The 52,341-nt window shown below is 35.0% G+C and overlaps 1 protein-coding gene and 1 long non-coding RNA gene across 5 annotated transcripts; both read left to right on the plus strand.

Annotated features, from left to right (window-relative positions):
- Positions 1-5,461: 5,461 nt before the first annotated feature.
- On the plus strand, positions 5,462-43,268 carry LOC127840014 (long-chain fatty acid transport protein 4-like). The gene is made up of 8 exons (XM_052368402.1): positions 5,462-5,611; positions 8,448-8,788; positions 25,061-25,218; positions 27,951-28,050; positions 34,478-34,679; positions 36,534-36,681; positions 39,439-39,576; positions 40,465-43,268. Exons 1-8 carry the CDS (start codon positions 5,462-5,464, stop codon positions 40,614-40,616), a joined length of 1,389 nt encoding a protein of 462 aa, XP_052224362.1. The 3' UTR covers positions 40,617-43,268.
- Positions 9,734-28,097, plus strand: LOC127837274 (uncharacterized). Of its 4 annotated transcripts, none has more exons than XR_008029207.1 (4): positions 9,734-10,594; positions 11,072-11,183; positions 25,068-25,294; positions 27,951-28,097. It is a non-coding gene; the product is annotated as an uncharacterized LOC127837274 (long non-coding RNA). The 4 variants fall into 4 exon arrangements; XR_008029206.1 differs by lacking the exon at positions 11,072-11,183 and adding an exon at positions 24,412-24,523; XR_008029205.1 differs by lacking the exon at positions 9,734-10,594 and having other exon boundaries at positions 10,833-11,183.
- Positions 43,269-52,341: the final 9,073 nt, after the last annotated feature.

Raw genomic sequence — 52,341 nt, forward strand, 5'->3', positions numbered from 1 at the left:
GACCTTGGCCTTTTAGTAAATTAAGCATTTGGATTAATGACCATAATTCAGCGTTTCAAGAAAAAGTATTAACTTATATTTATTTTATTAATTATCATACTGTATACAAATATTGATGTTGATGATTTTTTTTTATAATGTGGAACATTAAGTTATTGTTTTTATTGAGTATTACACATTTTTGGTATATATCGTGCAATATGTTTTATTCATGTTGTTGACTTCTTAGTTGACTTGATCACTTATATATTTAAACAAGAGGTGTGTTTGTCAGACACTGCGCCGCTTTGATTTATTTATTATTTTATCATTTGGCAGGTACAGATAATTATCTCCCTTTAAAGCTTATTAATTCTCTTAGATTTGTTTTTTCCTTGAGATACACAGGCATGCCAAATATCAAGTTGCTATCAGAAGCGACATGGAAGTTATGCGCATTTTTCGAATCCTAAACGCAAAGGGTGACGGACAGACGGACGGACAGTCCGATCACTATATGCTCTTAATCGGGGGCATACAGAACTAAATCTTATTTATAATATATTGTGTTTATGTTTCTAAAAAGATATGGGCCTTCGCATTTACGTTGAAAAATAAATTCAATATAACAAATAACATTATCTATCAAATGTAAGTCATGTGATAATATCATTGCGATACAACGGTTAAATACATCCTGCATTTGCGCCACCTCCTATCATTAGCGCCATCTCCTAGGCATTGGCTCCATCTCTTTTGGAAAAATGAAAAGTTATCTACTACGTCGGCAAGAAGCCAATATTTTTGTGCATGCAGCATCTAACGTATGTTGTACGCAATCGTTTAATGCCGTTAGCGATTTAATAGGATGGAAATTCTCTCGTCACACAGAACAAACTCATCGAAAAACTGTATAAAACTCCACCATGCCACAACTTATAAAGGTTCTCACGTTTTAAATGGGTTCAGACTGTATGTTTCTGTACATTTTTGATGAATTAATCTTCGCTGAATCGCACTATATTGGCCGATTTAAAAAAAAAGGCGAAATATGTTGAAAATACATATTAAACCTAAACACCCTGTAAAATTATCCGTGAGATTTGAAAACATCCAGGCCTGAGCGCCACCTCGGAAGTTACATTGGCTCATGTATTAATGCATCTCAAAAAAGAGGTGCGCGCATGATTAACGGCCGTGATAATAACTATAATTAACTCTTTTAATTTCACAAATATTGTTAATGTTTTTTAACTCAGTAACTATAATCAGTTAGCATGCACAATTATTCGTTTGTATTTGATCTAATGTAACGCATTCGCAAACCGGAATTACAGATAGAAATGTTTCGTTATAAACGCCGATTGTTGGGAGCACTCTGGTCATTCTTCGTTATATACAATTTAAAAATATATATTTTGGTATAACAGCATAAGTTTGCATGTAAGCAAAACGCAAATGATTTTTTTCGTCACTAATGTGTTTTGGTGGTTTCTAGCCTCTCATATTTTGACATACGTATTTGTGCTGAAGTACAACAACTAGTCCATATAAAAGTACTACCAGAGCCTTTGCAATCGTAACACTTCGTCCATCTCCGGAGTCTCCGTAAAGAGTGGCTTTTGCAATAAAATACTGGTTGGGTCAAGAGCAAACACCCATCAATATACAATGTATATTGATAGGTCTTTGTCCAGAGTGAGAGCCTTTGATAATTTTTGCTATGGCGGCTCTGAGTCATGGGAAACTGAAGAAAAAATGCCCCGGCGTAGTGGATATAAGGAAAGGTAACGGGTCTGATCACTACCAGTACCGTGAGAGCGTTCTGTAGATCTCGACCAAAAATACCAAAATGTATATTTAATTAATGTGTATGTTATACTGCACATTAGGATTGTATGTAAACATATCAGTTGCATAGCCCGGATATGACTGATTTCCCAAACGTGTTTGTGTCACTTAATACAATTTATAATAATTTATAATAGGTATGCTATCAATATATTTCCAGATGACGTATATAATTAATAAAATGAATGATATGACTGATTATAAATGCTGACACACTCATCACAGTATCTATTTATTACGCTTAATTCGATGTTTAATAATAAAACTTTCTGTATCGCTTAACAATTACCGTATACCTGTTTGATATCCATTTTAAAAACGGAGTACAAATCGACTTAGATATGTGTTAGGCAGGTGCCTTACCATCGTCTGATCACTCACGATCGTCACACAACGTGATGAACGTTTCGGATCTTCGACTGTCTGTGGAGTTATAGGCTTAAATGTGCTATATTCCATCTTACTCTAGCAAATACAAGTATATGGCTCTGGATGGATACTGTACAATTTTTAACTTCGATACTTATATAATAAGCACTTACTTTAAAGTTAAACAGCCTTTCTCAAATTTAAAGGTTAATATCGTGTGTCTAGTGTTACATTCGTGGGGTATTTAAAGCTATCCATAATCCAAAGGCGTGTAATCTCTAGCAAATTACTGTAAACCAGGGAATGTTTTAAAAAAAGACGATGGTAAACAATTAACCGATTTACATTTGATTTATGACCATTTTACCGTTGATCAATGTTTTATAATACAATTTTACATCTCCGCTAAATAATGATTAAATGTTTATCTTTTAATTCAAGACCTTCTTCAATTCGCAAATGTTCAATGATTCTAGTGCATTTGGAGGGTGTCTGAAGAATTAAGAGTGTCCGAAAACTTAGAGTAATTACGGTAATTCTAATTGAATGCTTTGAGCTTTTATGTGTACATACGAACAGCTCAACAATCTTCCAGATAATTGTTTATGTTATTAAATGTCTCACAAATGTCTATAAAATCGAGTTAAATCCACCCAATATCATTATTAAAATAAGTGAGCAAACCATTTCACATCATTTGCTTTAATTTGCGTCAGTGATAGTGATATATTTACGATCTCATATGTATGTGTTTATTTAAGCGTGAAAATAGTTTAAGTTGTTAATGTTAATGATTAAAGTGTCGCCTAGATTCTAGAGACAAGTTTAAATGAAAAAAGCCGTTATTAGTTGCAACTACAACTGTATAAGGAAACACACTGGTACTGGTCCAGTTGGGAAAATAAGCTTCGAAAACATTCGAAACATTCGCGTTGATGTTGATGTTGACTGGGGGCCGTTCACTTCGGATCAATCCTCTAAGTAGAAGTCTTCTTGAGGATAGCTTGAATCAATATTATTCACAATGCGCATATGTACAGTTCCAGAACACAACTTATATACAGTTTATAATGAGAACCATTTATGAGGGGAGATACATAATTTAGATACCCACTATATTTTTACAGAAGTTGGCGTGTTAGAGATGAAATGATTCGCTCGCAGTAGACCTGTGACCATCTCTCGACATCAGTCTTCTGCTTTCTCGATGTGTTGCTGTAGTGATACATGAGTGCAGTCTAATATAGTCTGTATGAGTAGGTCCCTATTACAACAAATGGCAGCAAACTCCTGTCTCCCAATAATCTGTTGCAGCATCTTCATTCCCTCGCTTCGTACCTCTGTATGAGCCGTGCACGTCAGTAGAAGATGCTCCCTGGTTTCGTCACCCATGTTGCACAGCTTGCAGGTAGCAGATACCTCGTTCCGATTGAACCGGGCTGTATTACTTTGCAGGATATATGTTCCTGTAAGGAGACGGGCTTTGAGTTCAGCTCTACGGACCTCATGTTGTTTTGGATCGGTCGATGCCCAAAGATTGTGTGGATGTCCAATAGGTGCAGATTGTAGCTGTATGTACTTTGTAGTAGATTGTATTGATAGTTCCTGCTTCCAGGTGCTCTCCCAGTAGTATGTTGTTGCATTTCTGAACGTGGTCTTCCGTTGATGTTTTGACGGGGGATTCTGTAGTAAGTCTTCTGGTGGAAGGAGATTGTATTTGTGCAGGATCTCGCGTATGCTTGATGAAAATGAGTTACGATCTGGATTTGACATTGCCAGTTGGCGGTGCAAGACTTGATGTTCAACTGATCCTGGTCTCAATGACCAGCTCAACGGGTTCGGCCCCTGCCAGGGTATAGACAGCTGTACTCGATGATCTCTCTGGCCAGCCCTGTAGATGTCGAAGTACCTTTCTTTGAAAGGCCTCTAGTTTCCTGAGATTTGTGGATGAAGGCACCTGTACTTCTATAACATATAGGAACCGCGGGATGATGTACATTTTCCAGACGTGAAAAGATACCTTTGGTGATAGTGCTCTTCTGGCATGTAGTCCTGGCCCTAGTGCAGCATATACTGTTCGCTGTGCTATCTTGAGCCTTACATCCGGCTCAACTGTGTACTTAGCAGTGCGGTCAATTCCAAGGTGCTTGACAGATGTAACTGTAGCTATAGGTGCACCATCTAGAGTTACTTCTATTGGTTGCTTGCATTCCAGTGTGATAAGCTCTGACTTATCCGGGTTTATCTTAACAAGCTTTCGCTTGGTGTTGTACTCAACAATATCTAGCATGGTCGAGAATTCTTCCTGGGTGTTTGCAAGGAGAGCCGTATCGTCAGAACATGTTGGTTTCGCTTCGCATATAGCACCTACGAGACCCACAAGCCACTATCTCCAATATTGTTCAGTAGATGATTGTGGTACACCTTGTAGACATTTGCGCTAATTGTTTCAGAATGAAGGCATCTGACAAATCACCATCCCAACTGACGCTTACCGTTAATTCTCGTAATAGGTTACGTAGAAGTATCCACAGTGGACCTTTTACCCCCAAGTGGTATAGCTTGCTGAAAAGGATACTATGGTTCACCCGATCAAAGGCCTTTTGGTCGTCTAGAGTCGCTAAGATAAGTGGTTTGTGTGTCTCATTGTGGTGTTTTATTGCCTAAGAAACTATAAAGGCCGCATTCATCGAAGAACTTTTTGCCGTGAATCCCCGCTGCATTTGGTTTTGCTGAGGTTCAAAGATGTTGTCTACCCTTATCTTTAAAATGATTTCAAGGATGTTTGCACAAATGCCCGAGACTACGATCCCTCTATAGTTACCAGGCAGAAGTCTGTCCTTACCCTTAGTGTGTATGTGGGTCAATGTTCCACATTTAAGAGAAGGCTAGCTCCGCGAATATTTAATTAATATGGTTAAATCTTCAAATAGGGAATTTGTGGTATTAAATCTAGGTGCGCGTCCTGCGTCTTTGACGCATTAAAATCGAAAAAACGGATTGGTCCGAAGTACGAGCGTCCTAGACGACGCATTCAAAATCAAGTGGTATTTGTCCAAATTAGAAATTCTCACAAAACATAATTTTTACAACGCCCGTATATGTCATGCGGTAATCATTCTACAAACAACGTTTTCATTGGCTATTAACCCCGCGGACGTTTGTAGGTAAAAAATAAGCGAATTCGTTTTACAAAGGCTTCGTCGAGATTGTTTTTAAAGAGCCCGGATGATCATTTCGTATCTGGTAGGTTTAATAAAATATGCCACCAAAGTCAGTCATCAAATTAGATAAAAAACAACAGACGCTTAGTCAGCTTTTGCGGAGCGATTCCGGTGAACACGAGGTCTCGGAAACAAACACGGACAAGGAATTCTCGAATGATAATAGCCCTAAACCAAGCGGGATTCAAGTCAGCAAAAGAACGCGAGATTGTTTTCCTAAATGGCTCACCATGTACTCGTGGCTAAGGTTTGTCGATAAAACGGACGAACAAGACAATTTTATGTACGGTTCTATTTGTTAAGAGAACAGTTTAAAAAAAAAGTACGGTTAAAATCATCCGGAATAGAAACTACCAAAACACAACTTTGTTGGGACATGCCCGTCACCCAGATCATGTAAATGCTATACGTGTTGTACCCCAAATGGAACAAAGCTTGGCTGTGGCATTGCAAAAGGGCTCTTCTGAACAAGATAAAGCCATAGAAGTCCTGTTTAAGACTCTTGGATGGCTGATTAAGGAGGACCTACCTTTGCCAAAATTTCAGTCACTTGTTCATTTACTTCATGAATTTAATGTTAAGGACTTAAAAATACTAACCTAAAGTAAAGTAAACTACGAGCCGCCAAAATCAGTCTATGATTTTCTTGATTACAGTGAAAATTTATGTCAGTGTTTTTTTCCTTCTTTTGACAGATCCGGTAAATGGACCTGTTTCTAAAGACCTACGGACCCGTTCCCAAAATGAACCGGACCCGTACCAATTTCCGAAAATAAAAAAAGTTCTTCTTTTTCAATCCTTAATTGGGAATTTTTGAGTCCCATTTGTGAAAAATATTTACTTATTTCAATTGAGAATCGGGCCGGAAGTATCCGGCCCCTGGTTTTTAACGAAAGCACACTGTAAGCACTTTCATGTACACTTGAATCCGTAAGAGGGTTGTTTATTGTGTTGTTTTCTTTATACTTGATTGTTGATTAAATTTACAATAAAGAGAATTGAATCAGCAGGATTCATAATGCACATCTTGAATTCAGCAATTTAAAAGGGTAAAATAATGCAACTAATTACAACACCATCTGTGTTCCAATAACATGTTGTTGTTTGTGCAAGACTGTGAATAAAAGTTTATATTGCTTTCCTGTGTCATTTAAAGCTGAAAAAAGTTAAACAAAGTCATTAAAATACCATTCTTCAATTGGCACAATTCACAACTTGATTTTTCCCAATTATAAGATTTCGCAACTCGTTTTTTCCCAATTTGGTGATTTCACGACACGAAAAATTCCCAATGGCATGGGTACCGGACCCGTTCCCAATTGGGTGAAAAAAAATCATTTCATGTACTCAAGTTGACCAAAATAATTCTGTTATTTTTATTTCCCCAAGTATATACTGGGGTACTTATTGTTTTTGCCCTGTCTGTTGGTTGGTTTGTTGGTTTGCGTCAAACTTTAACATTTGCGATAACTTGCAGTATTGAAGATAGCAACTTCATATTTGGAATGCATGTGTATCTCATGGAGCTGCACATTTTGAGTGGTGAAAGGTCAAGGTCATCCTTCAAAGTCAAAGGTCTAATATATGAGTCAAAATCGTCAAACTTTAACATTTGCCATAACTTGCTATTGAAGTTAGCAACTTCATATTTGGCATGCATGTGTATCTCATGAAGCTGCACATTTTGAGTGGTGAAAGGTCAAGGTCATCCTTCAAGGTCAAAGGTCAAATATATGGGGAGGACATAGTGTTTCACAAACACATCTTGTTCAAAGTTTTTTTTATTACTTATATTGTTTTGTTATTTCTATTGCTAGTCAGGAAAGACCTATTCATTTATTTATTTATTTATTTATGTTCACACTATGATTACGTATTAGAAACTGTCTAAGTGCTATTTTTTATTGTTAAGCCTTACAGTACTCATTAATTAAGTTTTGGACTCTTAGATTTTCCCTGGGACTATGGCTCATTGAAGTGAAATTCTAGATTAATCACTGACCCTGAAGATACATTACTTACGCAGATTTAAATGTACCAGTAGTTTTTTTGCTAGGACTTGTTCTCACATCTGAGCAAAAAACTTATATAAGTCCGAGCCCGAGACTATAACAATTTCACTCGGTCTTTAAATTTAAGTCCTGTTCATAGTGTGATTGGCTTTAAAATAACATTATTGCTTATGATCATTAATTTTCCAAATCCTTCTTACTCCAACAACACAGTCCACTAAAGTCTGCTGGGTGCTGTTTCAACCAATCAATACCAGGAGTTACACACAGACTGTCCTTGAATACGCCTGAAAGTGGTGACATAATTTTCACTCTGCATGAAGCATAACATGCAGAACACAAGGAATTTTCAAACAAGAACACAGGCTTATTAAATTAATTCTGATGTATTTCACATTACCATAAGCAGCATAACAATCTGTCTTTTATGCACTAGTTGAAATTCTAAATTTTCTTTAGAATTTCAACTAGTTTCAACATTTTTACAATGTTTTAAAAAGTTATTTGGAAAAAAATATGCACTTACCTGTGTGATAACATCAATTAAAGTTTAATTGAGAACCCAACAAAGTTGCGTGATCCTGTACCCTTAATACTAAACAGTTCTTGAAGATGACATGTCAATCACATAGTTCTCTCACAGATGAGATTTATATGCAGATTAATGACTTACATGTACTAGCAGTTCATATTAAACATAAAACTTAAATGAAAGCAACATGTATTACACACCAGGCCTGGCTGCTCAAAATTTAAATGTATAGTCTGCTAACTTGGGCCCCAAATAAAATTAATTTTTAAAGCAAATGTTATTTTCAAACTAATCAAGCAAACACATTTGTTTATAATTAAGACATATATATATAAAAGGGTCAATAGCTAAGTCACATAAATAGCTTGATTCAAAAAATTAAAAGCTGTAAGGTTATGGCGCCGTTGCAGTTTTGAGCAACCGGTCCCAGATTTGTTTTTGTACACAAACAAATTAACCCTCATAAAATACATTTTTTAGAAAGTCCATCTTACCCATGACATCGCCAACTTCTTCAACGAGTCAGGCATAAGTCAAGGTCATGTGGTTGCCCTGGTGATGGAGAACTGCCCTGACATGGTATTCTACTGGATGGGGCTGGCAAAGATAGGGGCTATAGGGACCCTGATCAACTTCAACCTGAACTTCAACCTGAGGGAGGAATCCCTGCTGTACTGTGTACATGCCGCCCAGGCGCAGAGTGTGGTCTTCTCAGAGGAGATGGCGCCAGGTAATGAGCATTTAGTTTTGACTTATTTATTAGAGCTGAATTGCATTGAATGCTTAAGGCTTATTGAAATGCTATTGAGTCTGTTTCTTGGGTAGAACCAGCACTTGGTGTATTTTGGAGAGAACTAAACAATGCCATCAAAATCATATTTGTTTATACATTGTTGAAAAGTTTAAACTTATTCAGAAGTGCTAGTCAACTTGTTTATTTTTTAAATAAATATGTTTGTTATGCCAAAAATAGGCTTTTAAAGTATAAATGCTCCTTTGTGAATTGTGACCTATAATAGAGAAAACCTTGAGTTTATAACTTATAACATATAAAACCACACGTCATAGAGAAATTTTTTATTCTTTTGTGTTTAGTTTATGATTAACCTGCAACTAAAATAGCACAAAGACTGACCTTTTTGTTGCTAGTAAGTTGATTTTTTACATACTGTAGCATGACATGATCGTATTTCCACCATGTTGGTCAGGTGGATATTTCTCCGGGTACTTCGGCTTCCCCTCACAACACAAGGCTACTCCAAAATTGAAAATCTTTCAGTAACAACTAAATAGCCCAAAATTGTAGCTAGAATCAAGATTCGTACCAACAAGTCTAGTAAGCTAATTAGGTAGTCCATGAATCCTTAGTTTAAATGTTTTCCACTTAAGTTTCTATATTTTCCCTTAGTTTTTAAGATATTCCTTAAGTATTATCCACAAAACAAATTGCCCTTATGTTTTGCCTTAAGTCTGCATGTTTTGCCTTTACTTTTAAGGAACCTCCAAAGGACCCTTAAATATTAAGGAAAAAACAAAAGCAGCGTCCATTTTAACGCACCTTTCCTTTTTCAAGAAGAAAATCTTCATAAACAGTAAGTATTTCTTTATTGCCTTGGGTTTATACCGCCCGGTTGATTTAAACAGTAATTGTTTTTACCCGTTATATTTGATAATGAGACAGGAAAATGTAGGCTAATGTTTATTTCCATTTGTCAGAAAAATCAAGAAAAAGTTATGATTTATAACGATCAAGTTTTCGCACGTTGTTATTTGTTTTACAAATGAATAAACTGACATTAATTCAGTTGATATGAAGTTATTTTGTACATAAAAGAATCATTTTTGTTTGTTTGAGTCAGTAACGAGGACCTGTTGAATTGACTTTACGGTTTATGGTCGATGGCAACAAAATAACTGAAAATGCGTGGTTATGAAACGGCTCTGTAACGAAATGACCGACAATTGTTGTATTGGAGTTAAATTACAGTATTGGAGTTCAGAATATCCAGTCACCAAGATGAAACTGTACTCAATAATGGTTACAAATCTTGCTGGGCTTAATCTGTACTATATTGGGATGTTCTCTGTTCTAGTATTTGTGTGTATTTTACCTTGCAAGATTATGAAAGTCAACACATAAATGGCTGGTATATTAGATAGTAAGTAAAGTTTTCTACAATTCATCATAAAGCTATGTATACAGTACATTTTGATATTTACAACACTTTGTTTGTTCACCATATAGCAGAATGGCAGCTCGAGAGTTTGAGAAAGAATGGACTACTTGGAATTGACAAATGATGAGCTGCAGAAAAGACACCGTGTCAACCATGCCACTTTGGCATATATTATTGCGCAGCTGGATGCTGCCTTAGCACCAAAGACTGATAGGAGCCACAACCTATCTACTGGCTTCAAAGTATTGATAAGACTGTGGTACCTAGCTACCGGTATGATTCAGCTGAACACTGGTGATCTTCACTCCGTAGCTCAATCCAGTGTTTCAAGAGCAGTCAGCCAAACACTTTATGCGCTGAGCTCCCCAAATGTGTCAGTAGACATATTAAATTTCCCACAACCATCCAGTCACTGAACAACAATAAACAAGGATTTTTTCACATTGCTAGGTACATAGACTTCACTACATAAGAAATATATTGTTTCCATTTGATATCAAAAATACTTATTTTATCCTATTACTTTAGGAATATCATGTTATATAAAATTGTGCCCAGGCATAAGGTGTTTGTTAAATTTATTAACCACTTGCAGTTTATATTTTCTGTATGTTGTTATCCCCCCGCCATAGGTGGAGGGATATGGTTTTGGCGTTGTCCGTACTTCCGTACGTCCGTCCGGCACTTTTGTGTCTGGAGCCATATCTTGGAAGTGCTTCGGCAGATTTCATTGAAACTTTGTATGAGTATATATATGGATAAGAGGATGATGCACGCCAAATGGCATTGTACACCATCGAATAATAACGGAGTTATGGCCCTTTGTATTTTGAAAAAATGCTTTTTTGTGTGTCCGGAGCCATATCTTGTGTCCAGAAGTATAAAGGCGGGGGATATCAATTCAACGAATTTGCTTGTTTTAATTAGATTCCCAAACGTAATCGGCGTCATAGATGGGACTCGTCTACAGATTGAGGCACCATCCATTGATGAACCGATGTACGTTAACAGAATGGAGTACCATTCCATCAGCACACAGGTACTGTTGTTTAACTTGTGAAATATGTCACAAAGTGAAATATATATTTCAAACCATTGTGTTTTCAACATTTTTTGTATTACCCATATGAAAAGACATTGTGCATCGAGATAAAACTCTTATATTGTTTGACTTTCTTTATGCACACAGTGCCATTTAATTGTATTATTGTTGATTTTAACTCTTTTATTGTTTGACTTTCTTTATGCACACAGTGCCATTTAATTGTATTATTGTTGATTTTATCTCTTTTATTGTTTGACTTTCTTTATGCACACAGTGCCATTTAATTGTATTATTGTTGATTTTAACTCTTTTATTGTTTGACTTTCTTTATGCACACAGTGCCATTTAATTGTATTATTGCTGATTTTAACTCTTTTATTGTTTGACTTTCTTTATGCACACAGTGCCATTTAATTGTATTATTGTTGATTTTATCTTCATATAGATGCTTGTGTCGAGTGCGATATTTAAAGTCATTTACTACCTTATTAACACCCACCTGAATCTGATGGATGTTATTTGGCAGTGTCCATCACACTTTTTTCAGAGCTGTTTCACAGTAATTGGAGTATGGATTTTCATGAGTTGTGCCCCTTTAATTGATTTTGTCCCTCCAAAGCTGTGTCTCTATGGCAAGCGAAATGCACATTAAGTCCTTAAACCACGGTTTAACAGTTAACTATATAGTTAAGAGACTTTGAACCCGGGTTCAAAGTGCCGTTTGCACATTAAATCCTTAAACCCGAGTTCAAGAGTTTGAACCGCAGTTCAAAGTGTGTCTAAAAATAGATACAAATCTGTTATCTGAGACAACCAATTAGCGGAGCTCAAACCACAATTAGCTATATATAGAAGGTAAATGCCGCGATTTCATTGGTCCTCTCTTAACTATAAGGTTAAGAGACTTTAAACTGCGGTTCAAATTCTAAAACTGCGGTTAAGAGGCGCGGAATGCACATTAATTATTTAACAGTTAATTATATAGTTAAGAAATTTTGAACCCGAGTTCAAAGTGCCGTTTGCCCATTAATTCTTTAAACCCGAGTTCAAGAGTGTAAACTGCGGTTCAAAGTCTTAAACTGGGGTTAACAAGCGCGGAATGTACATTTATTATCTAACTGTTGAATATATACAGTAAAAATACTAAAATGAAAGTTTTGACACACCATGCGAATGTCCTATCAAGTAAAGGTGACGATTAACCAAAATGAAGTGTAATATAACCTAATTTCAATGGGTTTTATGCGGTTCGAGTGTTCACAAAACACCGGTTGACCTTGAAAATGACATGGGACGATGATGGGTAAAAAACAATCTCGTCGAATAACATTTCTCAATTATCAACGAGTTTAAGCCGTTGACACCGCATTGCATGGGAAGAAAAGGTGATATTAGGTATGTTGTTAAATCATGTTGTCGTTTTATTACCAAATTTATGGATGTAATCGCTAAATTATCTCAATTTCTTAACCCGGAAGTGGATAGTTCCGATTTATTTACGGAACCACATACATTGATAAATATGCACTGTAGCAAATCTTCATATAATCAATCTTTGTACAGAGAATAAGAAAAAAACACTAGTTTAATAATATAAATCCATAATTAATCAAAATCATATGTTCAACCTCTCCTATACCACTATACCATTGTACTACTAAAATAATGATGTTTTAGAACGATTTGGAAAACAGACCGGACTAAAACATCCGTATTAATAATAATAATAACAACAAATGAAAGCTTTATTTACAAAACGTTACACAAAAAAGAAAAATGGAAAAATGACATGACAACATTTTATTATGACAATTTAACTTAACTAATACAAGAATAATGGTTATGCATTAATTATAAATAAGTTAACAAAGCGGGATGCTAAGAGTTCTTTATCGACGCACTCCCACTCAATGAGGTCTATAAATGTATAAAGTTTCAAACTGATGCTATTAATACTTTTTAACGAGACAGACGACGGACAAGTGATCCCTATAAAAAAACATTTGGTAGAAAACAATATTAATGCATAGTATTCGATACAAAAGGATTTGTTCGTTTACAGAAAATACTATAATTGTAACATAATTATACTATGTACAACAACCTCAAGGTAGACATAATGTAATACAAATTTGTAGTTAACTAAATAAACAAACTATAAAATGAATCATAAACATAATTGTCTCGCGTTCTGAGAAAACTGGACATAATGCTGGTGCGTAAATTGTTATCCCAGATTAGCCGTTTCAATCCGCACAGGCTAATCAGGGACGACAATTTCCGCTTTTATGGAATGTTTCGTTTAAATGATGTCTCTTCTTAGCGAAAACCCAGATAAGGCGGAAAGTGTCACTTTACGCACAAGCATTAAGCCCAGTTTTCTCAGAACACGACACAATTATGCATGTTCAAAACCATTTCTAGCTACATTTTCCCACATTCTCTTTCACTATTGCTTTAACTTGTATTTTTATGGGACCGTTTCATCAAAGATCGTACGACAATCTTAATTTATAACTTAAATTTAAAAACTAAAAATATACAAGCTGTTGATAAATAGCTCCGCAAGATATAAGCCATTGGTAAGAAAATGATGAAATAAATGATTTTACTAGAAATAAGCAAAAATATGCTTCGGTCTGTTAAAATAATGTTTCTTTGAAATTCGTATCGTATTCTAAATTTGTCGTACGATGTTTGATGAAACGGGCCCATAAGAATATAAGTTAAAGCAAGAATTTGACAGTATTTGAGTGATCTCAGCTATATCATACTCTTGGACACACGCAAATACTGTTTATAGATTTAACGGTTCATATTGTTTCTAAACATGGTTCAATATCCTTTTAATGTGTGTTCAGAACAGTGTTCAGATGGATCTATTCAGTGTCATAACTGTAAAAAAATGGTCGCATCGTCAGTGCTATGACATGTCGGACGCAGACCTAAAATCATGGTCTCCATCGTACCTTAAGTTTGTGTGTCAAAAGTGTGGATTTCGTAATGGAAAGTAAGACGTCGAAGCTGCACTCAAGAGGTATGTACACATGTATTAGACAAGTTTCCGATGTTGATCCATCTTAGCTAAAGCCGATTTGAATAAATTTTCTTTAGCAAACCCTTAGTCCATAATATATTATACAATAAATATTAAGATATTCGGCGTAAATTGTAAAAATTATGGTTCTAAATAGACATATAATTGCATTTAGTTTAATTAAAAAAATAAACAAAGCGTTCATCACGTTATCTTATATGCGTCGTAAAACATTTATTTAATTAACTTAAAACGTTTATTGTATATATTGCTTATAAAGTGTATACGAGTTATTATGGCACATCTAGTGATGGTTTAACGTATATATTGCATTATTAATTGTATGTATACCGTCTCTGTGTCTATTCACTTAATAAAGAAAATATTCGTCACGCACTGCGATAATTTGAAATGAACGTCACACAGTCAGTTGTTATTAGAAATTGATTGATTATTAAGATGGTACTTTTTAAAAATTGTGATTTGTTTTACCTGTAGAGATGTATTAGCTAAAAAAACAGTATCTTTTTTACTTTCGCGTTCGGTATAAGCAACTAAACATAAATCAAATTTGTATTTTGTTACAAATCGTGTTCGGTATAAGCAATTAAACTTAAAGTATGTGTAATTTGATTCGCACCTATCGCCTAACTCAACGTTCAATGGCACGCGCACTTTATAAAATTATTGCAACTAATGCAAGCTAGAATTAATATGTGACTACTTGCAGTGTCATGCGAAAATGGATCTTATTTCTAAATATCCACCTTCACACTTTATTAGCGCCGTCTTTAATTAGGCTATCTTTATTTAAAGAACAGATTACTGTGAACTTAATAAAAATGTGCAACGGTGATGTGGATCCATTCTCGCAAAGAGCTATCAATATACAAAGATTGGAAACATCCATTCAGACCATTCGAAAGTATCGGAAATTCAAGCGGCGGAACCGAGATCTATATCACGTGACATCAATCGAGCAGACGTCTTTTAAAGCCGAATTGTGTAAAATAATTGCCATCATCGTTATCGTTTTCACACCTGTCTTTATTGACTTTAAGGGTAGTATTATCGAATATTTTTGTATAACTTTGCTATTTGTGGATAGATTCGGTTAATTTTGGATTTAGTTAGTTTCATTTTCATATTGCTACAGGTGTAGACTAAACTCATATCACCATATTTAGTACACACTTGAATATCTCTTCTTGTAAGACGTATGTTAATGTTTATGTCTATTTATTTTTTACAAATTAAACTACGAAACCTCGCCAGACTTAATAGAGAAAAGGGTAGCTTCTGACCACACTGCGCGAATGCCGCTTGTCGCATTTTACCCGTGTTTGCATAAGTCGGCAAATATCTTGCTCTGCTTTTTGAACTAATTTATGTCAGTTGATCAATGCATATCATGTATACTATGTACTGCAATTAAAATGTATTCGATAAAAAACACTCGAAATTTATAAAAATGATATCGCAGTTAACGAGTACTTCTGGGTCAAAAGGCTGACGCCTCAAACATACGTTATATATTATATAAATTGAATATTCAACCTACGTGTAACGTTGATATGTGACGTCGATGTCACGTGAAATTTGCCGTAAATTATATTTATCAACTACATTTAAACCAAATTTAAATGCGCTTAACACACATACTTACTGAGGTCTCTATGGCATTACGTTTCAATCGCGCTTTTTGGAATTCATGTATTTTAAGCTTAAATATAAAGTCCGTGATAATAAGTTAGTATAATATGTAAATTTCATTGACTTTTGCCAACAAACTAATGAGGTATGGAGAAAATCCACGAAATTCTGGAACACCCCTCGTATATATATATATATATATATATATATATATATATATATATATATATATATATATATATATATATATATATATATATATATATATATATATATATATATAACATTGAGTGAAATAGCGCTACCAAAAAAATTCCATGCAATCCATGTACCGTTTGTGTTAGTTAACAACATCAATTGACGTATATATTTTATTAAGAATAAAAACATACATACATGTTTATATTTTCGGTAGCGCTAGTTCACTTACTATTTGATACTTCGGGAATCTGGAAAAATAAATCTCCATTTAGGTTATATTACATTACTTGAAAATAGTTCATATTTTCATTATATTCGGTAATAAAAATTCGCGATGTGAAAAATGTGAACATCTCCCTTTAAAATATAACGACCTTTTGTGATCATGAGTACATCAATGTAGACTTCAATTAATCGCTGTATAAACTGGTTATTTCCCCTGATGTGCAACCGATTTATTTTTTTATTATTATCATTTTCTTATTAGCCTCTAAACATGCACACACATCGTAATATCAAGGATTTCGTCGATTGTCATTATATTAATCTATGGGCATACATGCATAGAACATATGGTTAAAATGTTTAAACAATTAAACGCAGTTAAATACACTTTGATTAACTTTACCATAAGCATGTGCACTTTAAATTGCACTAGGCCAAGGACAATATTTAAAAAGATTTAAGCCAGATCGAGCACACTGAACAATGAACTGTTCGTATAAACAACTTTGGTGTAGTGTTTCAAGTTTTTGAATTGCGCAGTTTGCAGGGTTGTAAAGGAAGTCCTAGGTTGCAATTGGTAATCATATTCGTTTGCAACTGCCGCAATGAATGCATTCAACGACGTGGAAAACCATGTTTTAAAATACAGCTATTATGTTTTGGAAGACCTTTTCAATCATTGAGTGTGTTTAAAAGCCAATAAATATTTAAATATCTCTTCCGCTTTCAGCAGTCATGTGCAATAGGTGCGTATCTAAAATTCTTGTCAAGAGAGTCTACAGACAGTTGGTGCCCTGGAGATTGGAGACTCCCATCATATGCTGTCACTAAATGGAGCGCAGTAAATTTTGCGACCTACACATTTTCCAACGTACTTAAAATGTTTTTTTTTTCATAAAAAAGTGATATTTATAATTATATTAATATCATAAGCAGTTAGTAGGTAGTTCTTTGAGGAGAGTGATGTTGACCAACATTGACGTTACGTTTTATTTATTTGTAACAATGAGGGGGTAATAATCAATAAATGGTGAGAAATTGGGTATTTCTTTTATAATAGTCTACAATGGTTGACAATCTTCCCCGCTCTTTAAAATAATAATAGGTGCTTTTAAGGCAGTTTCTCGCATTTCCTTGTCAGTGTCATAAATAGCCATTTATTTTTACCACTTGTGTCATAGTGAATATACAGTATCATTATGATTTCTCAAACTCCAGTTTGCAAGACATGAAGTATGTCAATAAACTTTACTAAGTTATGAAAATATTAACATAAATGCAATATCAATAGATAGAGATTTTATAATTAATAGATTTGGTTTATTTTGAACTTATTTTGTTTCATTTTCATATTGGTTCATACGTCAAGAATGTGGGTTGCTATGGCAACAAATACTACAAAAAATAATGATCTGACAATGGTGGAGCCGGTAGGGGACATCATTGCTTGGCAATAGCTTGTTTAATGTATGATTCGGTAGAAATACAAACACTAAATAATGTCATTTATCAATAATGCAACTATTATACCATTGGTGAAATTGGAAAAAGATTTTATATTTTTGTTCATTATCCCATGTGAAAATTTTACCTATAACCTTTTGAAAAAAATAGTGTTTGGCTTTGTAAATGTGGCTCAGGAAAAGATACGAATCGCATCCATGTAGCCATTATGAGCTTTCGTAATGATTTCCTGAACAGATATTTATATAACAGGTATCAAGTTCACAACCAGCAATACATATTATTTAACATGTTTTTTTTACATGCAACATCACAAATTGTCAACCACAACTGTCATTCATTTCAGGCAAAGATATATAAATAAACAAACATGTTTATTATTGTTTCAAAGTCTCATAGTTTGTTGGCAATCCGGCATTCTGCCTTTGGCCAAGAACATGTATACAAAAAAAATATGGCCAAGACAGGGAATCATACAATAATACAATTTAAACATGAGAAAATATGACAACCAAAACAAATAATATGTATGACTACAGTTATGTTTGTTAACATGCAATTACACAAAAGATAGACGATTTAAATTATCACATCTAATTTTGAACGCTTCAACCAAAGATTTTGAAATGCGAACATTTGTGCAAGACACCGTTAATATGTATTTGCTTATGGTATGCCATGATGATTATAGATCTTAGGATCTTCTCACCCACTCAGCGCATCCATTATTATCCATCAAATGACTTGTTTATTGTTATTGCGTGAAAAACTATCTCATATGGTTATGGTAAACACCTTTTTTATTGCAAAGGGACATGAATCTGCAATTGTATTAAAATTCTTACAGGGGTTCGGCGTTCATAAAGTCCTGACTGTTTACGCCGCTCTATGGTCTCGATTATGGACACTCCATTTCATAATAAAGCAGTAAAAATAAAAAATGTGTCGGCCTCCTGAAGGCGGAAAGTATCATCGCGCTACAGATCTGATCAAGTTGCAATGTCAGTGCGGAGTAAGCAGTTTTTTTAGTGCGGACGAAAACTTGCCTACGCAACGATAAGATCTAATTACATCGCCGCAAATGCAGTTAAATTGGCTTTCACGACACGCACAATTTTGAGTAAATTATTTATAGCGATGAGAAAGCAAAATTCCTTTGCTATTTAAAGTCGGGTTTCGTAGAACGAAAAATGAGAAGAGTGGCCTTTACCAGTTTTTAGGAAAATATGTATAACGATGAGAAAGCAAATTTGCTTTGTTATTTAAGTCGGTTTTCGTAGAACGAAACATGATGAGAGTCACGTTAACCTATTTTAAACGATACATTTGGAGCGAGCTGTACCTTAACACAGTAGTAAGTTTTATTTTGCGACATAAATTAGTAACAGAAATTCTGCTCGTGGAGTGGAAGTTTGAAGAGAAGTAAATTTGCACTGACATTTGAAAGTTGAAAACACGTCCACAGTCATTGGATTGGTCATCAACATGACAGTTGTTATTTTAAAATGTCATTAAGTGTTGATTGTCAAACAGAAAGGCAAACGTACAGTACTCAAACATATAATGAGAATATATATATAAGACAGCTTAACAAGGCCTTCAATAAGACAGCTTTAACCCCCGCCGCGATTATTTTGACCTTTAAATGGTGAACTTGACCAGCGTGTATAACTCACGACGTGTGCACCAAAATATTAGAGGCAAGCAAGCAAGCTTTTGGAGGATATTTCAAATCAGACATAAAGTGGACTTAAAGCTCATACTTTAAACATTCAATTATGACCTTGACATTGACCCGAATTCACTGATTCATGACTTTTGAACATCATCTCATCGATCTTACCATACTATAATATTTTCATGAATATATTCCAGGTAAAGGAGATATGAAGCGGACACAAATATGAAGGCCCCGATTTTCAATAACAAGTATAAACAGTTCATTACAATCCGTCAACGGGTATATGATATCTGAAGAGGACACGAAAATGAAATGGACTTTCAAACATTTGACGTTTTGACACGTTTCATTGTCTGGTACGAAGACCTGTTGATAACGTTTAGATCAGCAATTGGGTAACCAATCCCTATTTGAACATTTAGTTCATCCATTGGTACTTCTCCTCTCCACCCTCCCCGGTAAACATGTAGTTTACATTTCATTGTAAATATATGTATATACATTTTTGTGTTGCGATGACCCAGACTTTTCAGCAAATAAAGAGCGATCCAGTTTCATTCCGCGAACAGTTACAATTTATTCATCCGATACTGACGATTTCAAGAAGTGGACATTACGGTTAAATAATGACACAGCAAAACTGCATTGTTACCACAAATAGGACTTCGTGGAAGGAAAACTGAGACAGTTTCGTTTAACTAGTTTGACGACCGAATGAAACTTTATCTAGTTGTACTGGTAAAATTTCATGTTACCACGGAGTGTATCTTTTGTTAGGCAGTTCATTCCGATGAGGCAAAAATCGTAAAATAAAACTAGGTATGTCACATACACTCTTGTGTCAGCGACGCATGTTTAGGCTAAGATTTATCCTCTAGTCAAGGTTAAGACTTTCCTCCAACAAAAACATCCTCGATGTTTATGCGCAACACTTAAAATTACACATGGGTTATTCTTTCACAAAAGTTGATCCGATTTCAATTCTTTCTTTACAAACACATACGCACGAAGGTAATTAAGCTGTCCAATTTTTTACGCCACCCTGTTAAAAAGGAGTTAATCACCAACAAGTTTGGGGACTGTGAATTCTACAGCGGGACACAGTCAAAAGGGCACAATTTTGGAATAAGAAAAGCATACATACACAAAACACATTTTCAAAAGTGGTCGCTGCCAAACTTTCGTCTTTTCTACGTTTATACACATGAATTTATTATTAATTGCCTGAAAATTACGTTAAAAGACACAACGTGAAAAGAAACATTAAATATATTATTACACAATATATTTTTATAAACTTCTTTTTGCTTCGTTGCAATTTTCGGGTCTGTATGCTATAAACCAAATAAACGTGTATGTAAGGCCTAAGTCGGTTACATACCTTTTCTGAAAATTGCACTTTTATACGTCATACATGTAATACTATCACATGTTGTTGCTGTTGTTTTCCTCTAAAATACGTGGAAGGATGTAAAAAGTACAGTTTCAGTATGTTAATTGGTTTCGTGTCTAACCTGTTTCAGCTAACATTTCATTTCATCGAAAATTGCAGAAAGTAAAACCCAATAAAACGAAACGTAATTCAATTCCTAGAGAGCTAAGTAAGAAAATAATGTCATGGTTAAGCCGGTTATTAATAGATTATAGTAACCATTAACGGACACGTTATCATCAAAACAAAAATATCAAATTACGATAAGGTGGACTAGTTTGCAAACAATATAACGAAACATAATTTTAAATATTATGATTGTGTATACTTATGATAAAATGCATTTAATTGATAAAATGAGCGTGTTAGAATCACTATATATATACGTACGTATATATATATTGTTCCTTGAAATTAAAAGAATAATAAACTGTTTTTAGGACAACCTCCATGGAATTGAGTCAACCAATTTTGGAAAATGCAACATCATCAACTATTTCGACTAAAATTCAATGTTTCGTTAAAGCAGCAGCTACTATTTTTTAAGCAATGCTTTATGTTGTAAGTTATATAATCGATTGTGATTTTCCAGCAAAATAATCGACCAATAGTTTCAAGTAAATTCTTGCCACTCTTTATACAAGCATTAACATTTACAAACATGTTTGCGAGTGAAGGTTTCTGTACATTTTTGATAAATAAATCATTTCTAAATATTATATTTCCCGATTTTGAAAACAATTGCATTTTTCAGAAGTATAATTGGCTTGATTTTAAAAACATCTAGATCTAATCAAGAGATTGAATGACAAGACTAAACTGAATACGAATATTTTTACAAGTGTGCTCAATTTATGCCGACCACGTGGTGAACACGTATTGTTATACGCAATCGCGGTAATTTTAGAATTTTAAATATTATACTATCTCATTTAATAAAGCTTTTGATGCAAAATGGAAGTATTCCACAGTCCACAGACGCCACCGAACGTGCGTAAATTATAAGTTAAAAAATAATATGAGAATGATTTATGTCATACAGGTTTAAATAATACCACGTAAATAACCCAAATTTTCCTTCAAAAAGCAATCACGATAGTTTCCCTGCATTCCAACCATGCAATTTATCACGTTTTCTTGTAATAAAACCCAACAGCTTATTGTGGTATAAACGATTTAATGAAGTGTACTTGAGGACACCATCATGAAAAACATTATAGCAATGTCATCAAAATATATAGCGACCTATTATACGTGGAAAGCGTCCGTAACAAGGATAAAGACTGTTTTTCTATGAAAAAGTATAAGGCTCCCTGTAATTGAAACTTTACTTTCGTGTTCGCCGAACGACTGAAGTTTATTTCAATCTTGTAAAAATGTAATTTCTCTTCTTTTTTTTGCTATTTAAAGTGCATCGCTGTAATTGTATACTCGGGCTACGATAGATAAATTGTGTTTCCCATTATTCAGTTTTATAACAAATTGACAATTATGTATATGGTGGCTATTTGGTGCGGTCAATTATATTCTTGATAATAGCTGAAATGGAAATTAATCATGATCTTGATCTTAATTTTAACTTGACAATTTTATTTGCAAAGAAGGAGAACAATTCACCAAATATGAAGATAGCATCATGTATTGTGTCATACTTTCTGACCGCCAACTTTTGTGGGAATTGGTCACTAAATTATCTATTATTCGGCTATTTTTATTTGACTGCGGTCAGTTTCTGATCAAAACATAACCTAACATTCCGTTGGCCAATGGACGATTGCATAGTTTGTGTCATATATTTATTAAGTATGTGTAAATCAGCATACAAAAGTGTGAGAAAGTTAACTTAGGACAACCATTTTGCATATTTATGAATCAATAAATACAGGCATGATATATTGATAGTCCAAACCAGCTTGACTATGCTCCACATTATACCATCTGTGTGAGCATTTTAGGCAAGTTACATGCATTAAAAAATTGCATGACGAATGATTAAGCTACAGTCAGGACAAGGTGTATTATTTTCTAGTTTGACTCTTGAAGTAGTTATTTAAGCTAGGGGTCCGAGTCTAACACACGCGATGTCGTCTCTACATGTTGAATATAATAGTTATCAAAATGCGTTCTGAAGTATAAAATTACAAGCTCGTACGATGTAACGCACGCACTTATGCACAAAAGCACACACGCACAGAAACTCAACCACCTTAACAGCTGTATCGAAAGAAACTAGGTATATTCACAAAAACACACCTTTCATTATTTTATTGTTTTACGATTTCCAATGACAGAATATTGTTACTTCATGCATGGGCAGGATGCATAAACACACAAAGTCTTTAACTTTTTGAGAGCTGTTTCAAACGTACGTAATAATTCACTAACTTCATCCGCCGCCATCTTGATAGAAATGCGCCAGGAACAAAACAAAATCACATGACGAAACGACGGGCGTTAATTGGTTAAATAATTAATGTGCAGAGACAACCAAACACCTACAAGTCTTAAACTATTTTTCAAAGTCTTAAACTGCGGTTCAAAGTCTTAAACTGGGGTTAAGACGCGCGGAATGCACATTAATTATTTAACAGTGAACTATATAGTTAAGAGACTTTGAACCCGAGTTCAAAGTGCCGTTTGCACATTAAATCCTTAAACCCGAGTTCAAGAGTTTGAACCGCAGTTCAAAGTGTGTCTAAAAATAGATACAAATCTCTTATCTACATAATTCAGAGACAACCAATCAGCGGAGCTTAAACCACAATTAGCTATATATAGAAGGTAAATGCCGCGATTTAATTGGTCCTCTCTTAACTATAGAGTTAAGAGACTTTGAACTGCAGTTCAAAGTCTTGAACCCGGGTTTAAGGAATTTATGTGCAAACGGCACTTTGAACCCGGGTTCAAAGTCTCTTAACTATATAGTTAACTGTTAAACCGTGGTTTAAAGACTTAATGTGCATTTCGCTTGCCATAAGTAGACATATTAAATTTCCCACAACCATCCAGTCACTGAACAACAATAAACAAGGATTTTTTCACATTGCTAGGTACATAGACTTCACTACATAAGAAATATATTGTTTCCATTTGATAACATAAAAATACTTATTTTATCCTATTACTTTAGGAATATCATGTTATATAAAATTGTGCCCAGGCATAAGGTGTTTGTTAAATTTATTAACCACTTGCAGTTTATATTTTCTGTATGTTGTTATCCCCCCGCCATAGGTGGAGGGATATGGTTTTGGCGTTGTCCGTACTTCCGTTCGTCCGTCCGGCACTTTTGTGTCAGGAGCCATATCTTGGAAGTGCTTCGGCAGATTTCATTGAAACTTTGTATGAGTATATATATGGATAAGAGGATGATGCACGCCAAATGGCATTGTACACCATCGAATAATAACGGAGTTATGGCCCTTTGTATTTTGAAAAAATGCTTTTTTGTGTGTCCGGAGCCATATCTTGTGTCCAGAAGTATAAAGGCGGGGGATATCAATTCAACGAATTTGCTTGTTTTAATTAGATTCCCAAACGTAATCGGCGTCATAGATGGGACTCGTCTACAGATTGAGGCACCATCCATTGATGAACCGATGTACGTTAACAGAATGGAGTACCATTCCATCAGCACACAGGTACTGTTGTTTAACTTGTGAAATATGTCACAAAGTGAAATATATATTTCAAACCATTGTGTTTTCAACATTTTTTGTATTACCCATATGAAAAGACATTGTGCATCGAGATTAAAGTCTTATATTGTTTGACTTTCTTAATGCACACAGTGCCATTTAATTGTATTATTGTTGATTTTAACTCTTTTATTGTTTGACTTTCTTAATGCACACAGTGCCATTTAATTGTATTATTGTTGATTTTAACTCTTTTATTGTTTGACTTTCTTAATGCACACAGTGCCATTTAATTGTATTATTGTTGATTTTATCTTCATATAGATGCTTGTGTTGAGTGCGATATTTAAAGTCATTTACTACCTTATTAACACCCACCTGAATCGGATGGATGTTATTTGGTGTCCATCACACTTTTTTCAGAGCTGTTTCACAGTAATTGGAGTATGGATTTTCATGAGTTGTGCCCCTTTAATTGATTTTGTCCCTCCAAAGCTGTGTCTCATTCACCTCGTATAAATTCTATGAATTTTCTTTCAGATTTCAGATATTGTTTGATCATAATGATATGATCATGGACATTGTCGCCAGATGGCAAGGAAGTACCCATGATAGTAGAATCCTTCGAGGAAGTGGGCTGTGGCAAGTGTTTGAGAGAAACCTGCTTCCACAGAATTACCACTTTCTTCTGGGTGATGGTGGGTATCCGTGCAAACGCTGGCTGTTGACGCCTTATGTAAGACCTGCTAATAATGCTCTGGAAGCGTATAACAGGTCAGTGTAAAAAGATAATGGAACAGAACAGAATATTTTATTTTGACTTAAGCATGCAGCTCATTGCCATAAACATACATATGCAATAACAGCATGCGTTACAATTATATAGAAAACATACATCATTTCAAGAAAAGATCAATTTAAAATAGGAATGACATACAACATGTTTTAGTGAGAATGTCACATGGATGAGGTTACTTCATAGTGACCACATAATGTAAAAATGTAACATTATTCTAAGCTTATTGTCTTTGTGAAAGATATATGATTAATACTACACATATAAGACATTTTCTCGCATTTTAAAGGATTTTAAACAAAACATTGCACGTTTTCTTAACACTATTTTGTTTGAACTATTAAGTAGTTCGATAAACTTGAACATATTAGGGCGAGATCTATAATACTTTGGAATTAATGTATTCCTAACATCTGCATAGTAAGGACATTTAATAACAAAGTGATATTCATCCTCGGTGTTTTAGAATACAATACCCTTTTACAGTATATAATTTCAAAAAGTATTTCACGATTCTGACATTTCTGTCTAAATACAAGGGAAATCGACCAACTTCGGCATAAAGCGATAATGAGTTTGTTGACATCTTAACATTCAATATTCTTTTACAAAATTTACGATGGACATGCTCAATGTTTTCTGCTTTCATAAATCCCCAAACTTCACAGTTATAGTTTAAAATTGATGATGCATACGCGTTAAGTAAATTTAAAATAAATAATGGAAATAGTGTTATGTTTTAATAATTTTATGAACAAACCAATATTTATATATCTGTTATTTATAATGGAATTATAAAGCGAAAGCATAAAACATTCTAACTTTTTTAAAACACAGGGCACACAAGGTAACAAGGATAAAGTGTTGTTTTTAATTATACTGGTAAGACTTGTTATGCTTCCCCAAAAAATGTTGGGGGGAGCATATAGGCGCCGCTTCGTCCGTCCATGTGTCCGTGCGTGCACAATTTTTGTCCGGCCTATTTCTCAGCAACTAATGACCGGAATTCAATGAAACTTTATGGGAAGCTTCACTGACAAGAGTAGATGTGCACATTATCAGCGGGTTCTGGTCGGTTGATTTTTCACAGAGTTATGGTCCTTTGAAATTTTCCATTAACTGTACATATAGTGCAATTCTTGTCCGGCCTATTTCTCATCGACTAATGACCGGAATTCAATGAAACTTTATGGGAAGCTTCACTACCAAGAGGAGATGTGCATATTATCAGCGACTTCTGGTCGGATGATTTTTCACAGAGTTATGGCCCTTTGAAATTTTCCATTAACTGTACATATAGTGCAATTCTTGTCCGCGCTATTTCTCAGCGACTAATGACCGGAATTCAATGAAACTTTATGGGAAGCTTCACTACCAAGAGGAGATGTGCATATAATCAGCGACTTCTGGTCGGATGATTTTTCACATAGTTATGGCCATTTGAAATTTTCCATTAACTGTACATATAGTGCAATTCTTGTCCGGGCTATTTCTCAGCAACTAATGACCGGAATTCAATAAAACTTTATGGGAAGCTTCACTACCAAGAGGAGATGTGCATATTATCAGCTGGTTCTGGTTGGATGATTTTTCACAGAGTTATTGCCCTTTGAAATTTTATATAAAAATATTCTTGTCCCCCCAACTACTGTGCCCTCAAGACGTTACCTTTTATCTGAATATATAGTGCAATATTGTGACAAAAAAAAAACATTTCGGGAGCATCGAGACGGTTTCTTGTTATAGGGAAATACTGTCTATATGACCCTTTAAGTGCAGGAGCAAAACATAGCTTATGCAAAAAAAAGTTCTGTCTTAAGCATTTGTTTTTAATTGTCCATGTTGATCCGTACATTGAGAATCAGAAAAGTAATATATTTTAAACATTTTTTCCTGAACTGGATAAGTGAGGCCATTGTGGAGTCATATGCAGCACCTGCCGCACCGACAACTGCCGCTCTGTTTCCCAATGACATTGATCACTGTCTCGGTCAACACTGACAGGGTATTTCCAATCGTGCTATTTTAAGATCCACCAAAAACCCAAAACGCCGACAGAAGGGAATGACAAATAAAGCATTGCATTCATGCTAATTAAATTCACAAGCATCGTATGCATGTAATAAAAGTTACTCCCTTTATTCGCTTCATAAAAAATCTGTTTGACGCGCACAGTGTGTTGAAAAGCAAAATATAAATCAACTGATGTAATGAAGACGTCGATAACCGCAATTTTTATGTGCCGTGAAATCTCGCGGTATGTGATATACATCATCATGAGGCTATTTGTATGTAAAGGAAATCCGGGATGTCCCTGACAACAGACTTAAGTCCCTCCTTTGGCGCTTTATTTTTTACTGAAGAAAAAATAAGCACGAGACAAAAACTTACCTAATCTTTTTCATAAGGAATTTTGAGGATGAAAATTTAAGGAAAAATCTTGCCTTAGGTGATTTATCGAACTTAAGTAAATAACTTAGAAAAAACCTAAGGATCTTTGTGGATATGGGCCCAGGAATGCAAGGACTAACTCCGGGACCACACATAATGAATGCAGCCTCAGGAACATAAGGACCTCATTTACTTGATAATGAATGCATTATAAATTCTTAATTAATTTCTTGCTACTTTCAGCCGTTGCTGACATATCCAGGGATCTTCCAAAGTCATGCAGCCTGTATTACATTGGCAGTGGACAGTGCCCAGTGGTGAGTGCAGTCAGTCTGGATCCGTTGTAGGAGAAGAGCCCAACCGACACCCCTCCTGCACCCATAACCAAGTTTACAGGTATAACTAAGATTTGTTGAAGTCATATGACCCTAGTTCTGGGACATCTGGGCTCAATGCTAGTGCGTAAAGTGTAGTCCCAGATTAACCTGTGCAGTTCGCACAAGCTAATCAGAGACAGCACTTTCTGACTAAACTGGATTTTTGTTTAGAAGAGATTTCCTTGAAATTACATAAAAGTGGGAAGTGTTATACCTGATTAGCCTGTGCGGACAGCTTAGATTTGGACGACACTTAACGCTCATGCCTTAAGCACTGTTTTCCCAGAGCAAGGCTCAATAAGACTTGAAATACTTATATGACCAAAGATATGCTTGGCCATGGGAACTTACTTATGGCTAAAAAATTAGCCAAAAAAGAGCCTTGGAAACTTATAACTATTACTGTTCCCATTTCAAATTCACTGGCCTGATAACTTCACATTTGTACTTGATATACATTTGTATTGGCCATGATGGCCACTATTTTTATTTCTCCCCTGACCTCTTTAGTCAAATTATTTGTTAGTTCCTTAGTTGACAAAAGATTTAGTGAATAGGGGCCAAGATGTACTTTATTAATGTTAAAGCGGCATTATGACATATTTTGTACAAATATTAAATGATAAAAGTAGAACTGTGATGAACAGTAACAAGTTTGCAAACAAATCTGTTTTGCATTTGCGAATGCTTTTAAGGATATGAATGAATGGTCACAATTCAGTCTTTGTGCGAAAAATATGTGAAGTTGTTATTATTTGTTAGAATTTTCAGACCGCGTGTTTTATGTATACACATCTGAAACATCAGGACTACCTAAGGCTGCCATCCTACTCACCCCAGGTATCAGCCAAACTTATTTTGATTTTTTTTAGACTCAAAGATTTATGTCTGTCTGTCTCTCAGTAGACACAAACTTGTTTGAAGTTCTGCCACACTCTTCTGAGTCTTCAACCTATATATAGAGAATACTAGGTTAGCGTTGAATAAGTTTATGTTGCGAGGCTTAGAACGCCAGGAGCGCGAGCCTTGGCGAGCGTTTTCGTCGTTAGAGCCGAGCAACATAAACTTCTCTGTATTCAACGCTAATCCTAGTATTCTATTTATCCCATTTGATTTTTTTCAGCTTGACATTTAACATAAATAGATCTTATAACCTTAACAATAATTGTAATTCATTCTTAAAAGCGCTTAAAATCTAACGAATGTAAAGATGCGTAGTGGTATAAATGTATTCGTTCTGGTACGCAAAATAGTCTAAAAAAAAATTCACACACAAACTGTAAAACGAGTTAAAATATCACCATATGCCTCGATTCAATTTTACACAGCATGCGAATTGTAACACATTACGACCGCGAAAAGAAGATTTTACTTTACTATAATTCATTTTATTTTCGAAAGAAAATGATCAAAATCCAATATTGCGGCCCGGGGTTTTTCAGCACTGTGTGCGCCTCCAGAAAACGGAGGCATTCCCAATGCAAACGGACCTGATCCAAAACCGAAATTATAACAAAAATTCCCAATTTCCCAAAAAAAAAAATTGTTTTTTTTTTTTTAGAAAGAAGTGTCTTATGAATTATGATTATCAGATTATAAATGTTCCAACTCGTCCAGCTGATGTGCAGATGTGTATCATACCAATAATCACTAATGTGGTTGAGCACCATGAACCTGCTGCGCTCCCAATTTCACAGCACATTCACACAAACCAAACTTTAATACTCATCTGATGCTTACCTGCATTTAAGGTCAAAATAACAAATAAAAACAAATTTATTTGTTAAACCTCTGACTTATTTAAGCATAATAAATTCACAATGTTTTCCCAAAATGATCCGTTTCATCGAAGCAAACATTCCCCAAAAAATGGACAATTTTGTTGATAAAAAATTCCCAATTTGATCAGACTCCTTTTCCCAAAGTAGGCAGAAAAATCCCTGGCGGCAATTGTTCCTGACAAAATTATGTCGATGTCAACATAGACATGTACACCATCGACGACCTTGACAATTTCGACGAGTAAACAGACAATTGCAGCGACTGACACTTTATTTGACTTAATATACAGGGCAATACGTTTTCTGACTTCGGACGACGAATTTAAGGACGCCCAGAACGTGTGATTTATAAAATGTTATGGGTATGCCGTGTGTGATCGGATGCATTAATGGCGCCGATGTAAAAATCATTTCCTCCAGAACAGGGAACGACAAAAGTACAAACAAAAACCAAAATACGTTCGAACTAGTATCTTACCTTTAATTATCCTTTAAAATCCATCTAATAATCCATTTAACTCAATAATTGACGATTTTGCATCTAGGGTCTTTAATAATTATTTTAGCATAGTTAAATAAAGACCCGTATGCTATCATATCACTACATTCAAATGAGAACTCAATAAACTTTCTTCTTCGTCACACGCTACGTCATGTACTCTATGTACATTACTGCTGTTAAAATGAACCGGAGCAGTTTATCAAATTATAGCTGTTGGTACACTCGGTTGCATTTGCAGATTTCTGCATACAAACATTATTATGTTTGAACTTGCACAAAGTTTTATTTGTCTATGGTAAATGCCCTTATTGTACAAGAAAATAATTTAATATATAAATACAGAAAGAATGGACAACATTCCATTACACAACAGATAAATGAGTGGATAATACCCGTGTATAAAATGGGACATTCCGAATTCCAGTGTGGTTGCTATTTTTACCATTTATACTTTACAAAGCTCTGTGCCTAACGTGAATTAAATCGGAAAGCAAATATTGCAGATTATTTATGAATTGTGCGATATTTGTATGACTTGTTGTACATTCTTAAATGTCAAAAGTACATGCATGGATTATAAACAATGCACATTCGAAATAAGGAAAATGTGATAAATGGACAATTCAAACATGTCGATATACAGTACATGTACATGTGAAATAAGTCTCGTTTATAATAAATCGTGAAATGTTTTTGCGGAAAATGACGTAATAAGTATGTCATTTTATGAGGCCATTCATTATACAGATGGCGAACAATTAATTCATATGACTAGACTTAAAGGTTGAAAGTCGTATAATTTTTAAGCTAAAGTTTTATCGACTTTATTTCTTATGAAAATTCATTCAGTGGTAAAGAAAAAAGTAGTCCGTGCACGCGACAGGTATATCCCACAAGGACACCGTCAATGTCGCGTTGAAAATGGGATAAATTTCAAACCTCGATTGTTCTTTATAATATGAAGTTTTGCTTCAATTTCTTACATTTGACATATCTTAATTTATGCTTGTTTTTCAATTTATAATGTCTATTCCATGATTATTACAACTTTATTTGCAATCCCATAATCCGGTATTAGGGCATGCTGCATGAGGGAATATTTTTCACTACACTTTTTAGCTCGATTATTATATATGAAATATATATAGTGGAGCTATCCTACTCACCCCGGCGTCGGCGTGCGCGTGAGCGTTGGAATGTTAAAGTCTGCGTACCACCTCAAATATTTTCAAAGTCCCTTGACATATTGCTTTTATATTTTGAATGCTTCTTTACCAACATGACTCCAACCTTTAAACAAGAGCAGACAACTGTATCAAGCATTTTGTAAGAATTATGGCCTTTTTTTCACTTAGAATATGCATATTATTGATAAATCTATACTAAAGTTTGCGTACCACCTCAAATATTTTCTATGACCTTTGACATATTGCTTTCATATTTTGCATACTTCTTTACCAACATGATCCCAATTTAAAAATAAGAGCAGACAACTGTATCAAGTATTTTGACAGAATTATGGCCCTTTTTTCACTTTGAATATGCATATTATTGATAAATCTATAAAGCACCTTGCGTTACGGCCAACGCGTTACATAATAACAAAATGGCGTCCACATTCAGTCTCAGCCAACGGTCATCAATACAATTAACCGCAACTCAACGAAAGAATCGAACATAATGTTAACGACATGTAGCACACAGTTTGGATAAAACAAATATCGATTGACACTGAAACTCTTCTGTACATTGGATATATGCCTCTACTTGAGCTTTAACAGGATCCATCGAACAGCAAAATTTATAGTTAAAGTCAAAGAAACACTTACCTGGACAATTTTAATCAGATGTTTATAATAATAAAATAACATCGATGTGCTATTCCATCCTTTTTAGCTCGACTATTATATATGAAATATATATAGTGGAGCTATCCTACTCACCCCCGCGTCTGCGTTAGCGTTCCCGTTAGCGTGCAAATGTTAAAGTTTGGGTACTACCCCAAATATTTCCTATGTCCTTTGACATATTGCTTTTATATTTTGCATACTTCTTAACCAACATGACCCCAATCTATAAACACGAGCAGACAACTGTATCAAACATTTTGAAAGAATTATGGCCCCTTTTATACTTAGAATATGCATATTATTGATAAATTTATGTTAAAGTTTGCGTACTAACCCAAATATTTCCTAGTATGTCCATTGACATTTTGCTTTTATATTTTGCATACTTCTTTACCAACATGATCCCAATCTATAAACAAGAGCAGACAACTGTATCAAGCATTTTGACAGAATTATGGCCCCTTTTATACTTAGAATATTCAATTGTTGATAAATCTATGTGAAAGTTTGTGTACTACCCCAAATATTTCCTATGTCCTTTGACATATTTCTTTCATATTTTGCACACTTCTTTACCAACATGATCCCAATCTATAAACAAGAGCAGACAACTGTATCAAGCATTTTGACAGAATAATGGCCCCTTTATACTTAGATAACTGAACATTTGGTTAATTTTTGTGTTTTGGTCCTTATTACTCCTGGAGTATCATAGCTAGTGCTTTCAGACTTGGAAAACTCGCTAATTATCGTAAGGGGACTGTACAGGGCAAGTTGCATAACTCTGGTTGGCTTTTTAATGTAATTATGGCCCTTTTTTGTCTTAGTAACTTTGAATATTTTGTTAAATTTTGTGTTTACATCCACTTTACTTCTAAAGTATCAAGGCTATTGCTTTCAAACTTCAAATACTTTCTTACTATCATGATTGTACTGTACCTGGCAAGTTGAATTTGACATTGACCTTTGAATGACCTTGACTCTCAAGGTCAAATTAATAAAGTTTGCTTACATTGTCACGACTCCTTTATTTATGATCACATTTGATTCATACTTTGACAAAACAACACTAACCTGACATACCACATTGCACTCCACCCAAACCATCCCCCACGCCCCACCCCAGAACCCTCCCCCACCCCCCCCCCCCCCCCCCAAAAAAAAAACAACATTTTTTTTTCTTTCTTATTTTTGAAAGATCATCTATTACGGTAAATGATCACACAACCACATTATACCCCACCCCTCTCCATGATGGCTTACGTTATACTGTCAAGCACTCGAATAGTCGAGGGCGTTGTTCTCTGACAGCTCTTGTTGGTTATTCCATCCGGAATTGTTCCCTTCCGGTTTCACCGGAGGGGACTTTTGGTTTGCGCTCCATCCGTCTGTCCGTCAGTCAGTCACACTTTTCTGGATCCTGCGATAACTTTATATGTTCTTAATATTTTTTCATGAAACTTGAAATATGGATAGATGGCATATGGACATTATGCACGTCATTTCATTTTGTTCCTAGGTAAAAAATTATGGTTGCTATGGCAACAAATAGACTAGAAATACTGCTGAAAATAGTGGTTTTCTGCATCCTGCTATAACTTGAAAAGTTCTTAATATTTTTTCATGAAACTTGAAACATGGATAGATGGCAATATGGACATTATGAACGTTATTTCATTTTGTTCCTACGTCAAAAATTTTGGTTGCTATGGCAACAAATATGATTTTTTTTTAATTCTGACAATGGTGGAATTTCTGACAATGGTGGAGCCAGTAGGTGACATATATTGCTTGGCAATATTGTTGTTTTATATTGATTTTATATCACACTTTTTAAACGAGTGTATCGAATGCCAACCACTTTCACCAAAAACACGATTTACGAAATCGAATGACTTGTTGGAGCGATTACACAAAATTGATTCCTAATAATGCATGACAAACACACAATCCGAAATAAGTTTTGGATTCGTTCGATGCTTAAACATATTTAACTGTTAAATGTAAATCCTCCATGACGGAATTATTGTCCCTAAAATCCAGATAGTCTAGCTAAAACTTTGTTTCGTCACAGAAATTTCGTCACGGCCTACGGCCTTCGGGGCGATTATTCACTCTGCAGGCCGATTATCACTTCTGGCCCTCAAGCAACGAGGTATTAACCTCTAATTATTTACTGCTTAATATGTTTCTCCAAATGTGTTATGTGTCTTACAAAGATGCCTTTGATTGCTGTAGTTAAACTGGCCTCGTATTGCAGGTTCATTTACATGGCCAGTGCTGTGAACATGATGCTGGGACTAACTGATCAAGACATTCTATACGACCCTCTACCCCTGTATCACACAGCAGGGGGCATTATTGGTATGGGACAGGCATTTCTATGGGGGACCACTGTGGTCATCAAGAAGAAATTCTCAGCCAGTGGATTCTGGGATGACTGTTTGAAATATAACTGTACAGTGAGTGTTGTTTATTCTGTTAACATTTTTAAAACCGTGTGTTTTTATCTTTACGATAGGTGGTTGTGGATATGGTTCCCACCTAGCAACTGGGAGGTCGTGGTGTTTTAATCCCAACAGTTGAACCATTTTTAAAATCTTCTCCAAAGACACAACATACTGGTTCTACCTAGGACTTGTGTGAGTCTTAATAAGCCTTAGGCTTTCAATGGAATCAAGCTTAAATAAGAAGGTTTAGGCGAAACAATATGTTTCTGTCCTTTCTTTTCAAGGGTGTAACCATCACTTCATTGTTAACTGGCACTATTATGTGTGCAAAGTTCCGTTTGTGACCTGCCTTCATAGTTATTCATACATTTTTCAAGAATCAAATGACCGATAATTGTTGATTTTCATCAAAGACTTACATGTACATGGAACTTAATTCTTACTGTAAAACTGGTTGTTGTATAAGTGTAATGCATATTCGGATACTTGGATAAGAAACAAGACAGAATAAAAAATAGAAAGCAATATTTAATGGTAGTTTTAGTAAGAAACATATATATCCAAAAAGAAATTTACATTTTGAAATATACAGATTGAATGCACATTTTGTGAGAACATATGTATCAATGATATGTAAGGCAAGGTTGAAACTGGGTCACGTGGTATCAAACACTATGTCTGTGCAGCGGGATAAAATAAACTGAAAAGCCTGTAGACAAGCAGTCTTAAATCTGAAATTCATATGAGAATTTCCCAATCGCCACCTTTTTTTATCACATTAAACATTTGTCAGTTATTTCTTCATTACAGGCAGCACAACACATGGGTGAGATATGTTGTTACTTGATGGCTCAGCCGTTCTGACCAACCGAGATTCAGCATCGCTTGCGAGTCATGTTTGGCAATGGGCTTCAGCCAGGACTTTGGCGCGATTTTCAGGCAAGATTTGGCGTGAAAATGATTGGCGAGTTTTATGGTGCCACTGAAGGAAATTGTAATATCAGTAAGTATAAATGGTAGTATGAGTGATATATGCATTGAAAGGTCAGGAAGGTATGTATTATAACATCAGTGTGTACACATTGTAATATTAGTGAGGTATAGATTTAACATCTTTGAGGTACAGATTGTTACATCAGTGAGGTAAAGATTGTAACATCTTTGAGGTATAGATTGTAACATCAGTGAGGTATAGATTGTAACACCTTTGAGGTATAGATAGTAACATCAGTGAGTTATAATAAATTGTAACATCTTTGAGGTATAGATTGTAACATCAGTGAGGTATGTATTTTAATATCAGTGAGGTATAGATTGTTACATCAGGGAGATTTTGATTGTAACATCAGTGAGGTATAGATTGTGAATACATATTGAAAAATCCGTGAATATACATTGTAATATCAGTGATGTACACATCGTAACGTCAGTCAGTATAAATAGTAGTATCAGTGATGTATGAATTGCAACATTAGTGGTGTATGAATTGCAATATCAGTGATGTATGAACCACAACATTAGTGAGTATAAATTGTAATATCAGTTAGTATGCATTCTAACATCAGGTTGTATAGATTGTAATATCATGATATAACTTTAACAGTGGTGAATATAGGTTTTAACATTAATGTGTATAAACTGTCAAAACAGTGAGTATGAATAAAAAAAGTACCAGTAAGTGTACATTGTAAATACAGGGGGCATAAATTGTTATAAAAATAAGAACAAATTATTATATTTACTGAGTATTAAATGATACATCATTTACAATACAAACTTTTGTATACTTCTCATATTGGTAAAATTGAAAACCATAAAGAGTTATATTTCTGCAATTACACCAAAGAGACATTGTATATGATTTGATGTCCAGTCAATACTGACAACACCATTGGGGCCTGTGGTTTCACGTCCATGATTGCTCCGTTCATGTACCCAGTGACCTTGATAAAGGTCGACGAGGACAATAACATCATGCGGGACAGAAATGGAGTCTGTGTTCGGACAAAACCAGGTAAAAAATAAGATACAAGTTACAATTTTTCATACTGTTCTGCTATTTTGTATTTTGGTTGTTTAAATTTACGTGTATATATCAAGTTTCATTTATAATGATGCACATGTGTTTATAAATTGCACTACATACTCCCATATTTTTGTGCAGTACTAATAGGTTACCTACTACCATCACGGCCGTTAATCACGCGCGCCACCTCTTTTTGCGATGCATTAATAAATGAGCCAATGCAACTTCCGAGGTTGCGCTCAGGCCCGGTTGTTTTGAAATTTCATGTACAATTTAAGAGAGTGATTATTTTTTATATGTTTTTTTCAACTTAATTCGCATTATTTTTTAAATCGGGCAATGTAGTGCGATTCAGCGAAGATTGATTCGTCCACAAATGTACAGACACATACATTCTCAAACCATTAAAAAACGCGAGAACCTTTATAAGTTGTGGCATGGTGGAGTTTTAAAAAGCATTTCAATGAGTTTTTACTGTGTTACGAGAAAATGTCCACCCAATTAAATCGCTTACGTCATCAAACAATTGAGTACAACATACATGTACATTAGATGCTGCATGCACAAAATATTGTGTTTTTTTTCATGCCGATGTTTTACATAATTTTGTATAATTTTGCATTTTTACTAAAGAGATGGAGCCAATGCTTAGGAGGTGGCGCTAATGATAGGAGGTGGCGCCAATGCAGGATGTATCAATTAACAGTCGTATCGCAATGACATTATCACATGACGTAGATTTGATAATGTTATTTGTTATATTAAATTTATTGTTCAATGTACATACGAAGGCCCAAATCTTTAGAGAACATAAACACAAACTATAATAAATAAGATGAAGTTTTTTAAATATATAAGTGATCAACTCCATTAAGAAGTCACCAACAAGAATAAAACATAATGTACGATGTATACCAATAATGTGTAATACTCAATCAAACCAATAAATTAATGTTCAACATTATCAAAATAATTCATAGACATCAATAGTTGTATACAGTATGATAATTTACGAAATAAGTATAAGATAACACTTCTTCTTGAAACTACGATTTTGTGGCCGTTAATCCAAATGCTTAATTTACTAAAAGGCCAAGGTCAACGAATCTTAATTAGGCTCATTTATGTTGTTTTCCCACTATCAACTCCAACAAAATGAAGAAAGCTCGGTCTATTTCCGTTAACATTCTTGTATAATGCATGTTAAATGTTGTTATCTTACAAAGACGAACATTTAAATCCATCAATACATTATTAGAAAACTACTTTTTCAAATCAAAAACGCACGAAACTCAAATGTGCTGAAGTAGTCAACTTACAAAAAATAATGTTAGTCCTGTAAACATTATAGAAATCATAACATAAAACATTTCACTTTAAAATAGCAATAAATGTGCATTGGCCCCACCTCCTAATCTGAGCCCCACCTCCTTGGCATTGGCTCCATCTCTTTTTGAAAAATGCAAATGTATCTATTAGATCGGCTAGAAGCCGATGTTTTTTGTACGCGCATTAACTTGTACAGGTTCAAAGCAATGGTTTCATGTAATGAGCGATTTAACTGGCTGGGAATTTGCTTGTCACACAGGCAAAAGACATCGATTTGCTTTTACGAATTCTTCCATGCCACAACTTATAAAGGTCATCACGTTTCCAAATTGGTTGTGATTGTATGTTTCTGTACATTTTTAGATGAATTTATAATCGCTGAATTGCACTACATTGGTCGATTTTTTAAATATTGCGAAATGTGTTGAAAAACATATGAAAAATTAATCACCCTGTAAAATTATCCGTTAAATTTCAAAACATCCGGGCCTGAGCGCCACCTCGGAAGTTGCATTGGCTCATTTATTAATGTATCTCAAAAAAGAGGTGGCGCGCGTGATTAACGGCCGTGACCATACGTTTGGTGTAGTACTTATAGTTAATGCAATATTTTGATGGTATTTATAGGCCATCTTTTCCAATATTTTTTCCAAAATGTAGTCTTCTTGCTTTTAAAATTGAATCATGAAAAGAACATACAATTACATCGATGATAAAAACCTTATCTTGTGTTTGTTAACATTTAGAATAAGTATAAACCAAGCTTTGGATTAGTGAGTAATTACTCTGTTTTACAATATTTTGCTTATTAACATGGGCTATGTTTTGGAACAATCAATACATGTTGTACTTACAGAGTTAGATACTTTACACAATAAACCAGACTGATACAAATTTTGAGAACAGCATACTCGTGCAATGATCCATGTATAGTATACTGTTTTCAACATTTTCCTAAAATATAAAAACAAATCAGAAACGATGTTATGTTAACTTAACAAACAATGTTTTTTGCAGAATAAAGTGTCTAAGCCAGCTGATATATATATAAGGAAAATACCTGTTGCACCCTTTAATGGTGCTTTTTGTTAACCCTTTACCACTTAGATACGTATTTTGATGCATTTGAAGTCCCCGAGAAAGTTAAATTTAATTAAAGTCCTTTCTCACTAGATTTCAGTTTAAAAGGCTTCATTTCCAACCCTTAGTTACTGATGAGCAGCAAACAGCATACAACCTGAACAGTCTGTGAGTTACTCGCAGGCTATTCTGGTTATATGCTGTTTGCATATAGCCATTTTGACTTTGCTTCTGAGAGGGAAACTCTTGAACAATATTCTTGCTCTGGGCTATACGTTGTTATGAGTTGACAAAAAGTAATATGTATATTATATATAAAACAGCTTTGATTTGAAGGTGAACTCGGAGAGTTGGTGGGAAAAATAGTGGCAGGTGAACCCCTGAGAAAGTTTGATGGCTATGCGAGCAAGGAAGCCACTGATAAGAAGGTGGCCATGAACGTGTTCAAGAAGGGAGATATGGCCTTCCTTACTGGTATGCTGGCTGTTTTTGGATATTATTAAGGGGCATATGTACACACAAGTGCACAGTTTACATAATGATTATAAATCCTAAGATTATGACCCTCCTCACTTGTATTGTGGAGGTTTTCAATATAGTATAGGGCACATATATTCATAGAGCTCAATTTTACCAACTTACTTATAAATTATTATCCCCCGCCATAGGCGGAGGGATATTGTTTTGGCGTTGTAGGTCCTTCCGTCCGTCCGTCCGTCCTTCCGTCCGTCCGGCACTTTTGTGTCCGGAGCCATATCTTGGAAGTGCTTTGGCAGATTTCATTGAAACTTGGTATGAGTATATATATTGATAAGAGGATGATGCACGCCAAATGGCATTGTAAACCAGCTGTTAATAACGGAGTTATACCCTTTGTATCTTGAAAAAATGCTTTTTTGAGTGTCAAATATAACACTTTTTTGTCCATAATATATTGGTGGGGGATATCAATTCAATGAATTTGCTTGTTAAGCATTCACTTATGGCTTTCCATACTGGTATTGCAGATATTTAGTAATATGTTATGTGAAACTTCATCTATGAAGCTGAATTTTTACAGCTTACATATTTCTTGAAAATCTTTTAAAAAATGTCTAAAAAATTAACATGTTTTGTAGGTGAAACCTGTGAAAATTAATTTCTGCTTTTGCACATTTTGGTATAATACAAACATATGTACAAATCGGTCCTTTAACATACATACAGGTAATTTAATACATACTTTTCCAGATTCCTGTATATTTCCAAAGTATTTTTCACATACTTATAATTTTCGGGTGAGACATTGTTGTTGTTTTCACACAATTTAATCCATTTGTAAGCTGTTAAAGTCAATTATTTTTTCAACCTCTTTTGTTTCAGTTACACACAAGCTGAAGAAAACTACCCTTCAAGCAGAAGGCTCTAATCCACACAAAACTGAAGATCGACTGTTTTACATGAATAACAAAATAGGCCAATATAAGCCTTTAACTCTAGATTCTGTTTTTTTATATTTTAAGCCTAACTTCTAAGCATACATTTCAAAGCTGATTGTATTTCTTACAGACATATATTGTTAACACTACGGTTTGTAGTTTTTAATTGGATGCACTCAGTTATATATTTCCTGCTCAAACATCTTGCGATGTCTTTATCGCCGAAGGAACACATGGACAATCTGCAAAATCCTAAAGTTTTAAACCTTAATGAGCTAACACATATGGTTCTACATTTAGTATCCTAAGTAATATTTATGCCCCCCTTCGAAGAAGAGGGGGTATATTGCTTTGCTCATGTCGGTAGGTCGGTCGGTACATCCGTCCACCAGATGGTTGTCAGACGATAACTCAAGAACGCTTGGGCCTAGGATCATGAAACTTCATAGGTACATTGATCATGACTCGCAGATGACCCTTATTGATTTTGAGGTCACTTTATGCCCCCCTTCGAAGAAGAGGGGGTATATTGCTTTGCTCATGTCGGTAGGTCGGTCGGTACGTCCGTCCACCAGATGGTTGTCAGACGATAACTCAAGAACGCTTGGGCCTAGGATCATGAAACTTCATAGGTACATTGATCATGACTCCCAGATGACCCCTATTGATTTTGAGGTCACTAAGTCAAAGGTCAAGGTCACGGTGACCTGAAATAGTAAAATGGTTTCCGGATGATAACTCAAGAACGCATACGCCTAGGATCATGAAACTTCATGGGTAGATTGATCATGACTTGCAGATGACCCCTATTGAATTTGAGGTCACTAGGTCAAAGGTCACGGTGATTCGAAATAGTAAAATGGTTTCCGGATGATAACTCAAGAACGCATACGCCTAGGATCATGAAACTTCATGTGTAGATTGATCATGACTCGCAGATGATCCCTATTGATTTTCAGGTCACTAGGTCAAAGGTCAAGGTCACGGTGACCCGAAATAGTAAAATGGTTTCCGGATGATAACTCAAGAACGCATACGCCTAGGATCATGAAACTTTATGGGTAGATTGATCATGACTCGCAGATGACCCCTATTGATTTTCAGGTCACTAGGTCAAAGGTCAAGGTCACGGTGACCCAAATATTGTAAAATGGTTTCCGGATTATAACTCAAGAACGCATACGCCTAGGATCATGAAACTTCATGGGTAGATTCATCATGACTCGCAGATGACCCCTATTGATTTTCAGGTCACTAGGTTAAAGGTCAAGGTCACGGTGACCTGAAATAGTAAAATGGTTTCCGGATGATAACTCAAGAACGCAAACGCCTAGGATCATAAAACTTCATGGGTAGATTGATCATGACTGGCAGATGACCCCTCCCAATTTATTATGCCCCCCTTCGAAGAAGAGGGGGTATATTGTTTTGCTCATGTCGGTCTGTCGGTCGGTCTGTCGGTCCATCCACCAGGTGGTTGTCAGACGATAACTCAAGAACGCTTGGGCCTAGGATCATGAAACTTCATAGGTACATTGATCATGACTCTCAGATGACCCCTATTGATTTTGAGGTCACTAGGTCAAAGGTTAAGGTCACGGTGACCAGAAATAGTAAAATGGTTTTTGCATGATAACTCAAGAACGCATACGCCTAGGATCACGAAACTTCATGGGTAGATTGATCATGACTTGCAGATGACCCCTATTGATTTTGAGGTCACTAGGTCAAAGGACAAGGTCCCGTTGACCCGAAATAGTAAAATGGTTTCCGGATGATAACTCAAGAACGCTTGGGCCTAGGATCATGAAACTTCATGGGTAGATTGATCATGACTTCCAGATGACCCCTATTGATTTTGAGGTCACTAGGTCAAAGGTCAAGGTCTAGGTGACCCGAAATAGTTAAATGGTTTTCGGATGATAACTCAAGAACGCATATGCCTAGGATCATGAAACTTCATAGGTAGATTGATCATGACTTGCAGATGACCCCTATTGATTTTGAGGTCACAAGGTCAAAGGTCACGGTGACCCGAAATAGTAAAATGATTTTCGGATGATAACTCAAGAACGCTTTTGCCTAGGATCATGACACTTCATAGGTACATTGATTGTGACTCGCAGATGACCCCTATTGATTTTCAGGTCACTAGATCAAAGGTCAAGGTCACAGTGACAAAATCGTATTCACACAATGGCTGCCACTACAACGGACAGCCCATATGGGGGCATGCATGTTTTACAAACAGCCCTTGTTTTTAACGAAACAATCCTTCAAAAAAATGTTTATATAATAAGTGTTCAATCGCTGTCTCTTCTGTGTCAATACGTAATGTTCCCAAGAAGCGGTGTCATAAAAAGTATTTATATAAGTAGTTTGATTTACTGTATACTAGTTAGTGTTTGTCTAATTACGTTACTTATAGATAAAACTGTCCAAACAGACACCATCGTTTATCGAACGACTATTTTAGAAATCAAATATAATTGTATGCTCATTCTACAACCAAATCGATCGTATAACAGCCAAATTTGCGAACGTTACCTTTGTATCGTTAGTTAGAGTCTCATTTGAGATCAGGTAAGCGACCGCCTTTTCTAGATCGCAACTTTCTTTATTGACCGTCAATTGTTCTTCTTGTTTAATAATTATTTTGAACAATTTATTAGGCTAAAATAATTGAAAATAAAGTGTGTGTCTAAAACATGTCTAAATATTTTTCAATAAATAGTTTTAAATGTTAAAGCATGTGTTGTTAATTTTTATTTTATATACTACACGTATGAGCATTATTCTTCAAAGAATTGTTGCTTCATTCACTCAACAGCAACATGTCTTACTACATTGACTTTCCAAATTTTATTTAATTACACGAAGATGGCCAATTGAAAGAAGTCACTCAACATACTTAAACTATACAATAAGGTTTTTTTTAATTTGTATGATACATGTCAGGGCATGATTGAGTTCGATGCAAGAATAGTTTGACTTTGATAATAAATTGGAAAGTCCCATAAGTCATAAATATGAGAACAATTTCCCCAATCCGAAAAAAGATCCTGTAACACTTGCGTATAAAAATTGCAATCAGTTTAAGGATTTGACACAGAACAGGTCAACAAATTCATTAGTCATCAAGAATATTCATTTGCCTCGAATCAAACAAGACGGTCTTGACTATAAGCCGAATTCGTTCGAACGATTAATGGGCAGCAAGTGTGCGGTATATATTAATAGAATGCAGGTTGCCCTAACAGTCTTCCTGCAAACGTCAGGACCTCAAAAGTCGTGAAAAATACACATTCACTTACTTTACTTGGGTATTACATGTTACCGATGACAGCCCAAATGCGTGTTTGCTTCTGACGGTTATAACACAGTGTACCAACTCGTGTCTATCATATGCGCATTTGTTTACGGCCTAACGCAATGTTTCTAACAAAACATCTCCAAAAAAGTTCTCTCACTTTGCTAAATGCGTTTTATTTTGAGTTGCGCTCGATGTTTTCGGCATATGATTGGTCCCATTGAAACCTACTAGGGCTACATCGTTACCTTACAAAAAGTTTGATTCCGAAATATCCATTAAATAACCAGATTACTTTTTGATAAGTACAAGAGTTTAGTTAATTTTAAGGATTTTAATATAACATATTTTCTAATACATGACCGATTGACTGAAATCGACGATTAATTCTGAAAACGACAGTACAATAATCTCTTCTAAATGTGTTGGTCAAATATCTATCAACCAATAACATGAAACTTCACGCAAAGTTTCTACACGTGTAAATACCAGCTATTCAAATTATAATTTAATAGATAAAGCCATTACAATTCTAAGCAAGCGTTTATCATACCGGTAACTAGTTTGACGTTTCGGGCAAGTGTTACAGTTGTTAGACAATCGCACTCTGGTAATCATCCATTTGGTTTCTATATTACCTAGGAAAGAGGCGTCTAATACTGTTACAGAATTCCACAATGTTTGACATGCAATCATATAAGATTACATATAACCATTTTAGATATTCTAGTCCGACGAAGGAAAACAACATCAACGTTGAAAATGTGTATTTATGGATAAAATCCATAGCGCTGTCACTGAAACAGAATTTCAAGTCAACTTAGTGACCACAATCAATAGTTAATCAAGTTTATTGTATTCCAAACGTTTAAATATGTAGTATTTCACGTATTCTTTAGGTTTCACCAAAAGGTTGAATGTCTTTTCAATGTCTATACTTATTTGGACAATTCGTTCGTCATAAATGTGAGAATCTACTTGCACACCTTGGCAACACGTTTAAGCCGTAAGGTCTATTGTAGTTTAAACAATTCGTAATGAGACGTAATTACTAGCTGTATGGGTTAGCATTGGTGGTTCAGTGTAAGAATGCTCACCTGCCATGCGGGCGGCCTGGCTTCGATTCCCGGCCGATGCACATAATTTTAAAACTCAAGTAATAAATTATCAGATTGTTATAGAAAAACAGGGATGTGAATCGATTGTCGATTGTGTTATTATAACAAATGTTGTTAATATATTTTTAAAGCAGAAATCGGAATTTTAAGTATCGATTTTTCATTTCATTATTTTAATTTCGTTAAATTATGTGCGTTTAAATGTTATTGTTTGTTGTTTACTTTCGAACTAGTTTTATGCGTAAATATACATAGACGCTAGCGGAAGTAGACACTCCGTTTTTCATGTGCATATATGCCTACCGTACATCAAATCAATTGAGCGGTCGTTTGTTTTTTGTTATCTTGTTTATATTTTCTGATATCACATGATATCAAAAGTCACCAACCAAATTCCCTTAAGAACACACAAAAATTACGTTCCTTTGTAGGGTCCTTTGGTACAACATACTTTGCGGAAATCGAAATATATTCAGGAGCCTAGGAAATATTCGCTAGCAATGGGAGATAAAAGCAGGATCTTACATTGCTGTTCGTTTACCTCCAATTATTATACGAAGATACTAGATTCCTATTAATGATGAACCATCTCGTCTTGAGTACATTTCAATAACAATAATGTTGAAAACCTAGATTCGTGCTTCAAATTAAACATGAATCGTTATAATGTGTCGTTTTTAATAACTATTAGAGGCGATTTTAAGTGCACGTCTTTACTTATAATAGAGTAATTTAGATTTTAAATCCAGAGTGCCGCTTTTTAACAGCGATGCAGCGTTATATTTATGCCCCCTGTAGGATGGCATATAGCAGTTGAACTGTCCGTCAGTCAGTAAGTCAGTCAGTCTGTCCGTCCGTCCGAAAGCTTTAACATTGGCCATAAATTTTGCGATATTGAAGGTAGCAACTTGAAATTTGGCATGCATGTGTGTCTCATAAAGCTGCACATTTTGAGTGGTGAAAGGTCAAGGTCATCCTTCAAGGTCAAAAGTCAAAAAATACAATCCAAGGGAAGTAATAAGCTTTAAAAGGGAGATACGTTCTTAACCTGCCAAATGATAAATTGATATTTTATTTCAAAGCGGTGCATTAAGGGGCATTGTGTTTCTGATGAACACATCTCTTGTTTGCATTAATTTTACAATTAAACTAGACATTAGATTGTTACTGTTGTTCAATGTTCAATTTAACAGCCAATGTATTCAACTACATTTGACGAAATCAGTTATGATCAAACTCAATCTTAGTATTACCGGTTTAAGAAAATAAAGTGGGTTAAAACATAGAGTGATTGTCAATCAAACTAAATATATAAGATTATATGTACACGTACGTGTTCCCTGTGCTTTTTAATTAGCACATGCTAACCGTTTAACGTGAATTGCAATGCGCACTTAGATTATGGTATTCAGTCAATCTTCCACAATTGCTTTATCAGAAATATGATATATAAATAGCGAACATGCTCATAAATTTCTTTAAACGTCTAAGAGCATAGTGCTTACAATGAAGTCGGAATAAAATTGATAGCTACTTTTATGACAAACTCGCTTCAGACGTCGAATATTCACATGGCAATAACTCCAATGATCTTGTGTGCATTTCTTTTTACACAATGGGCATGCACGAAGTTTGCATTTCTAAAGATATTAGTTCAGTAAGTATTGCAAAAGATGCGAAACAGATTTAACGAATTGTGTGTATCTTACTTAACGTTTCATTTGTTGAAAATGTATAAGCTATAGTATATGTATTCGGCTATTCGAACAGTGTATGCTATTGTAAAAAAGTATAAGTTAAGATTGCAAGCAAGTGGCTGTTCTTTTTTAACCCATATATGCCTGAATTTTTATGTTTTGCATGTTTTGACACAATACATGAAAAGCGAATAGAAATGAAGAAATTCAAGATTTTTACAGAAAATATACACATAATATGTACAGACTATACATTTGTACTGGTGTCCTGAAAACAGGACAGTATGCACTAATGTTGTCAATAGCTCAAAGCAGCAAATTATGTGTGCAGTAATATGAAAACATATAGTTATCCGTTATATTAATGCAAACAACTGAATAACTTATGTTCACAGTTTTTTTAAACGTTTGTCTTATAAACAGGACACTAGGCACTAGCAAAATCTGAAAGACGTTTCACATTTTTCCCAGTCAAGAGTTTTTACTTACACACGTGACATGAATGTCTCAAAAACACAATTCTTATATGGTGTGGAACTCTATAAAGCATTTGCGATGGAGCCCGACATTGCACTTGGTACAAGATGTGTTCCAGTGTTTCGAACAGAGAGCATAGCGTCGTTGCTTTGATTGGGTAGCGTAATGATTCTTTCTATGCAACCGAAAGGTGTCGAGAATCTGTCTGTGAAGCGCAGTACTGTGGCTTTTAGGTCTACCTCTATTTGCCCGCTGCTGTCCACCTGCAAGGAACACCTTGACAATAGCTCTACGGATTCCAAGCAGGTCTAGCGGTTGTTTTCGTCCAGCTGTTGTTGCTCTGTACAATGCCAAGTTTGATGAAACGCTTAATCCAGAAAGTACACAAACAATAGCCACCACCATTTCTTCCACTGATTCCAACCCGGTATGTATGCAAAAATACATGTTATTAATATTGTCATGCAAACAAATATGGTGTAGTAAGGTTAGGCTATGGAGATGTAAGCAGGTAAATACGCTGTTTTTCATCTTTTAAATCAGTTCTTTTGTTTTGAAAAATTACATCTTAATATTGCTTTAAATAAACTAAACGCAAATGATATTCACATTGTGGTGTTGTACAAGGGGAATGTTTGTATTTTTCAATCCAAAACGTCGCGTACAGTGAAATTTAACTCCGGTTTGATAAGTTGATCCACAATACAATGCACGGTTGGCAATAATTAACAATAATTAATTTTACATTTCGAACCTCATTCATAAAATTGAATTCATAAAGTAAGATTAGAACACAAATAAAGAAAATGCACGTTCTGTGTTTAAGAAAATAACAAGTCAAACAATGTCCCATTCCGTGGCAAATTGTAGATAAACATCAAACCAATTGTTAAGATGATATTGATAACAAACTAAATTATATACTTTTTATACTGAGATTTTAATAAAGCCTAAAAATAAGCGAATGAGTTGTCGTGTATTAGCGTAAGGATTTAAGAGCAAATATATGGACAGGCATCGTAAGTATGATTGTCTTGTTATTTATTCGCGCTTATTAGTAACGACATGCTTTACTGTCTTATAGAGTTACCATCGTCGGTTATAGACGTTTACGTCAATTGTATTGATATGTTTTCTTTAGAGTTAATAACATGATTGAATCGCTAAGACGTGTTTTCAATATCTCATTATTAATAAGATCTCTATTTCTCACAACCGGTACGTATATACCACGAAGTTTTTCCTGTTCTTTCAATTGAGTAAAACAACACACTTCACGTGTTTCTGTTCCTTTTCGTAAGAATGTCTGAACTTATTTTCGGAACGTGTTTGGCTGAGAACATAGAGAAAGAGGGAGATGTGTACTGCACATAGTGCGAAGAACGGCTAAGCGGATCATGCATATATAAAGGTTTTCAAGAACCGTTATCAGTGTAACCTTGCGGATACTTGTTGCCGGCATCGCCAGCCGTAGTGGGTTGAGAATGATTACCAACAACGGTTGATGTTTCTATAGGTAATTTCCCCATGCAGACAATAAATATGAATTAAACTGCAACAATAGCATTAAATTATAATATGAAGATTAATGGATTAATTTTAAGAAATAGATGATAAATCACTTCAATATAGCAAACATATAACAATGCAAACAATGCAACCGCATCGACATGTTTAACAACACAATATTATTTCAATATATTAATACTAATAATAATAACAATAATAATAATAATAACTCTCTGATTATACTCCTTTAATTGACGTTTCGGCATAATGCCTTTATCAAAACATTGGAAATTATATGTTAACTACATTTTTACGTCTTTTGACTGCACAATTTAAATAACAAAGAAAAAAATATATCCCTTCGGATAATTCAACTGAGCTAATAATAATAATAGTAATAATAATAATATGAAATACCTGCAGATGTATTTATAAACAACTGCTAAATCAGCACATTCAAATGGCGTCTAGCTATCTGACCGTCGCTATCGTTTTTGGACAGTGGCGCGCAAAGGATTATCAATCACGTGCTCGTGCGCATAAACGGTGTGAGCATTACGTATAACAATAGTGGTTAAACACTACTAATACTACAACTATAATACTAATACCAATTGACTATGCCTACTTAAAGAAAGTGACTTGGAACTTTTAAAATATAAAATCGATGTAATCACCCTATGACAATATAATCACCCTATGACAATATAATCACCCTATGACAATATAATCACCCTTTGACAATATAATCAACCTATGACAATATAATCACCCTATGACAATACAATCACCCTATGACATACTCCAACCAAAAGATAATGGGCTTTAAGAAGAGCTTAATTTCCTGTAAACCGGAAGAAGTGGTTTACCTGTGCAAAGACCATGGCGTGTCATTTTTTTATAAGTGGGATATAGCTGAACACATAAAATGTAAGGAAGTTATAATACTCCTTGATTTACTGCATGGCAGTAAAGGGTATTGTTCCAGTTTGAAGAAATAATTGAATGCATTGAATCAGCAAGTCGAAGGTCATTTAAACCCGACCGCAAACACAAACAATTGGTATGGGCAAAACACCTCAAACTCTCAAAAGTATGGAATGACAACTCTCTTTGAGGTAAAGCTTTATAAACTGGATCGTTTTGCACATATGTCCGTCAGTAGTCGATGTAAAGATAAATATCGTCACGGTACTATAGTAGCAGTAGTAGTAGCAGCAGTTGTAGAAGTAATAGAAGAAGTAGAAGTAGTAGACGTATTAGTAGTAATAGTTGTAGTAGTAGTAGTACTAGTATAAGTAGAATAAGTAGTAGTAGAAGAAATGGTAGTTGAAGTAGTAGGAGTTGAAGAAGTAGTAGAAGCAGTAGTAGAAGTAGTAGAAGTAGAAGTAGTAGTAGCAGTAGTAGTAGAAGTAGTAGTAGTAGTAGTAGTAGTAGTAGTAGTAGTAGTAGTAGTAGTAGTAGTAGTAGTAGTAGTAGTAGTAGTACTAGTAGTAGTAGTAGTAGTAGTGATAGTAGTAGTAGTAGTAGTAGTAGTAGTAGTAGTAGTAGTAGTAGTAGTAGTAGCAGCAGCAGCAGTAGTAGTAGAAGTAGTAGTAGTAGGAGGAGGTTTAGGAGGAGGAGGAGTGGTAGAAGTTGTAATAGAATAAGTAGTAGTTGTTGGTATTGTTGATGTTGTTGTTGTTGTAGCAGGAGCAGTAATAGTCGTAGTAATAGTAGAATACTGATGTTGTAGCTGCTTGTTCTGCTGTGTATTCTAGTACTGCAATTTTAACGGCCTTTGAATGATAACTATTTTCGATATATTCGTTCGATGAACACATGCTATTTGCGCTATCTAAAAACTCATTTGTATGTTTATGAGGCGCTAGTGTTATTTTTTCCTACGTTGAGATCTTGATTATGTATGATTAACAACGACATACACGCGTTTGCTTACGTTTATAAGGCGACGTCGATATGCCTTATGGCGCCTGATCAAATGAAATACTCAGTGCCGATTTAAGAAGCATGGGTCCTTGATAAAATACAAGACATACAGATATTTCAAAATAACATTAATACACAATTGCACTGATTGAGGTATATACAAATTATATAATAATAGTTCCAATTGTATCCGATTTCGATTGTTTTGAAATAATAATTGATAAACAAGACTTGAACTTTCAATAAACATTCGAGATCGAAAATCCACTACACGTGTAATTCGAAATCAAAATCATATCATAATTAATCCTCAGTCTGAAAATAAATTCAATACGTACATATCGCAAAAAGATTTGGCAGTAAAGGTTTGAACATACAAAAAATACATTATTTATTAATGCTGCAATTCATAAAAAAATACACTAATATTACAAAACAGAATTTCATACGGGTGCAAAAGCTCGATTTTAAATATAATTCACATAGATCAAATACATTTACTTATTCCATACTTATTCCAATACATTAAAATGCACATTTCAGGAACACGTACAAGTTATAAGGTATATTCGTTTATGCGTTCGAAATATTGTTGGTTTTGATTTACATGTGTATTGTTAATAATGTGAATGTTTATCGTAGGTATAAGCCATGACATTGATCAAGTAAATGTATAAACTCGCAGATATGGATTGTCGGATCCATCTCCACCACTCAAAGCAATTTTATCAAACGTGTTATTGAAACATATACCAAACGGGAGGCGGAAAACTACAACGGGCGAGGCATGGTATGGTATTGCGCAAGGGGGGGGGGGGGGGTTAGAGGGTTAGGGTAAGGGTCAGGGTTAGTGTTAGGGGTCAGGTTAGGGTTTGGGTTAGCCTAAACCCAACCCTAACCCTAACCCGACCCCTAACCCTAACCCTTACCCTAACCCTTTTTTGGGGTTATCACCCCTGACCATGCCTCGCCCGTTGTAGTTTTCCGCCTCCCATACCAAACGGATATTTTGTTTCTTTCCCTAAAGGTAGAGATCTGATATGTTGTCCACTAGGACTGATTTGATGTATGCTTAGACGAAAGGATGTCACATACACATTACCACAAGGATCAACGGCAATTTGACGTGGGTTATTTAGATCTTGGTGCTTATATTCAAATACTTTCTCTCCATTTAAGTTTAATGCCATTAATGTTTTCTTCAAACCATTTGAAATTATTAACACACGAATATGCGCATTAAAATTACAAGAACATAATACCGATAGTGCACACTCTTTTATGTCTGAGCTTAAACTGATTTCACGAAGCAACGTTCCGTCATTATTCAAGATGTCGATCTGCACATTGCTATATGACATACATATGTACTGGTTTAGTGCGGCATTTTTAGTAACATCGTTATTCGGTATTCTTGTTTTCAGTTCTGTAATAACGTGCACATTTCCATAACGTAGTTGTGCAAATGTGCCAGCATGTGGCAACGTAATCACCATGTTCGTACCTGTCTTAGAAACTGAAAAAGGCATAGAGTAACACAATACTTTTAATAATACAACATCGCTGTTTTCCTCAATCACTAGCAAGGCATTTGGTTTATCAAAAGCTATAACGATGTACTTATCTATTGATATGCATACACGAGGGTAGGGAAAGTTTGCCTTGTCAAAGATGGGTATAATACTCAAATCTTTAGTACAATGAAGCTATGGAATTCGCTCCGTATATGGCTTATAATGACTGGTATCGGCTTCGGAGCATGTTTCTCTTTCATCACAAGT

The sequence above is a fragment of the Dreissena polymorpha genome, chromosome 7, assembly GCF_020536995.1.
Source record: "Dreissena polymorpha isolate Duluth1 chromosome 7, UMN_Dpol_1.0, whole genome shotgun sequence".
NCBI lineage: Eukaryota > Metazoa > Mollusca > Bivalvia > Myida > Dreissenidae > Dreissena > Dreissena polymorpha.

Bases quoted from the DNA above. Each gene is read 5' to 3' on its own strand.
- LOC127840014 (XM_052368402.1), top strand. From the start codon at position 5,462: ATGCCACCAAAGTCAGTCATCAAATTAGATAAAAAACAACAGACGCTT. The intron at 25,219-27,950 runs GTGGGTATCCGT...TGCTACTTTCAG, and splicing joins CCACTTTCTTCTGGGTGATG to CCGTTGCTGACATATCCAGG. The intron at 34,680-36,533 runs GTGAGTGTTGTT...TATATGATTTGA, and splicing joins GTTTGAAATATAACTGTACA to TGTCCAGTCAATACTGACAA.